The sequence below is a fragment of the Anopheles ziemanni genome, chromosome 3 (assembly GCF_943734765.1).
Source record: "Anopheles ziemanni chromosome 3, idAnoZiCoDA_A2_x.2, whole genome shotgun sequence".
NCBI classification, from domain to species: Eukaryota; Metazoa; Arthropoda; class Insecta; order Diptera; family Culicidae; genus Anopheles; species Anopheles ziemanni.
The window spans coordinates 85,764,693-85,836,781 of record NC_080706.1 but is presented as its reverse complement, the minus strand read 5'-3'; the positions used below and the strand labels follow the sequence as shown (position 1 = coordinate 85,836,781).

At 42.5% G+C, this 72,089-nt stretch overlaps 3 protein-coding genes across 3 annotated transcripts; 1 reads left to right on the top strand and 2 right to left on the bottom strand.

Moving 5' to 3' along the window:
* Positions 1-31,249: 31,249 nt before the first annotated feature.
* Positions 31,250-32,206, top strand: LOC131285698 (microfibril-associated glycoprotein 4-like). Its single transcript, XM_058314553.1, has one exon. It carries the CDS (start codon positions 31,250-31,252, stop codon positions 32,204-32,206), a length of 957 nt encoding a protein of 318 aa, XP_058170536.1.
* A 4,160-nt stretch (positions 32,207-36,366) lies between these two features.
* On the bottom strand, positions 36,367-37,390 carry LOC131285697 (angiopoietin-related protein 1-like). Its single transcript, XM_058314552.1, has 2 exons — positions 36,514-37,390; positions 36,367-36,398 (listed from the first exon to the last, which is right to left on the bottom strand). The coding sequence occupies exons 1-2, from the start codon at positions 37,388-37,390 to the stop codon at positions 36,367-36,369; spliced, it is 909 nt and encodes a 302-aa protein (XP_058170535.1).
* A 5,323-nt stretch (positions 37,391-42,713) lies between these two features.
* Positions 42,714-43,670, bottom strand: LOC131285696 (microfibril-associated glycoprotein 4-like). The gene has a single exon (XM_058314551.1). The coding sequence runs from the start codon at positions 43,668-43,670 to the stop codon at positions 42,714-42,716; it is 957 nt and encodes a 318-aa protein (XP_058170534.1).
* Between the last annotated feature and the right edge of the window lie 28,419 nt (positions 43,671-72,089).

Sequence of the window (72,089 nt, the reverse complement as noted above, 5' to 3'; positions counted from 1 at the left end):
GGCGCAGAAAGTTGGTGCTGGCGAAGGACTATCGTAAATGTGCTTTACCTTGTAGTATTCTGCTTATTCATTTGGTTCAGCGGAAGTAAACAAGATAATTACCAAACCGTTGTAAAAATTCCCTGCAGCTATTGATTGTTTAGTTCAACTTGTTTGGAAAGTTTGCGGATTATGTGCACCATGAATTGTAAATGAATGTTTCATACAATACAAACAAGATAATTAAGAAACTGTTGTACAACTTTTCCCTTCACCTACGGATTTATTAATTCAACTTATCTGGATAATTTGCGGAATTTTGCACAAGGAACTTAGCCTTGAATTTTAACCAAAATCTTGTTCCAAAAAATATGAAGAGTCTTAAAAAGTTTGTGAACAGGAAAACCCGTTATTTACACCTATCTGAAATAATCTCAGATATAAACTATTTTCAAATGAAGTAAAAACTACCTTGAGCAATAGAGCACTTAAAAACACCTTTGTAAAGAAGGTAAAACTCGAACGTCGGCATGCAATCTTTCAACACGAAGGCAGCATTCTACATACGGCACTGTAGAAGTGCCCAGTACTGCATTTAGATTGAATCTGGAGTTCATCTACCAGAAATATGTGGGTACACCAGTCCCTCACGCCACCGGCAGCCACCGAGGAAAACCCTTCCCTAGAATGAGACGTACTAGCATGGCATGCAATGTCCTTCCGAGGCATGAGAAAAGCAGCATGAGTTGTAAACTCACTGGAGACGGCGATGGTGGCGCGGTTGGGAAGTTTAAGTAACTTTCCTATCGTATACACCTGGCTGTGCTGGAGGACTCCAAGCGCCACGTGGTGCTTCCGTGGACCGAGCTTATGCACGTTGGAACTCCCGAGAGCACCCACCGTTCGAAGCTGACAAACTTCCGACAAAAACACACACACACGCGCCGTGCGGGCTTGGAGGTTTTTTGAGCAAACGTTGTTACAAAGTCAGCACATACGGAGCATACATGTTTGCCGGCGCAAAACGAGTTAGGAGGTGCATACACCGCGTTGGAACACATAGCGCCCACCTAATAAGTGCAGTAATTATAGCTCCCGTGGAGTGATTCAGCGGGCGTGTGAGGATTTTCCTTTGCTTTTCGTGCGGCTTCGTGGGAGTTTTCCAGTGCTCCCGTGTGCAGCTTTTTCAACTAGGGAAGGGAAAACCAAGCGGTACTGGTAGTTGTTTTTCTTTTCACCGAAGTACGACGGCGATGGGTTTCTTTTCCGACCGAATCAACCGAAAAATTTAACGGTTACCTTGTAAAATCTGCTTGGGTGGAAAATTGATACGGTACGTTTTTCCTCGACCAGCGAATGTATGGGGATGTGTACATAGGGGTGTATGTGGTTTTCATGCTTTTACAGTGCTTCGTCTTAGCTACCCGCTAAAGCTTTCCGTGTCGTCAGATTCGTTTACTCGGTGCAATTATTAACGGTTATCATTGCCGTAATTACGGGCGATATAAGCGCAAATAGCCAAGGAAAATGAAGCATGGTGTTACGTTTATGTAAGGGCGCGTAAGGATCGTTACGGTGGCCCAACGTGTGAAGGTAACACATCCAGTTTCACCAGTGGGATGCATGGTGGATTATAAACTGCAGCAACAGGAAACACTTCATTAACCGTAAGTACTTCGAACAAATATGTTCAAGTTAAATTTTTTATAGTCAAACATAAATTATAACAACTGTCATATATTGGTTACGTTCAACCATGTAGGATTACTTTCTTACCATAAGGAAGATAACAATTTACGTCTCAAGTTTGGCTTCAATTTAAACCAAAATCTCGTGAAAGAATCTAAATTGAATGAGATAAGACAGAAAATAATTTAAAAAACACAATACCACAGAAGGATCGTTGATTTATCAGAATATTTAGCTGGTAATTTAAATCTACGTTCTACAAGAAAACTTTAAAAATATTTACATTCCATCTTAGGTGCAGTGAATCGCTTTCAAGCTTGCAGAAGAAAATAAAGATCAACTTGTCATGCGAAGCAAAGTTCAAATAACACCTGTTGCCACCCATTTGCCCCGACAATGGACGCTGATTTATTAAATTATGCACAGAATGGAATATTTTCGGACTCCTTCGTTCTTAATTCCTGCTCCGGGAGGGCCATTAAACCTAACCCATCCCGGTCGATAGCCGTTAAGCCAGTGGCTTTCGAGTGGGCAACAAATGAGTGATTTAAATGGGGGCTACGAAATTTTTGAACACTTTAAATGCCGTCCCACACGCTCGCCGTAATGTCTAAATCATGTCCTCGTCACGATTTATTGACAGATTTTAGGACTGTTCCAGGTTGCCGGTCCACCGGAAAACTTGTCTCCTAAATGGCTCGCCAGTTTGCGCGTGTGTGTGTGCAGAGTTTGTGTCACGTTGTGGAGTAAAACTATGACGGCACACGGACCTCTGTCCCCGTAACTGTTTCTCACGGCTACACCACCTTGCGTCCACCAGGGCGACATATACAAATATTTACGGTCATGAACGAAAGAGTGGTACGGCCGCTCGTAAAACGCTCTAGTTTTACAACTAGGAAAATATGTAATAAAAGCATAAAACTTTTAATGACATTCGGTTGAACGACCACGTGGTGCTGCGTCGTGGACGGTGGGGAGGTGGCACTACTGCCAGGGGACTGCACACGCTGGAGAGTCAATACTCACCGCCAAACCGGTGGACACGTCCAGAAGTGGATGAGAATGTTCCGGGAATCTTATGACACGGCAGGCGGGCAGCAAAAGGGGTAGCTTTTTTTATTAGTTTTATTTTATTTTTAGTTTGCGCTGCGAAGCCATTTTGTGCCCATTTTCCAGCTCCTAGGCCCTTATGGAAACTGTGGCCAACTAGAAATGGTTCCGAAAAGTAATAGTTTTACATCACTCCCCAATCGTCTGCGCCCCTCCTCGATCCAGGTCCATCGCGTTCTGCGTAAGACCGCCAAGTAGTTATTTTTCGGTCTGGTCAGTACGATCTGGAAAATCGGTGTGGTAAGGCGAGAAAAAAACCCAAACCCCAACAACAACCGAAAAAAACCAGTAGCGGCTCAAACTCAAACGACAAACGAAGCAACATAAAACGCTTCCCAAATCCTGAATCCCGCGCGCTTTACGAGCTGTTTAATTTGATGTGAGCTGGATTTAATATTTGTTCGGCTTTTGGATGAGTGATTACGAAATGGTTTATGAGGGATGGGCAGGGAAGGGCCGTTGCCGAGGTACTTTGGAAAAGTAAAATCCAACCATCACCAGGGAATAATATGGCCATTCACTTCATATGCCGAGCGGAAGAAAAAATGGTTCATTCTTTGAAGTTGCGACGATTTCGTAAACTATGTGTCCTAAAGCAGTGGCATACCTACCTGTCGTGTTACAGTGGATGGATTCTATTTTAGTTCGAATCACGGTTCTACTCTATTTGAATTGTTGGCCACAAGAGGATGTTATGCCCTTTGGAGACACAAAACAGATAGTGTTTGAAACATATTATGTGATACAAATGTTGGATAATAATCTACTACAACAAATCTCTTTTTCTTCATTTTTGTGACAACGGACTTTTCCTATTTCATTGCTTTCTAGCGGATTACAGTCAACTTTAAGATGAAATGAATATGTTGTTCTTAGTGATTGTACAAAATGTTCACATGAAAATAGTGAACATGAAAGTGATGTTCACCAAGCAAGAAACTTAAACTAAACAGAATCTTATTGTGAGTGACCACAATAAAATAAAGATTAGGTGCACTGCAAGCTCGCAAGTCAACCATGGATTTAAAAGACAAATGACTCAAAATTTGAAAGATCTTCAAAATTACTTTTCTTTAATCTACGAATTTAGAAACAAGGACATGTTCGATAACATTAGAAAAAAGTTCAGCTTTATTGGACTGCAACACATAAAGGGTATCGTTTGAATATTTACACATGGTTGATATTTGATGCTACACATGGTTGAAATGCTAGCGGATTCTGCAAAACAAATGCTTCAATAGAAAGCAAAAGACTTCAACTTTCTTAAAGAAATAGTACACAATCAACAATCAAAAACCGTAAGGTTAAGACATGAAAAACGAATGAAGTTGAGAAAGTATCCATGCCATTTGAATCAACAATCCCTACACGAGGATATCCATCAAATCGGACAGATCGTAGATCCAAACGCGGTGACATCGATGCAACTGCTATATCCTCAGGAAAAGATCGTAGTTTAGATTCAGGAGATTAGACGCATCGACAAGGCTACGGCCACCAATCAGCCATTTCAGCATCGCCGCGCGTACGGTGCGTTGTTATTTCGTTTCAAAATCTCCTCAAATTTCAAACATGTTTCAACTATTAATCCCCATCGTCGCCGGCGCGCACAAGATCCATCCAAAAGGCTCACGGTGGTGAAGACAACAACACAAACCAGGCGAAATAAAAAACGTCCCCCTCAAAGAGAAAGAAATACCGGTGAACGTTGTCATCGTTCCGTGCGGGAGAAAGTCCGGTTCTTGGTCGGGCCGAGCAATCGACACTATTTCGCGGCCCCCGCACGGCATTAGTGTCAGTTTCAGATACTCGGCAGTGCGAGTTCCTTCAAGCTCAAGATGGCTTTGACAGCGCCGAGCTTAGGGCACACAACGCTTCGAGGATGCGTCCTTAAGGTGGGCTGATGGTGATTAATTATAGATATGAGGTCGAGAGCTACGAAATGAACCCACCGATTAGATCGACACCGCTGAGGTGTGTGTGTGTGAGTGTGTGCAAGCGGTGTCGTGTGGTGACAATGTGACATTTCCAAACGCGTTTGTCCGCCTTTTGGCGTATTAATTACCCGAAGATTGATTGATCCCTGACGCCGTGCTGCGCCGTGTGGCAAAACTTGAGATAAACTGTTCCGTGCTGTGCCGCTCGTTCCCGCCCGTTTCCCCGCACGTCTCATCCTTGCCATTGTTCCAGCGAAACCGGCCAAAAACAACCTTGCCTTATCCAAATCCGGAACATCTTCCGCCGTCGGTGGAGTGTGAAATCTGCCGTGTAAAAGATTTCCCAAATCCGTCCGTCGCATCGATGCGACGGAATGGAAAAAGTTGTTTACAATAATCCTCCCTTCTATCAAATCGTTACTTCTTTTTTTTTAACAAACAAGCAGCGGAGAAACGAAATTTCGACCCGGCGACAGATTCTTCTTCGATCGGCTTTTCCAACTTGAAAATTTGTTCGCCTCTGCATGTGCCGAGGAACATTCGCTCCTCCAAGGATTAGGCGGTTCCATATTTCAGTCGTAAGCTTCAGCCGGTTTTCAGCATGCATGCATCATCGCGGCTTACCATTAGCAGTCAATTTTCCGGCCGGCTCACCCGTGCTGTCAGCAGCTTCTTCAGCGCCAACTCCGAGGCGAACGCCACATGGAGAACATTTGGTGCCTCCCAGTGGAAGTGAAAAAGTTGAAGGAAGCCTCCCAGCGATCTCTCACCAACCGAGGAAGGCGACACATCGCGGCGGTAAGCATGTGAAAGATGTGGTCACTGAGCTATCATTTTTCAAGCTCAAACCGCAGCTTTGCAGCGGCGCGATGGAGATGGGTTTCTTATTGCGCTCCTCGTTTCGTTGCCACACGCGGTGACACGGTCGTCTGTTTTCGGATAATTTAAATTGATGCTAATGGCAACGGTTAACGGGTTAGGAGCAGGCGAAAACGAATGAAAAGCGCCCGGGCGCAAGGTGTGAAAAACCGTCCACCATCTTACCGCAGCGGGCATGACTACAGCCCGAGAAAGAAGAAAAAACAGTGGTACTAAAAGAAAGCCACACAAAACCCCACGGAGACTGAGACGTTTTGCCCACCTTCGAAGCAACGGCGACGCGAAGAAATTAATTTAACAAACCCCGTGATATATGGTGTGACCGAGTGATATACGCACCAGGTGACCTACATTTACACCGCGTCGCAACGACGTAAGCCTTTGCCCGACCGCTAGGATATGGGCCAAATGTGCGCATTAAAGTTTGGAGCAAAGATCACAATAGGCTTTTAAGCGAGGCTTCTTTACATTGCGTTGATAAAGTTAATTCAATTAGATGGTTACTCTTTACACAGTGCTTCTGCATTCTTTATACAAATGTGGCATCACAAGAAAAGCTGTTATTTATTATAAAGTATTTATTATGATGCTGAATTTTGCAAAACTAATTACAGTAGGTCTCCGCCATACTCTGTTCGCTTTGCTTTGGATAATGGTCCGCACTGTTGATTGTGGTCGTTTTATACGCCGGGCTTTGCTGCATAACTCTTTCCTTGTTCGAACATCTTTACTATTTCTATCTTTTCTGTAATCGTTATGGCACACTTCTTTCGATTACTTTAGTTATTTGATGCCATATTGATCGTTTCAAAATAATTGTTTCAAGATTATACAGCTTAATGAAACAAGAACCAACGTTTATTGATTCAGGCCGTAAGCAGCTCCGTTGTCTTCAAACGGCTATTTAAAACTGCGTTTTAAAAACTTCATTAAACCAAAATAAAGCAAAATTTACTTATCAGAACTCAAGCAACAACGGTAAACGCTATGAGGTAGCATTTGCAAAAAATCGCATATTGCGAATTTGAGTGTATCAATTATAGCGTACTGTGGGGACCTACTGTATTTGTAAGGAATATTTAATTTGACATTTGAGTCATTTTGACAAAACGAAATCATTTCAATTTTAATTCAACCTCCATTTACGTAATATGCTTCCATCAGGCTTTATTTATGTAAACCCAAGAAACGTCAATAAAACATAATGTTGCCCTGAGAGCATTGTTATCTTTGTTAAACGCCAGTTCCTACCCGTCCGTCAAGAATCTTCTCACTAATCACTTCTTCATCCATCTTCTCGGACGTCCGTGCACGTGACGCTGTCGATCTTGGCCAAGGCCTCGATGCCGAATCCACATCCGGATGGGGCCGTAATTTTTAATCGATTAGCGTCAGTTTTGGGACAGATTAGCACCAGGGACGGGACGGGACGGCTCTCCTAGCCTTCCTCGCCGTGTCCCACAAAGCACGCGGAGACAGTTCGAGTCGTCTTTTCCCGCCGTGAGCGGGTCATTATTAATAAATTTATTACTACTTTCAAAAAACGCAAACGTTTGCGTTGGAACGTTTGGTTGGAGCGAAAAGAACTTGGTGGCGCGATGCTGTGGAATCGATGGGACGCGCCGTTCGCCGTCGGAAGCGTCTTCAAATTTTGGGAGAAAATTGGCCCAGCCTCTTCGCTCCCGAGCGGTTCGTGACCGTGTGGCGCACCACCGGATGCCGGTAACAAGAAAATCATTAGCCGTGTGGAAACGAAAATTACACTCGCCAAAGGGGCTTTGGAGGTGCTGCGTATCGGGACGTGTGGCGCAGAACGTTGTTGCAGCGAACCAAGACGGAGAACTTAATTATGATTGTGTGTACAATTACAAAATTTAATAAACCCCTCCCTGTTCGTTGTCGCCGTCGACGTCGTCGTAGACAACCTCCGAAATCTGACCATCGTGAAAAGCTGGCTTCGAGGGGTTGCCTTCCTTTCACACACGTACATCGGACCATCTTCCTAGAATATGCTTATTACACCTTGGGCGGCTGGAACGCTTGTTAGTTTTGTCAAACGAATGCCATAAGCCGTAAACGAGCATAAACTCCAGACCGTGAGTATTAACGACACTCGTGGAGGTTCGCATTCCTTCCCCTCGGTTCTTTGCTACAGGAAATGTAAAACTCCTTACACGTTAATCGTACCCGCCCCTCGGGCTCGAGACTCTAGGGTTCCTTACATCCAACGACGAGACGGAGGACACAGTATCCGAAGAAGCTACATTCCGCTCACCATCAATGTCGCCGTACACCCACGTACCAATGATAGGCAATCCTTCCCGTGCTGTTCTGTCTCTCTTTCCGTCTCTGACACCATCAACCATCTCTAATTCCATGAACTCGCGATCTTACCGTTGCACTGTGGAATAACACTTGGTAGAAAGTGTGGGTGGTTTTATTCCTTAACACTAGGTATCCCAGCAAAATTACAAACCTTATCATATCACGTGCGTCAATTAGAGAGAACATTTTTTTTTACCTTTTGTATCGTAATGCTACTTAGCTATTTCCATTTGTCAATCAAGAAATACACAACTTTAAGATCAGGATGGGTGTTTACATCTTATCGAAAAATAATGAAACTTTTTTCTGAATGCGTATTTTTTCAACAACTAATAATCAATTCGGAAGAAATAACATTTTTCAAAAACTAGTTGCTGTCAAACCCGATTACATCTTTAATACTATTTACACTGACCAGCGCCGATGGAAAGTCGTAGAGCTAAACCATAAACATTATTTGAAACATGATATACAGTCATTCGCAATATTGAGCCTACACCTAAAAGAGCGTTTGTTTTTTTTTAACTCGCGCACAATTTGTTTGTTTATTTGTCTGTTTGTACTTGTCCGCCACATTGGGCTACACAAGTCGGTATAAAAAACGTGTGCACAATATACAATAGATTAAATTTTGATGGGTAATCTTACAAAATTATAACAAACTAAAACGAAGAGCCTCGCTTATGCTATGTGACGACATATTAAAATCAATTAGAGCGTAATGCTGGTTGAAGCTGCGGGTCATGGCAGACATTGGCTCATTGGCTGCATAGTCACTGCTGTACCTCTCAGTTTGAAGTGAATAGTTTGATCTGGAGCTTAATCTAGGTACATGAAAACGTAACTTGGACAGGAGTTGAGGTGCATCGATTTCTCCTTTTACCAACTTAACTATAAACGTCACTTTAGCTTTCTCTCTACGATCTTCTAATGTTTCGAGCCCGTTCTGAATAGTACGTTCTGAGAGTGTTAAGTAATTTCTAAGTCTAAGCATTCCATAGCTTAGTTCTTTTTCCCGTAACAAGTTTACATGGCAACACATATTGATGACCTGGGTTAACGATGTGATATTCTGTTGAATGCCATTTTGATAAATAAATATTACAAAATGCTTAATTTTCGTGCTATCCAGACCCCTTGATGGTGACTATCAAATAAAAATTGTTGAACACTTGTAAACGTTGTAATCCCGATGTAATGTTCTGCTTTGCAAAGACGAATCTCTACGCTCAATGTAGCTATGCTAAAAGCATAAAATATTAAACGAGTTAAAATAAAAAATGGTACTCTTAATTTGACAATTAAATTTATCAACAAAATTTATCATGTCAATTAATCTTCGAGTTATGATGGTAGAATCTAAACTATATTTGAACAGTATAATCAGGAAAGTTATTGCACCAAATAATTGGTTTGGTAAATTTATTGAATTGAAATCTAAACAAAAAATTTTGAAATAAAAATATTCTATTCTACATGATTCACGTGTTTTATTGCAAATTTACATATTGTTACGTTTTAAACGATTCTACGTTGAACCAATAGCGTAAAAGTAGATCCCGTTCCCACTGTGCCAGAGCCGGGTTAAAAATCTACGGAATTGCCCCTATTTCCGCTGTGACACTCGAACAACCACCACCGATTCACTTCGGTCCCGGACAGGGTCTATTTGGGCTGTAATCTTCTGACATCTTTGAAGGAGCTCCGGAGCGGATTGCTTTTCCCGACGGGGGAAAGGACAACGCCGCAATTTGGCGCAGTGTTCCGCTTCGTTTGGCTCTGGCTGTGTCGGGTTTATTCCGATTTAATCCCGTTCGCCCGTTCGTCGCTGGTGTCACGTGCAGAACACGCGCTAATGTTGCATTGCATCTAAACCCGGGGACGTTCGATCTGATTCACCACCAGCAGTAGCATCAGCAGGACCAGCATCGACATCGCATCTGCAGAGGAGTAGACAACCTTCCCCTTTTGACGTCCACTAATGGTCGCTTCAGTTCGCCGCTCTTCCAGTGCGACATCTTTCGATGGCTTTTTTCGGGTGGCAAATTAAAGAGTTTTTAGTCGCGCCAGCATCACAGCGTCTTCGCTGCGCTTTTGCGTCCGTGCAGACGCCGCCATTCGTTACTGTTGACAATTTAACGGTGGATTAGAGGCACACTGCGAAAAACACAACAGCAGCAGGGCAGTTTTCTCACCGAAAAAAGGAAAGGAAAACATTGCCCTGCACGATTCAAGACGCAACACACCGTGTTCGAGTGTCGTAACGGGGTATTGCTAGGCCTGCCCTCGTCTTTGTTGGCTTAAGTCGTCCCGGCGGGCTCATCATCGAATCGTGTCATCGTGGGTGAAGAAATGCACAGCTTTAAATCCCGTGTCGAAGCTTAAGACGGATGGAGCGTAATTGAAGTGGGGTGAAAATTTACTAGCTCAATTTTAAAGAACTAACACCGGCTTGCGTTCCCTTAAATTGAGTTTGTTTGCAGTCGCCCCCTACCATTTCACAGTTATTGCACGAAGTTTGCAATGGAGATGGAATTGCGCATTGCTTTTCTTTGAAATCGATCAAAGTGTGCGAAATTTGCATTTGAATGAGCCGCTGCATGTTTTACGTTCCCTCCAATTAGGTGCTAAGTGCCAACCAAGTTCCTCTAATAAGAGAACAGAAAAAAGTGTATAAACAAGAAAATGTGTTTGCACATTCTTTCTTTAATAACAGCGTGAAACTACTTCAAATGTTTTTTACACAAGATAAATTCGAACTTGCTTTTGATTGACAGTATATTTGGAATCTTTTTTTATAATTTCAAGAAATTTTAGATTACGGATCGCCATTTTGACTATCAAAATTATCAGTAATAATTTGTTGTTATGTGAATATTTTTTTTGTGAAATGCGGAAAAAGTATGAATAAATTAAGTTTTCTTTGAGTAGGTTCGGTTATTCTTCCACCCGTCATTTTGACGTCTGAAACTTCCGTAAGCGTAGTGGTAGTTAGTTATTTATACTACGCCCTTTAACATGACGTTTTGTACTGATAGTGAAACATAAGATATTTTAATGCTTTAAGATACAATCGGTATGCAATACGCATTGCAAGAATCAAAAGGAGATGCTTTGATGGGCGAAAAAGACTTATTAATAGATTTCTGTCCTTTTTTTTAAAAAATACTAATGTCCTTCTTTTTCTTCTTGGCGTAACGACCTTGTTGGTCATGCCAGCTCCGTTAAAGGCATACGAGACTTTGTTCCCTATATGTTCGTGGATAGTCACAGTCCTCTCCTACAGGGGAAGGGTCCGGTTTCGGTTAGGATTCGAACCCTCGCCGTCGAGTTGGTGTGAGCCCCAGTGCTCATGGGTCGATTTTCTAACCGGCGCTACCGCTCGGCTATCGCGGAACCCCCGCGGACGAATATCCTAATGTAAATAAATAGAAAAACATATTTTATATAAACAACAAGGGCTTTAAAACTTTAACTAGGCTTGGAATTGTGTATATAAGAGGCATTAAAAAATAATACACGTTCTACAATATTCAGGTTTCACTGTTAAGTATGTGCAGTCAAATTTATATTAAAAGGTAACAGCATTTAACGAAGATAATTGAGTTTAAATATTGAAGCAAAACTTATCAGACCTTTTTCGATCTTGAATGTTCATGATAAAACAAGTGCATAACGAGAGACATTTTTCTCATGACACTTGGAATTAGTTTGCCTGCCATTCAAGCCGATATCCGATCCGAGTGCTACAACTTTCTACGGTCGATCGACGATTTGTTACAAAAGAAAAAAAAATACCGAAATGCCACCAACAATCCTAAGCCTGTGGCATTAAAGACACCCACTTTGAGAATTTGATCTTCCGCCGGCTGGTTCCCTCGTTAGCGAAGCGGAACGGTAGCGAGGCGAAAAAGCGGACAGAAATAGAGCAACCCTGCAACCAAAAGGTTGTTAGCCATTGGAGGATGCTCTAGGATTAAAGAATTAATAGGCCGATTTTTCATCTCAATTTTCCACGGCACAGGACCCACACGCAAAGCCTCGGTCGGCCTTGGGAACAGAGGAAATATTTATTTACAAATTCACGCATGTGTGACTTTCGGGGCCTGAAAGTGGAGTACCGACAGTCCCGAATCCGAGATCTCTTCATTCTTCCTCTTTCTTTACGAACCGCGGGTCGATCGTTGTGTGTGGCTGGGATCGCAGCCTCTTGGGTGGTGCGTCTTCCGGGTCACTTCCGGCCCGATCCTTACAAACAAGAATGGACACACAAACACACACCAACACCAACAAACATGCTGATACACTAACAGACAGCGAAGGACAATCCGAAATGGCAACTGGCCGCTCGGCCTTGACACGATATCCTAGCGGCAAGGATATTCCACGCTCCGAGCGGAAAACCAATGTAGCCCGGTGTAAATCATGGCGTCTGTTTGTTGGTTTTATGTTCGGAATAAATTTGTTTGCGCACGTTGTGCCACCGAAGGACGGCAGGATACCGATGGGAACGGCGTCGGTGGCAGCGAGATTGTTTGTTGTCTTGAATCGCTCGTATTGTCACGTTCGAGTGTTGTTGCCGTTCGAGGCTACCGGGCAGTGGCAAAGAAAAGCAAACGAAACAGTAAAGTAAAAACATGTTTTAAAGCCTTGAATAGAAAATGAAAAAAAAAAACACGATGCAAACAACATCCATAACCGACCCACAGGTGCAACAACGTTTGGAGCAGGAAAACTTTTGTTTACGATGTTGCCCTGCATGCTCGGAATATTGTTTTGCCCCGAACCCAACATAGTACAGTACTTTTGCAATTGATCTGAAAAGGCACGTTTTATCGCAGTTTCCATTCCCCGGTATCTATGTTTCATTTCGCTAAGAGATTAGCTTTTGTTGGCAGGTTATCCCCCAGGACGAAGTGGACAGATTAAAGATTAATTTTTGAAAGAGAATGGAGCATGGTTGTAGCGAATGGAGAAACACATACCCGAACTTGTTTTTTTTTATACTTAAAAAGTGCCCAAAGTCAAGGATCAATATGTTTTTAATATTTATTCTTACTCTTTGAATCATAGAAGAAACTAAGTTTAAATGTTAATTGAATAACATTGGCCTTCTGTCCAAGCAAATGTAGAATACCTTGTAAACACGATGTCCAATATTTTTCTATATATATATTTTTTTTAATAGAGTTGTAGTGGAGACACTGTAGTTCATTCACTTTTACATATTTTTCAAAAAAATTGTTCACAAAAGCCATTGAAAGTGTTATTATATTCACTTTTCGTCTATAATAACAAATGAGTCCCGTAATGAAATTTAAAAAAAAATATTTTTAGAAAAAATGCAACCATATACTATTTCGATGAATTTTAAAAATCTGTGAACTTAACGTTATTTTGGTATCGAACCACTAGAAGGTTCCATATCCAGCCTAAGGCGTTCAACTTGTCCTGATCGACTGATAGAAGTCGTCATGGACCGCACTCGACGAGAGTAAAAAAATTGGCCAAGCAATATGTAAAGCTGTCGAAAACAGCTGGTTTTATCCAAAAACGGTAAAGTCAATGTTTCACATTCTATAATGGATGTTTTTGTTGCATTTTGAGCAAACAAACATAGTAAAAATATAAGTAAAGGATAAGATGTGTAAAAGTGGTTAAACGCCTTTTGACACAGCCTATTAAATCCATAACGGGAGACTCGGGCAGAATTTTTTATCCAAAAAGTCTGGCGTCCCATTACACCAGACCTCAAACCAATGATTGATTTTAAGTGATCATATATGATATCAAATTTAATCAAGCAAAATATGTACTAGTTGGCCCAGTTCAATGCTTTACATTTGCGAGAAAATAGCAATGCAAGTTGAGTGGGGTCCGCGACAGCCAGGCGGTAGCGTCGGTTAGAAAATTGGCTCATGAGCGCTCGGGCTCATCTCCTTGACGGCGTGGGTTCGAATCCTAACCGAGACCGGATCCTCTTCTGTACGAGGGGACTAACTATCCGCACACACAAAGGGATCTATAAAAGCATAGCTGTGGATTAAAAAAAGTCATGAAAAGCCGACTCAGTGTTATGAAATAATTGATGTTTTAATTTGTATGACACCATATAGTTGACTGATTCTGTTGTTATTTTCAAAAAAAATATTTATTTTAATCGATAGAATAGACAACAATAAACAAAACCTACTTGCTTCACAAATATTCTGCTGACCACCTTCAAGAGCCAACAGTCACACACAAGCTGCACTAATTTGCACGCTCAGATTGTCTCGTTGAAAATTATTTTTCCCCGAGGTGTAATGATGCTCCGTCGGTAGCAACATGAAGCCTTGATTAAATAAGACAAAGCCCTAATCATCTTAATTCACTTGCGTACTTCAGACAAGACGCCACAATCAAGTTGCCGCCCCGCAGCAGTTCACACTCACGCGCCACCAGGTTCTGGCAGTCAACCTTCGGCTGCGAAACTCCTGTAAAGCGCTTGTACCAATCACATTTCGTTAGCCGATTTTCGTGTATCCGGCCTTTTTTAAAAGCCAGGAAATTCATGTCAGTGTATGCCTAGCGGGAAGAAGAAAATACTCTCCCATTACCGAGGTTGCTATCGTCGCCCGATTCTAACCGGAATCGGTATGATTTCCATTATCTGATAATAATGTTGAAGCTCATTTTCTCTCGCTCCTTCCGTAATCTGATCTCTCAGGTCTCGACCGGGACCGGTCTCGTTTCGCGACCGTTTAATCGAAAGTGAGCCCGTACGGTATATTAAGTAATTTCATTTACAAGAAACAATCTTCCTTTTTATTTATTTTCATTTAGTAGCCGCTCCCTTTCGCTGCATCGCGCCACACCCATTGGCGGCTAATAAGCTTGCCTTTGGGCCTTCGGGCTTCCGGTCGAGGGAAGGGGGGATGAGGGGAGGGAGATTCTTTTTTCTGCACCTCTTGTCTCCTAGCCGCGTGGGTAAGATGGTGGTGAGACTTGCCAATTCGACGCCACCGACCGACGGACTCGAAAAGAGACTATAAAATAAAATGAAACCAAACGATGTCGATGGAGTGTCGCACGCTACCGATATTACGACCGACCCGGAGCCCGGCGGGTATTCAGAAGCTGTGTCATGCGAAGCCCAACATCGAAGGCCCAGGCAGTGACATTGAAGGTGCTCATTACGAGCGGCATCTTGGTGGGATGTCTCATTTCGTCCGGAGCTTTTCTTCGTGCGCGAAGATGATGATAAGAAACATACACTCACACACACACACACACTCGCACAAAAAGTGTCCCATTCCAATAGACCACCCGTAGACTTTCATTAGCATTTCGATGGCGATGGCAGCGAAGGATGGCGGATGCGACGATGAGAGTGTACAAATTTATTGTCACAATATTGCTCCTCCTAGCGGGAGGGCGGAATAGCGCAGCTTGAGCGGGGCCGAGGAGCCACGGAAGCGTCGGAGAGCAAAATAGTTACCACTAAGAGCTGGGAAGTGGATAAAATGTTACTCAATTTGCCGAACATGCAGTTTTCCATTCTAGTTGTAGGAAGCGTTTGCGACACTTTTGCAAACATAGAAGAAACATAAGTAGAAGTTTTTTTTTTCAACAAAAACGAACATAATACGGGCATGATATTTCTATTCGATCAAATTTGGCCAACCTCCAAAAAAATTGGTGATTGAAACAAAACTTTTGGATTGATAAGATTATTTCTAACACAATACTTTTGAAGCAATTGAAACAAAAAATATGCAATCCGCTCTACTTGAGCTAATTAGTTATGTCCTCTGGCAATACTACAACATAAAAACTATCTTACATAAAAATAAAAGTGAAATGATGTTGAAAACTTTGCATTAATAATTAAACAGCAAGGAAATAAATAATATGTTATTTATTATTTTATGGCATTAAGCAAACCATTTTTAGAGCCACCTGTGAAATTTAATTAACATAAAAATACAACATTATAATCGTTATGAATAGATTTTTATACGGTTTATATTTGAATCAAACATCACTTTCTAACTATTTATGGGCTTTGCAATAATATGACGTATTAATAAAAAAAAATAATAGGAACTATGACAAGCTGACGATTTAAAGAAAACCCACTGTAACCAGTGACTCAGTTGGTGAAAATGTTAGTCTGTTAGTTGGATTTTTATACGGATGATTTGGTTCTAAAAATCTAAATCAAGTTTGTTACACTACAAGATAAGATATAATCAGATACGATATCGAAAACTCGTTCAGTCGTTTTACTGCAAAGAAATCTCGATATCCTACAATACAAATAAACCTCTCCAGCAGGCCGAATTGTTTCAATAAACAATTCAGCCTGCTTCAATTATTTGCCAAATGTACTCTCGTCACCAAATTACTCATTTCAAGGCGGCACACGCTCGATGGCATCCGGCGGCAACGCGACCAAGAGCGATTAAGATGATAAACGCAAACATCAAATGCTAATTTAAAGGCCATCATCACCGCTATCTGCGCTCATCCTCGCCATTATTTTCCCTAAATAATCGTTTGTCTTTCCGAGGGCCCGTGCCAGAGGTCGCAGGATTTCTGTTATTCCTTTGCCGCTAGTTTCAGACGAAACGATGGGGACGGGAAAGGTGGAAGGGCATGGAACGGTTTACTTAACCGGGGTTGGGTGAGGCGCGGGCGGGTGGAGCGCATTATTTCTGGTGCCAAATTAAATCTAACAAGGAGATAAAAATATTTTGATAGTGCCTCGGCTAATGACACGCCGCAGATGGGAAGCCATGGTTGAGCAGTTACATAGTTTATCCTCCCCGGACGCCGGACGATCTTCCTTGCGAAGGCTTATTCCTTTCCGCCTTCCACTTGTTTCGCTTTCTTCCCTCCCCACCCGCAGTCCGGAATGACAACGTCGTTCCAAACGAGAAGGCTCTTAGGGCTAAATACTTGGAGTGGCGGATTTGGTGTGGACCGCGCGGACTAAGCACACAGCGGCAGGGCTCGAGAGATACACGTACAACGCCGTCTGCCCACCTTGGTTCTGTACGCGGGCCTGACATCCGTTGTCATCTTTGTCGGTTGATGATGGTGAGCAAACATGGCCCTCTTTCCCCGCTGGCCAGTTGGGCAAAAAAAAGGAAGGAAACTAGCGAAGAAGGAAAAGATCTTCATCGTCGGAGTAGCGTCGTGTGCGTGGTGCCAGAAATCAGAAGTTCCGCAAGTCATGATTTCTCGGTGTTTTATAATAAACCTATTCTTTTGATGAAGTGAACGTGCTGCTCCAAGCTAGCCCCGCACCCAACTCCGGACGCTGTGTTTTTCCCTAGCCCCGCCAGGACCTGCGAGTCAACGGATTGTGTCGCGCCAAAGTGGTTTCGCTCGGTGCACCGACACCCGGCACCGGCCGTTGGGTGGCTTCCCAGGAATCGCCCACTTCAGAACTTCCAGGACCAGTGCAGTTTTTTCTTCCCGTTTCGTGTTCTTCTTTGCCGTTTTTTTGAAGAAGCTGCCAGAGACCCTTTTATTGCTTCATCTTTCTTTTCGCAGCGTGAAGGGCTGTGTAAACATTCCATCCGAGGAGCCCAGAAATGAATAAATGTCAAAAACGTTATAACCCCTTCCGGAAGAGTCAGCGGTAGAGAGAGAGACAACGAGAGGAAACAAAGTTGAAACTATTCTGCCGGATTCCTCAGGGTGGAACAATAGTGTGACAAATAGTTATCTTAGCTTTCCGCTACTGTTGGTGATGCTGCCACTGCTGCTATCTTGTTAATCTTAATGATAAACATATAGACAGTAGACGACTTGACTCAGGCTTTCCGAGAGTTTGCTGTAAGGAAAGAGAACAGGCTTCCGTTCACATCCCTACGCCGGTTTCCGTTGGACCTTACGGATCCCACCGTGCGTGGAAAACTATTCCACTAAAAGTAAATTAACAACAAATAAATCCAGTGACTAAGCAGAATGGTTCTAGAAGCAGGCAAGTCTTTCATTCAAATGGCTCCATTAATTATGAAATATTTTCAGTAGAAGAACCCAACTGAAGATTGTGTTATTTAGTCTCTATTCTGAAGCAAAATATAACCATAGAATATTTGAATTTAAAATGTAAATGATAGTCTTGTTTAACATGATAGTCTTGTAAATCGCTTGTTTATATCTTTTGTTATATATTAAATTTTTGTAGTTGTTTTGTTTTGTGGAAAAGTTGTTCTTATATCATTTTGAATTACAAATTTGAATGGTAAAACTATTCATATCCATTTTGTAATGGTGTAACCCAAACAAAGCTCTTTAATTTTGTTTTTGTATGAATTATGCAATCCTTTGAAGCAAATTGCGAAGAACAAACAAGTAATTAAATATTAATTTTTTGGTTTGAGAATTTGTTTATTTTCGACAGCTGGATATATTGCACGTTTATCAAACAATTCATTGGATTGTAGCATTAAGCTTTAAGTGAAATAAATATAAAAGGTGCAGCAATTACAATTAATGTTGTACCAGCTTTTGATATATTAAATCAAACCAGCTTATAAGTACACATAAGCGTAAATATTTAATCTTTTTCAACGCTAGGTTTTCCATGTTTCAGCTCGCTTCCATTATTTACAAAATAAACATCATATTATAAAACAAAAAGGTGAGATAGAGTGTGTAAAAACGTGAGAAACCGAATTATAGCTTTTCGCTCAGCCTTTCCCGAACCATTATCGGGCCTTCAAACGAGCAAACCCACAAAGAGCACTTTAAACGCAAGTAAATCAAATCGAATTAAACCACTTTCCTGTTCTTTCGTTGCTGGTTCGTGGGATTCGCAAAAAACGATCACACACCAAGCTTCCCCCCCGAGCGGTCTCGGCGTCGCACGGTAGCCAGTTGAACCGGGGCCGAGGAATTATCATCTCGATACGCGAAAACGCATTTTCCTCGCACCGCTCCTACCTCAGCTGCAGCCACCGAATCCCTTCCCGCGCCAGGACAATTCTATTTCATCTGCATGTGGCAGCTGTATGTTGACCCCCGGTGGAGCGGGGGGCACGGCAGTTGGGCTGGCGGTGGCGTAAAAACTGGTCTGGTTTATTATGTGGCTTTTGCGGTCGCGACCGATGCTTGCCGGCGAAGGCGGCGCTCCATCGCCCCGGGAGCAATAGAAGAAGCGGTGGCAGCATTTTACTACTGGCGTGAGGGTTGTGTTTCTGTTGCTTCGGACGCCAGGCCACGGTCATAAGAGTGCCGTCGTGCGCCATGCTCCAGACCGGGTGGCAGCAATCTCGGAAGCCGGTGGCGCAAAAACCGTCCGCTTACGAAGTACGGTTCCATTAAAAGACCACATACGAAACGACAAAAGGTGGCCTCAGTTACGCCTTGGGCGGTTGGTAGGGACCCGATCATCATGATCAAAGCATGAGCCCGTCATAAATCAAACCATAAGGCCGCCGAAACTTTCGGGAGATAGCGCCGCGCATAAGTGGCCGGGCTGGTAGCGAGCGAACCAACAAAAACAAGGGCAAAAAAACATACAAACGAGTCCTATTGTAGGGGAAGGGCATGAGCATACATATATAACTCTTTTTACGCCCAGCAAACCCTCCCCTACCTTTACGCTTCCCTTTCGAAGGGTCTCGGAGGGTTTGTTCCTTTCTCTGTTTATTTTTTCTTCTTTTCATGTTCTTTAGAGACCGCTAACGGTGTGGTTGATATTAAACGTGGAAAACCATAAATAATGCACGCGCACCGAGCCCACGGATGATAAAAACAAATGTCCTCGGTTGTTTGTTTCCTAATAATAGGCCCTTCCTTACCCGGGCTTCGTTTGCATGCCTTTTCCCTACGGTTGCATTTCAGTCGGCCTCTTAAACAAACAGTACCGGGATGGCTTTCGTTGCAATAAAGAATTGCAAACTCCACTGTACAGTCTCGTAGACTGCTCAGAAACCATATGTACAGCAATTTGTGTTTTAATAATTACATACTAAAAATTACATGCCAAACGAGATAGTGATAAGCTAATCAAAAGCATGAAACATCAGAAATTATGAAGCCGATTTAATTTTAAATAATCAATTACCAAATGGCAAAATTTAGGGCGAAATGAAACGAAAATTAAACCAAACACTATACATTATGATCTCAGTATAGAGTTCATTTCTTCGAACAACAATCGTTTATATGGGAATGTAATAATAAATGTAATACTATTACATTGACTCAAGTTCTGTATAAATTAAATGAACAAATAAACAGACAACTTCATGCAAACTATAAATTGATTTTCAGCAGTATATTTATCAAAAAACAGGAATGTTTTCCATTTTGTTTCCTTGATTTTTTCAACACCGCGCTTCAAAGGAATCCTTTGAAGTATATTTGAAAATAAATTACTTTTATCAACAAAATCGAACACCATGCGCCATAATTAGTCCTCGGAGCGTATGGAAGAGTAAACACATACAAGATAAAAACCATTACAAAGCAAATTGTTTCACCAAACGACGCATTGCTGATCCCGAGGCACCGGTTGCGTAATGTGTTGCTTTCATCTGCGACTCGAGCTGCGAACCCTTGCCCGGCGCATACGGGGTTACAATTGTATGGGGCATCATCGAATTTAACATTTTTGATCTCATTAGGTTTCTTTTATGGCGAAATTAAATCGAATCAAAGCGAAGGGTGGGAGTGCACTGGAGAGAGGCGGCCAAACTGCGTCCGAATGATGATTGGCTGCAGAGAAATATGCGAACTATGAAACGGAACCAGTCGTGTGATGCAGGTTCAATGCGTCACCACTTTTCGTGACGGGGTAGGGTTAGAGAGGGACGCTGTAATATGGTCCCTAATCGAATCGAGTTCGACCCCCTGGAAAGAGGTGCATAGGGGTGCCGTTTTTTTTTTTAAGTCCTGACGCGATCGATTTCGGTGACTGTTCCGTTCTAGGCTGCGAAAAGGCAGATGTCTATCTCAGTGCGTGTGTGCGGTGAATGTTTTAGGTTATGTTCGATACCAGCCTTCCAACTAACTGCATCCTTTCATGGTTGCGCACAGTGAACAGTTCTAAAGGAATAAGGCGGCATTTTTTAAAATCTCCTTTTGAATGGTGAATTTCATGCTATGCTATTTTTTTTTTAATATTTCCAAGTCTATGTATTTTTTATTTGTGCAAGATCTGCGATATGACATTTAAGTAATATTTTACTCGATGGAATTTGAGTTTGATAGCGTCTTTATTCATCATGTTGTGGTAGTGGTAAACGGGATAACATTGAATATGTTTGAAAATGCTTTTATAAAACTGTGGGATTTTTCTAAATCGTTATTATGAGAGATTTATATAAAAAAAAATAAAGAGCCGAGTCGTAAACAAGTTTTCCAGAAATAATAAATACAGGTCGGCCCCAATTTTGGTCACCAAACGAGACTTACGACGATGTAAACCGAGGCGCCCATAAGTTGATTCAGTAAAGTATTCTGAAGCGAGAAACCTGCAGCTAGTTGTTAATTTGTCCTTGTTTGAATTTTCTATCATCCAAACAGTATTTAATCGGGTAATTTTAATGAGTAAAAAACAAAGCACGTTACTATAAACAAGTTTCGAACGATTTGTCAACCGACGAAACCCGAAGTTGACAAATACCAGCCAGCATATAATTTCATTTAATTTCACTTGAGTTTAGGGATATAGAAATGTAACGTAGCCTGATAAAACTGCTTAATATCGGTCTAAAATATTAACGCCTATAAAAAGGACGTATTTCTGTCTCAGAAATGACCAGGTCACACGACACTCAACAGGACAATAGCATTCAAACATATGAAAAAATGCAAGCAATAAATACAGAACATAAAGTAGAGTATTAACAATTTCCGCCATAACTATCCAACACAGAAAAGAAAACTTTTATCTTTTTCATTATAATTTTTTTTTTTTTTTTTTGATAGCAGTTATATCCATCAATCTTTCCATTGTGCATTCTTAAAATGCTTCGCAAAGAGTGTCGCTCATTTCGTCGGTATTTTTTTCTAGCTCAACCCTAAGTAACCGTGAAGGACATGCTACCCCTTGAGCGTGTAAATTTTTGAATTTGATTTTCCCGCCATCCCCCTCCCACTGATCCTTTTTACCCCCCCCCCCATCGACCGTACGCGCGGCATATGTGTAAAGTGTCTGTTTAACGCTCGTTGTCCCGCCGTGCATTCGAATGCTCTCGAGGGAATGTCGAAGGGTCCTCGCTTTGCGGTGTAAAATGAAAACGGGGTGCCAAAAGGAGTTTCCAACCCCTTCGCCTTCGGCGTGCACTCGTTTTCGAACGGTTCTTCCCGGTTTACTCGACAAATCGATACAGGAAATGAAACCGCACGCCGTCTGGAGGGTCGGGAAATTTCTGAGCGGGCGCGCGCGGGGAACTCGTAAAGGCGTAAAACGTTCCCCGTTTATTTTCCCAAAACCTTTCGGAGGAGGGTTCCACTGTTTTATGACGGTAACAACTGGGCTTTCGTTGTGTCAAAACAATGCCCGGTCGGTTGCAGTGGCTAGAGGAAAAAGACCGGCCACAAGTGTGCATCAAACACGAAGGGATTTTCCAAAACAGTTTGCCTAACAATGTTTTTTCTCTTTTTCTCTTCGAGTGCTACGAAACTCTTTCCTGCGGCCACAGTTTAGGCCAAAAGCAACGAGGGCCCGCAACATTCCAAACGAAACTCCTTCTAATGATGTGAGGCAACGTTCCGCACTGTGCGTTCCGAAAATCAAATCTGATACGGACGAAGTTTTCCACTTTCACCTGGCAACTTTTGAACTCTCCCAGCTACCGACGGCGGGCGCTTGTTTAGGAGGGACTTTGTTTATCACCAACCCAACCAGGCGCGGGAATTATAATAATTTGTGTACAAGAAATTCTTAAGCCCATCCTTCACAACAATGACACCGACTTCGATGGAGTTCTGATGAGGGGGCGCACGCTGCAAACGGGAAAGCCTTGTTTAGCTCTATCAAAATCGTCCCTTCTATCGTCCAAGCATTTTCAGGCACCCCCGAATCGCTGGAGGAAACCATAAGCCAGCCCCGGCAACGGCAGACGTCTGTCATGTTCAATGAATTTTACCGTCAAATTAAAGAACAATTTCAAATAGCATTAAATTTCAAAGGTTGACTTCACTTGAGACAAAGACCTTTCGCGCGTCCCCCACTTTTCCGGGAGGAGTAAGTTTCGTGTTTTTGTATCATAACAAGACGGGAGACACAATCGCCCTTATCAGCCATTATTTCGCCGCGGGCCGTACGGTTTGCGTTTTGACTCGAGCCCCGGACCCGGATCCAAACATTCCTCACCGGTGTGTTTTCCAGCCAGATTAAACATTTCCGTTTTCCGTTCGTTCAACCTTCCGCTGCCGTTTACCGGCTTGCCCTTCATTTCCTCGGAAGACCACCAGGGAGAATCCGGCAGCAAATCCGGCCTGTGGGGCGAGATTGTGCCGAGCGTTTCACTTCTAATGATCGTTGGCGGACAGAACTTCTAGTCGACGGACACGGACGTCTTCAGTGCTTCGGATTCAGAGCCACGGCCAATGGATGGTTTTCATCCGGTCGTCTATCATGCGTAAAATGAAACGTAAATGTTCTCCACAGACGGTCCACGGCTTGTAAGAACTTTTTTTTATCAACTGATGAGTACCGGCGTTAGAATTTTTGTTCGCAGAATGGTGGATTTATGTTGTTTGGGACGTTTTACCGTAGGATGAGCCTTTTCAAGGATAAGTGCCATTTTGATGGATGAATATTTTTTCGTTCAACAAAACATGCTAATTTCAAAAGTTCTTCAATGCTTTTCATGAAAGATGTTTAACTATATGAGACTTATTTAAATTGGTTATGCTTTTTATTCTTGCTCAACGGACATTTACATTTGTTCATTACATTTTCCAAGGTAAGCAATAACATCACAAGACATTTTAAAATTAAATTTTAAATTACCTTCCAAAAGAAACCAATCTATAATATATAATAGATCGCCGAAAGAAATATTATTAGCATAATCGATTGTTCATTGCTCGCTGGTATGAAATTCAAAACTTTTATGTTTCCTTTTCGCTATTTCCGACCATACGTTACAGCATATTTTGACAAATTGAAATCTCATAAATGTGCAAATTAATTTGACAACCACCCTCTACTGCTCTACCCTTTTGTTCACCTTCCCGACTAATCATTCCTTGCTTTGGGCCTCCACCGGAAACCAATTTGTGGTCAGGGTAGCATTCATCCCTTCCTCCATCCAAACCCACTTCCCATTGTCTTTCGCCGATCGAACGAAGAAGCATACGCCGTGTGTGGCGTTCCGGTACCGGCATCCGTGAGTATTTGCTGCTAATTTAAATGTAAATGTTTATCCAACGAAGTGGATTGCTACTACATCTGTCTCCTACGAGGAGCCCATCGAGCAACTCAAGTCATCCGGCCGTCCTTTGGGTTTCCTCCTCCATCCAACTTCCTCGGCTTGTAAGACGGCTCATGTCAGCGCATTGTCAGTGCTCAAGTGGTTTGGAAGTATCTATACAGACACACACAAACTGGAACTGGGAGGCCCTTGAAAGGAACCTCGGGCCACGAATACCACACAACCAGCTCGTCTGCAACGATCGACCAAAACTGCGAAAAGGGAAAAGTCGTCGAATTCATCATTACGTTATTTTAACAGCCGTGAAATTATTTCAAGACACCAAAAGCGCCGCAGGGAACGGACCATGAAGGGCCCGGCACGGGGCGTGTGGGGAAGAATTCTTCGCACACGTCGACATAAGACCGTCCAATCGGAATGTCGTATGTTTGGCCCGGCTTGCCCCTTTCGGACATGGATTCAGGAACGTCCAGGCATCCGGGAACGTTGAAATGTGCCAGACGCGAGTGTCACGGGCGGTCGGTATCGCGGGCGTCCTACACCATTACACCATTTACAAGCAACACCGCGCGACTACCCGTGTTCCGTTTTGCGCGGTTTTGCGTTTTGTTAGCAACATGATGTTCCGTTCTTGCGCCGAGGACGGTTCTTCCGCGGAGCATGTTCCAAGGCGGCGCATCGTTCGTGTCGCAGCGCGATTTCCAGAACTCCGAGACGGTGGCAATAAGTGAAATACCTAAACATGTTTAATTATCTCGCCCCGCGCTCGAGCCGGCCAATCGCACATTGTCGATCGGCGAAATTCGCGTAACACGGTACACAGAGGTAATGTTCTGGATAAGTTGCGAAGAAACGGTAGATTTTTCTGCACAAAACGGGAAAAGTCGCATAATCTGCAAGAAAAGTTATAGAATTACAAAGCAGAACTTTTATAATACACATGTCTAGATGTTTTTCTTAGAACGATCTCAACCATAGGACTTTCAGAAAAAAGAGCTAAATGATCAAAACCTTTTCTAAATATATTGATAACATTGTCAAATATGTTTAATTGATTAATTTATAACTAGTCATACAACGGCTTCAGATAACTTCAAAAAATTGAAAGCACGTTAACTTATAGAAAAACGTAACAAACAAATATTTATGTTGTTGTTTATGTGACAGTTTTCGTTGTTTTGTTCTTTGAAATAGGAAGCTTTTGTATAGTTGTGGATCTTTTTAAAGAAACAAGTGAAGAACCTTGTAAAGATTATATGAAAAATCAACCGAGCTAAAAATGAAATTAAAAACTTTTTTTAAAAAACTGTGTAATGGACCGTAATTTAGCGAATATAAAAATCCCTCGTGTATAAAAATCCCATAGATAAATAAAGCAATAAAAAAGAATCAAAAAAATGTTATTAAAAAGAGGCTATTCAATTTTAATAATTTTATTTGTAATGCTATTCAATTTTAATAATTTCAATGATAAAATTCTTAATTAAAAATTAGAACTCATCATACTACTCCAGTTACCAACATTACTATCTTAGGTCATTTAAGATCTAAAAAGGGTTCGTTATACACGTCAAAATACGGTACTTACGGTTAAATAGCTTTATTTCAAGTGATATTCACTCATATTTAAATTGCTATGAAACGAGACTAGATTACCTCTCTGAATTGTTGTTATTTTCTTGAATTTTTAAATTGTATATTGAATAAAATTCAAATAATAAGATCAAATTCGTAATTTATTTCAATGTCAAAAATAACATCCAATCTTATAATTTGCCCTTTCTCCACAGTTTATTCCCGTAATGAAGCAAAATGAGTAAAAAAATATCTATAAAACATAACATTGTCCCCTTGGGTGGATGGATTAGTTGTCCGACACTTCCCTATCAGCACAGGCGTGGCATATGGGAGGTGAATCACGTGTTGCCTTGAAGAAAACGGGCTGCCCGTAATCGGTTTGGTGACAATTTTTGCACTTCTTACTTTTATTTTCATACGCCATCCGATCCGGAACAGATTCCGAAAGCACGGGGCTCCTCATCTTGACACTGCGACGATTAAGCGACGAGCGGGTTCACGTGACCCAAGCGACCCATCCTGGTAGAGGGCACCACCAAGTGGTGTTTGTCGCAGTGGACTAAGATCTCTCGCAAAATGCCTCGTTGGGGTACAGCTTCAGACTGTCTTCGGGATGTCACCTTTTCGAAAGGCATCGGTTTAATCGATGCGGTTTAATCGCGGATCTTCCAGTCGACGGTTCTCTTATTGTTTTTCCTCGCCTTAATTGAGCGTAGTTGGTGTTCTCGAAAGGTTAGGCCGAACAGAACGCAGCACGAGTGAGCGTCATCATCGACGCCGGCGAGTTTAACCCAAGGGAAGGTGCACATTCTTTCTCTTCTACATCTCGGGACCTCTGATTCCGAACTCGTGAGGAAATTAACCGAACCGTCTCATCGCGCCCACCACACGTTAGCCACAATATAGCTGCGGAATTCAATTAGTTAAATAAGTCCCGACTAAATCGCCATTATGCAGCATTTTGTTGCCGTCAATGTTGACGCTGGCGGGACCATCCTATAAATTAACTTCCAACAGCGGGAACGTGAGTGATAAAAACTGCCATACCCAAACACACACATACACACACACACAGAAACACACCCACAGCCTCCCTGTGGTCCCCATTCCAGTGTCCGACATCAGGAAGGTGGAAAAAAGCGTCACCCAGAACGAGGGCAATTCTGGATGCGAAACGGGGCGATGACGTTAATTTATTGACTTTGACTTGCCATTCCATCACCGAGTGATGTCCGAGATGTGTATGTGCACTGAAAAACCCAGCCTTTCCTCCCCTCTCGCATCTCCCATCTGGGCCAGCCCTTTTATTCCAAAGGGGTTGGAGGTAGGCTTTTTTTGGAGGGGGGTTCGAGCGAACAAAATGGGGCCTTCTGGAAATGTGAGAAATTTGAAGAAAGGCAAAACACCGAACGGGCAAAAATCACGATAATGGCCCGATTGATATTCCACAGCCCCGGGAACAAATTTGCATCACATATGCAAGTGGTTTGGACGAGCGGGCGCTTGATTTGGGAAAACCGACAAAAACGGAGATAAACATGGGACAATCCTTCAAATGGAAGGCATTCGGAAAGAGGCTCGCACAAGCAATGGGAGTAGAAACTTATTTCCTACGCAAATGTAATTTATGAATGTCGTTACAACATGTGTTTTTGTACACCAAAGGGGAAGGCGGTTCGAGGATTGAATTTATGCGTCACCTTTGGCTGGATAAATTTGGCAAAGACCTGTTTTTCGTGCTCGATTGAGCTGAATAGAATTGAATGACACATGGTAGAACATCTGACGCAAAGCTCTAACAGAATATATCAACAGAGTAAGTCATTGAAAATGGGCTACCTGTAAAACAAAATCGATAAACGGAAATCGTCATCAAAAGTTTGAATAAAAAGCAAGTAGGGCATGATTAAAAAAGAAAGTTCCTAAAATCAAATCAGCATAACAAACATTTTAAAATCATAATGTCTACGTTCATAATAAATTTACAACAGTATCTTCAAACAGAAACATCGTTTTTTGCATTCAAAATTTCCGATTAATATATTCAAAACAATCAAATATTCATAAACATGGTACCCGTTGCCATTCGGGTTCATAAATCAGTTAGTTTCATTTCGACTGCACATGTCTGGGCCTCTAGTTTGCAAACACAGGACCCTTCTGGGGTCCCCCTTCTATCTTCTCATTTGGTTGTCGTCGAATCAAAGCCAAACAAAACAAAAAAAACGAGCAAGAGAACTGCAACAGCAGCCCGAGCCTTCGGTCGGTCGTGTGCATTATCCAAACACCAGGAATGTTTATCTCGAGCCCTCGGCTGACAGTAAACCACTCATCGCGAGGGATGTATCTGTTACGCACAATCTACTTAATAAATCACCCGGTGCAAGATTTGCGACGAAGTAGGCAGTCAAGATTCACCCGTCCGGAGGTGGTGACGGATGCAGCGATGACACCAGGCAGCCGTGGTCTTTTCGTTTTTCTTCCCTCAGACAGCGGTCCGTGTTGGGATCGTCAAAAATAACAAATCCATTCCGGTGTCGTGTGCGCCACCGATACGCATCGGGATGACGAACGGGATGGGCACGACCTGAACATGGCCTCATGTAGCGGTTGATGGAAAGATTGGGCGTCGATCGTGTACCATGCCTTGAAGACGTTTACCAAGCTCACAGGACATATGCGAACAGCATGGAATATTGGTGAAGATACATTCGCATATGCCGGAAGATTGTCAACAACTAATTTGAAGAAATTTTAAAACGAAGCACTTCGTACCGTGGAAGGAAAAGAGATTTAAATTGAGTTGTTTAAATAAAATATTTAAAAATATACAATGCTCGACGAGTGTATAAATGGATTTAACGCTTTAATTAAAATAAACTATTACAACTCTTACGGTTCATTTGCTTTCAGCAAACAATTAAACAGCCGGAAATGTAAATGAACCATAAACTACTTCTTCCAGTTTCTCTTGGTGAAGCAAATTTCCCATTCCCTACGACTATACTCACATTTCCTGTATTAGTTATTTTTATCCGATGCATAAGAGGTTAAATGGAGCAGCATGGGAAGCGTGTTCCTGAGAACATAACACTGCCTCTCTGGGAAGCAGCCGATGATCCGCCCAGCCGTGTACTACCGTGCTGCATATCGACTCGTCGGAAGCACCGATCCGATCTGTTTGTCTATCAATCAATCACAATATTTGTTGGAGAAACAATCCCGGCAGCGCATCCGAACCGTGGGTGAGACCGTCCGTCACGGGGCGATGGGAAAATTCGGCATCGCCACTCGAAACGCCGGTGGCCAGTGCATGTGTTTTTCTAAGAGACTCCCGGGAAGCGCTCACGCAAAGAAAACACTTCCATCCGGGACGGTTCCCGGGCGGTTCGCTGCGCCTGGCCGAAGGTCGAGGGTGGATGGAAATTAATAAATTGGTAATATTAATAATTGCGGCGCGCAATTTATGCACATACATTAACATCTCGACGCGCACTGGCTCCCGAAAGGCGAACGCTCTTCAACGCACGCCCCCGGAGGAGGGCTCTCGGGTTGGGTGTCGTGTCAAGCTGGCATGCGTTTGGCTGGCTGGTCGGTTTCCCATGCGTTCCGCCGGTGGCAGCACAGACCATAAGCTGCCTAATGTATGCACGTTCAAACGCCGCGTCGTTCCGGAAGGTTAGAGATCATTTACCCGACGATTAAGCGAGGCCCGGCGGCTGAAGATGCGCCGGCTGTGGGCCGTTCGCGTGCAACATTTGGTGGTACGGTAAATTGGCACGATATTTATTCAGGCCCGCCAGATTCAATTGACCTCTGAGGCGGGCGCACATGCGTTGCCCTCCGGGGGTGCACCCAGCAGTACGTGCCCAACTCGCAGTGAAAGGATTTCCCTAAGGCCAGGAGTAAGAGAAAATGTAGCCATAGCGGCGAGGGAAAAAAGAAAATCAAATTCAATGACAGCCAAATGTATCACATTATAATAGACCAGAATAAGGTTCTAAGAGGGTTTCACTGGCGTCTGTCTGTGTATGCAAATTAATGGTTGCGCTTGCGTCAGAAACATCTGCCCAACGGGGTTGCCTGATTGTCCTGGGCTTTTGCATTATGCTCTACGCCGTTATGAGGTAAGGACTAAAAATCCGTTGAAATCATTACAGCATTTTTTTTTGGAGGAATCAGGAGTACACGTTTTGAATTTTACCTCGAATAACTTTTTTCTTTTCGTCGCACTGTTTTTCCTCCAAAGAAATGTCTAATCCAAAAAAGGTTGGAATGAGAGACGTGACACTTTGTAATCTGACGAATTACCTTTTAAAAATATCGTTTAGTTGATGCAATGAAACAATTTTTTTAACTTGGATTCGCTTTCTCTCAAATCAAATCATTAAATGAAAACTAAAGAAATGTTTTCACTACTTTGGTTTTGGAATATTCAAAAATAATTGCTCAATATCTAAGGCTGTGAGTTTGCTTTTAGCAGTTGTTGCACAACGCACATTATACTGTGTGTTGGACGATGGAACATCAATTTGCAGATTGCTGATTGATTGACACATGAAATTAATACTGCCCAAGTGCCTAAAAGGGGTACTTCACGGAAAAAACACTCAATTGAAAAGAAAGTAGGTTATGGTGAGTAAGAAATAGAAATCACGGAAATCGTGTGTAAAAAAGATGGATAATGAGGCTGGCTAAGCACCGATTAAGACAAGTGAGATAGCCCTAGCCGATAGTAAACGTTGGGAACAAGCAAAACACTAGCACATTCTACTTGCAAACACCACCGCCTTTAAATTTGGCGCCTTTGAGTAGAGTAGTGTTATCAAACATTAAGTGCAGCTGCGCGGAAGTCGCTATCACTATCGTTCCTTCTGCGTCCGTATTGTGTTAATGTTAACGGGAGTAAATGTCAGGGAAGAGGAACCTTTTTGATATAAAAAATCTCAGCAACGGGCTTTTTTTAAGAAAAAAAAGTTATTTTGACCGATTTCAAAATTAAAAATAATTTGTACAACAATACAGCGAAAATATATCGAGGAGTTTAAATGCTTAATTCAATTGACTGATTGCAATCTTCCACATTCTAATTATCTTCCATTTCTTTTGAGATGTTCACCCCTGCATTCCTTCATATAAAAGCGGGAGAAAATCATAAAGACGACTATAGTTTCGGTGAAGTCTTGAGCATTCTACAACAGAATAGTTTCGCTGCCAACCATGTTTATAACCGTGCGCCCCTTCAGTCTATTTTGTGGAATAGTGCTATTGTGTAATTCTTCTGGAAGTTCAGCAACTACTTCGGTGACGAATTCCTCGGATAACTCGGTCGCTGGATATGGATTCGAAGTGATGATGGCCAAGCTGGACTTTCTTCAGTACAAGTTGTACGAGATCGAGCTCGGATTGAAGGAGCGTGATGAAGCGGTGAAGGAAAAACTGACGAAACTGGAGGACTCGATCGACGGCATTCAGTGGGAGATACATCGGCACGATCGAGATGCTGGACACAACTTAACGGTGCTGAAGGCACACTCCCAGCAGATCCTCGCTCAGCAAACAGCGTGTGCTAGCCACGAACAAATGCGGAAGGAGATCGCACAACTCAGTGCAAATACAACTCAGTTTAAGCAGAGTCCGCTGTGGTACGTACAGAAAAGCTCATCAATCTCGCGGACCACCGGACCATTCAAATCGTGCAAGGAGGCACCGGCAAACGTATCAGGTGTCTACTTGATCCAGCTGAGTGACAACGAATCTCCTTTCGATGCGTTTTGTGAGCAGAATAGCTTCGGCGGCGGATGGTTGGTGATTCAGTATCGCTACGACGGATCCCTCGACTTCTATCGAAACTGGACGGAGTACCAAAAAGGATTCGGAAGCGTAGATCGAGAGCACTGGCTTGGATTAGAACGGCTTCACCAGGTGACATCGCGACAACAGCACGAGTTACTGATAGAACTGAAGGATTTCAATGGAACTTGTAAATTTGCCCGTTATACAAACTTCACGGTTGGTACCGAATGCGAGCAATACGTTTTACATAATTTGGGAACTTATACTGGTACAGCGGGAGATTCGCTGAGCTATCATAGCGGTATGAAATTTTCAACATTTGATAGAGATAATGACGCGAGCAGTGACAATTGTGCGAACAAGAACACAGGGGCGTGGTGGTTCAATGCCTGTGATTATTCCAATCTAAATGGACTATACTTGAACGAAGTTGAAAGTAAAACAATGTATTGGTATTATTTCAAATCCGGTTCACATGCATTAGCTTACTCTAAAATGATGATCCGAGAAGTTTGAAGGTATCAACCTACTTTCTTTCATCTAAACCCTATGAATGGCGGTACGCATGACAACATGAAGCTTCATGAACCGTTATGCCTATTGTAAAACAATAGAAATTTGGTAATAGAATACATGTAACAATATTATTTACAAATCTCAGAACGTTGTGAAATCCGGTATGTAGGACGCGGGAGCTTTTCTGCACGGCGTTAAATAAAAAGTTCAGTCGCGCAAAAGTTTTTTGAAGTGAAACTGTTAAAGTGTCTGCGATTGAAATACACTATATGTCATTTCAAGCAATAAAATTAAACTGATTTTAAACGGCATTTCTAGGAAACATATGTCAAATTGATTAATTTGGAAAAAAATGAAAAGCATGTTAAAATTTTAAAATTAAAATATAATTTGAGGATTTGTTGTATAATAAGCTAAGTGAAAACTACAAAAATATCTGTTGGCTTGTGTATTCTCATATGCTTCGATAATTTTACTGTATCGATATCGTATTTTACTGTCGCCTTGCTGATACTAGCTCAGAACACGGATTGCACTTTTCTCTCCTCTCTAGCAATCCTAATACTAGAATACATTACATTACATTACATCATACCTGAATGTTTTGGGGTAATCTATTTTACCGCGCTTTTTCAAAACGCTATAAACCTAAAATTATTGAAGATTTTATGACCGTTTTGGTATTGATCATTCAGAAACAAAATTATTATTGGACTACTCTGTTTGCTGTTAAATACCTGATATATGAAAGTTAATGAAAATATATTGGGTTTTTTCTCGATACTTTTACTGCAGACACATTGAAACGTAATACCTGCTCGATGTATTTGAGAGATTTGAGAATCAGTTATAAGCTTTTAATAAGGTAGAGCAGACATACAATTTCAATTTATTAAAGTTGTCATTTAACACGTTGACTGCCAAGCGGTTTTTGGCACACTTTTTTAGTACAATATTTTTTAATATAATTTGTTTATAACATTTATCTAACCAACGAGTCTTGAACGCTAAATAAAAACTTAGCTTCCAAAATAATTCATATAAAATATAACTTTAATTTTTATATTGCATTTTTATTTATTTATGGTCAAAACACTTTTTAGAACTGAGTTTCGCTGTCATCCACTTTTGGGTGGCATGGCAGTCAACGTGTTAAGACGGACCAGAAAAGGAAATGAAAATTATGTATGAGTTATTCAAGTTTAAAAAAATTCAACATAGAACAAGTAGTAAAACTACCAAAATATTTTAAGCCAGGAATAGTCATCTTCAGATTTTCCAGCAAAACCTTCTACTTTTATGAAACAGAAAACCAATTGCTGTGATGAAATAGAACTATTAAAACAATTATGAAAATGAACAACCAGAATAAATGCGGTGACGTTTGTTTGAAAATAAAAAAGCTCGCAAATATGTTTCACCTAAACAAATGTTAATCATGCCTTATTTGTTTAGCGCGCCGCAACCGTGCATTCCACCGATGACTTACCGGCCAGACATTTCCTACTCCCATTAGGAAGCCGAAAAGAAATGCTTTTTTAGAAACCCCACGCATTAATCACACCACATCGCGTTGCTCCACAATGAAGCATTTATGAGACACCAAAAAGTTCGAATCCGTAGCGGTTGTCCACCAGCACCAGCACCGCGGTTGTGGAGCCTCCAATTAGCAAGCTCAAAAAAATCATGACACATTGCCCGTGGCGGCAGGGAGACAGCTCGGGAGGGTGTCCGCCGTTTGATGTCCGCCAGCGTTTCACGAACAATTTCCTGAACTTTATTGCATTCAATTAATTTCTGTCATTACGGGCTCCGCATTAGCCAAATGGACCGGGTGCCATGGGGACTTCCGAGAATGCGCGTTAATGCGATGCTCCGGTTGGATGGCGCGGGAACTTTTGATCGGCGACAAATGGCCCCTAAGCCGCGCTCGATCGTCCAGTCCGACCGGCTGGACCTGCCGGTTCGTCGGTGGAAAAGTTCAGCTCGCCCGCTTTGTTATTACCACCGGCGATGTCGAGATCCACGTACCGATGACGCCGGAGTCGTGAATCATCAACGTTCCGACGAACGATCGCACCGATCGGCCGCGATCACGATCACGGGCTTGCTGGATGCTCTAAAAAAGCGATTAATAAAAATTAATTTCGTTTTTCATTTCTCAACTTTGCCTTCGCCCGGTTCGGCGGGGTTTATCATTTTTAATACTCGAAAGCGCGTCGACGAACGCTCCTCCTCAGGCTTCACACTTGGTGGAGGGCAATAAAATTGAATATTCCCGCGTCCGATCCGCGTTCGTTATTATTTATATTGTTTTACTGATCACGTCGATTCCCCGCCGCATCCGAGCCCGGGAGCCGGCACGGTGTGTCCGATCCGGGTCCGGGCTCGGTTTATGTTATTCCTGCCCGTCCCAGCACTCATCGTCTCCTGTCGATCCTTATCTAAAGATGAGCAAACGGCGGAGAAGAAAATGTAGCAGGGCATGCTGAAACATGCCGCTGCAGCATCGAACGCTATCCATCGGCGAAAGAACTTAATCCGCTCGGCGAAAATATATGCCATTAAATATGCAATCCCCACACACAAGCTAATGGCATTAGCAGGTAGAGTATGGAAATGAACATTATCGCAAGCGACCCGATCGGTCCGAAAGCTGATTCATTGGTTGACCAAATTGTCTTTAAATTTCTCGATAATACTGCACAAAACGCGCTCTAGGTGAATTTATGGAGCAAGGATGATTTTATTACCTATCAAGCGGTCAATTATAATCGGGCCTCGTAGCCTTGCGTATTAATCCTTCGACGACGGACAAGACCGTAAGCTCGATAAGCGGCCCATCGATGGCCGTATCTTTTCCGGCGAAATCGTGGGCAGCACGCGCAAATTATGTTCGTGCGAGTTGGGCGGAGCGGAGCGCGATTCGTGCACGACTTTTCCGGCCCGCTTGATGGATTCGTAACGACAGTTTTATATGCGATATAAAGGACACGGGAGAGCAAGGAAGAACACAAGCATGGGTTGCGCGAGGAAAAACGGCATTGTCGCACAGCGCTGCAGCGTCGTGTCGGTCCGGCATTTCGCATTGCACTGACCGGGGCAACCGGGGAAACCGAAATGGAATGATTAATTTTCTGCGGCCAGCACAATCAAAACAGCCTTCAGCGATTCGGAGGAGGTTCGGGATCGATCGACGTTGTCGACTGCATGGTGGTATCTGCTTTTATTTAGTGCATTTCACGACTACCTTTTGCCCGGCACCGGGAACGGTTTTGTTTTCCGAAACAATTTACGGCGAAATGCCTTGCGGAAGAGTAATTCCAATCAATTTTATTTTCGACTTCGCGTTCGATGGCCGCCCGGTGGTTGATGCCCGGAAGGAAAGGATCGGGGGGCGTGACCGGGATTAGTGGTTTGATTGGAAAACAGAGAATCGGTGCAGCATAACTCAAATGCTGGTCCGGTATGGCGGAGGGGGAGGAAATTTAATCTGTGTGTTGTAAGTAACGGTTACAGTTGTTTTTATTTTTGGGGAAAAATTGTAAAAATGGATTGATTTTTCCCCCTGTATGTATTGTGGAGTTTTACTTATTATCATTTTGACCTGGCGTTTGACAAACATTTTGACCTGTATTTGGGATTGTTTATCAAGGAGATTTTTGTTTCCATGTAATAAAACCTGTAACTCGACAAGCAACCTGAACTTTCAGTTGACAAAGGGTATGAAAATTAATTTTACAATTCTTAAAAATCTAATGAATACTACTTGCAAAGTAAAGCTGTGTTTCAATAAATTTCTTCAATGGATGTCAAATTAACGGAGCAATACTTGAACTGAGTTCACAAGTTGTAAGGGAAATAATTCAATATTTGATCTTCGCTTAAAATCGAATTTGTTATAAAATCTAAAAAAAATGCAAATTACACAAACATCAGAAAACATCATTGAAGATATAATCAAAATAAAACAGTACTCATTATATACAGTTTGGCTGCAACATCGATCTAACTTCTTCTACGAAGTTTACTCGTATAACTCCGTGCAGATACGTCAGTCATCGGCCAGATTAAACATTGTGCTAACCTTTGGAGATAATATTGCAACCTGTTGTCTGTTTTCTGCCTCAAATCAATTGTCTCTTGTTTTACAAATGGCTTTACGGTTCATGAATGTCATGCAAACTGCTTTCTAGGGTTTGGAAGAAAGAAAGTAGGTTGGTATCTTCAAACTTCACGGATCATCATTTTTGAGTATGCCAATCCCTGAGTTTTATCGTTGAAATGATACCAATACATTGTTTTACTTTCAGCTTTGTTCAAGTATGGGCCATTTAAGTTGGAATAATGACATGAGTTGTACCACCACGCCCCTGTGTGCACGTTCGCACAATTGTTACTGTTCGCGTCATTATCTCTATCAAATGTAGAAAATTTCATACCTTTATGATAGTCTAGCGAATCTCCCGCTGTACCAGTATAAGTTCCCAAATTATTTAAAGCGTATTGCTCGTATTCGGTGCCAACCGTAAAGTTTGTATAATGGGCAAATTTATATGTTCCATTGAAATCCTTCAGTTCTATCAGTAGCTCGTGCTGTCGTCGCGATGTCACCTGGTGAATCCGTTCTAACCCAAGCCAGTGCTCTCGATCAACGCTTCCGAATCCTTTTTGGTACTCCGTCCAGTTTCGATAGAAGTCGAGGGATCCGTCGTAGCGATACTGAATCACCAACCATCCGCCGCCGAAGCTATTCTGCTCACAAAACGCACCGAAAGGAGATTCGTTGTCACTCAGCTGGATCGAATAGACACCTGATACGTTTGCCGGTGCCTCCTTGCACGATTTGAATGGTCCGGTGGTCCGCGAGATTGATGAGCTTTTCTGTACGTACCACAGCGGACTCTGCTTAAACTGAGTTGTATTTGCACTGAGTTGTGCGATCTCCTTCCGCATTTGTTCGTGGCTAGCACACGCTGTTTGCTGAGCGAGGATCTTCTGAGAGTGTGCCTTCAGCACCGTTAAGTTGTGTCCAGCATCCCGATCGTGCCGATGCATCTCCCACTGAATGCCGTCGATCGAGTCCTTCAGTTTCGTCAGTTTTTCCTTCACCGCTTCATCACGCTCGTTCAATCCGAGCTCGATCTCGTACAACTTGTACTGAAGAAAGTCCAGCTTGGCCATCATAACTTCGAATCCATATCCAGCGACCGAGTTATCCGAGGAATTCGTCACCGAAATAGTTGCTGAACTTATAGGAGAATGACAGAATAACACTATTCCACAAAATAGACTGAAAAGGCGCACGTTGATAAACATGGTTGGTTGTGAAACTATCTTGTTGTAGAATGCTCAAGACTTCACTGAAACTATAGCTGGCCTCATGATTTGGAGTTGCTTTTATATGAAGGAATGCAGGGATGGAAAACCCTGTGTTTTGAACTCATCGCAAAAACAATGTAAAATAAAATGGAAACATATTTTTGTATAAACATATAAAATAATTAAGAAGTCGCTTGAAACAGCTTTAAAGTAGACAATTAGTGCTTAATATTCGCGCATCATACAATCTTGTAGGAAGGTAATTTATGTAAAATGTTTTGAACTGTGAGTAGGTTCTTCACCCCTGAATTATTGCATAGGAACAGAACTAGTCGTACGCAGAAGGAACGATATTGATAGCGGCATCCGCACAGCTGCTCTTAACTTTGATAACACGGTCACCATTGCGCTAATGTCGAGAAACTTTGGTGGTGTTGACGAACTGCATAAACTAAGCATCAAATGTGTCGGCCAAGGGCAAGTTCAAGACTTTTATCATCTCATGGCAAGGGATTCCCAACTTGGCTATTTGCAAGTGTTCAACTAAAGCAAAAATTTACTTCTTCCTTGATATGAAATACAGTACCGCAATGCAATCGCTTCTGTGCAAGCAGCACAAATTCATTTTGTTTCGTTCCGTTGTCTTCTCATCTTTTTCATTGTTAACGTGGTTTTAGGCAATTCATACTCAAATATATTATATCGTCTTAGGTTCATTTGCCCATTCTAAATTAATAAATTTGCGTGCAATGAGAAACTCCACCATATGCGTATTATTCTATTGCAGTTTGTTCCTATCATCTTTTGTTCTATCGAAAGCCGACATTCATCGAAACTGCGTGAGTTAAAAGCAATTCCAAACCCGCACAAAAAAGGTTCTATATGCTTACCAAATCAAACTGCGACCATATTTGCAGTCAGTTTATCGGCGATCGAAATTAAATGCCTTTTCCTGGTGGCAATCAGCCCACGGAATTGCCTTCCTTGATTAACTTTCATCCCTCCTGACGGCCACTTTCCCAGCGATTCAACGCCGAAGGTTTTTGGAGTTTCTCCTGATTATTTATCAACTTTCGTGCCCCGAAGCGCTGGTTGTCCCGTAAATCTGCTAATAAAGGCACTATAATTCGTTGAGTCCTTGAGAAACGCTCCGACCAAAACTGGTACTGGGCGCTAAACCCGCAAGATGTAACATTTTCTAGGCCCCTTTTGTGGTTGGTGCACCCGGAAACCCCGGTACCCGATGTCCAACGTCCGATGAGGCGTTAAAGGGAATGGAAAATTGAGCAGATTTGAATGAAATAGGTCAAAGGAGGGAGAGCGCAAAAAAAGGGGAGGTGAACACGCCGACCGAGAGTCTTATGACTCTCAGGACCTCGACCGATCGGGTCATAAATTATATGCTCCTATCTGAGGCGCCCTATCTGCGGCACCCGAACGGCCGTTTGGACTGGATCGCACAAAAGCAACTGCCCGGTGGCCGGAAAAATCCGGCAAACAACTGTTGACGGTCATTTAAAAGATTATCACTAATCTCAAGTACCCTCACCGGGCCCGCACCGATCCAGCCAAACGGCATGTTTCAAACCCACACCGCACTCCCCTCTAATGGGTCGATGCAGGCGACCTTTGGCACGACCGCTTTTGCCGGGAACCGGGAAAATCTGTTTGGGAAAAACATTTCGCCAAAGGGACAAACAAAAATTAGTCCGACCAGATTTATGCCAACGTCGGGATATTTGTCGCTTCCGTGTTGCTTAACGAAGTGGCCCGCAATTGATGGGCGCAAACAGAAAAACTCCCCCAGCTGGTGAGAAGTCCTTTTTTCCTGTTTAATTCACATCTGTATGGGTTTCCACCGGTGCACTACGACGGAAGAATCCACACTTAGCCGCGGATTAGGTGGATTGAAACATTTGTTGCTAAGACGAAACAAGTCCGTTTGGTTTCTGTTGTTCTTGAGTGTTTTTTTCCTTTCGCCCGAAAAACAGTCAAATATAGTGTGAAGAATCTTCAAACAAAATTTGCTGGCTTCGTAAAATACGTACGTGAAGTTGGAAACATATTGTATATAGCCTTTTAGTTTGGTCCGATTTTATGTATCTGTATGTATTTTAGAGATAAATTATTGTGGTCAATTTTACGAAGAAAGATTGGAACGCATAATTTAAAATACACAAAAAACCGATTATTTCGGTGTATGTATTCCCCGAACCGGGAAAAACAGTGAATATATTTCGACTATAATATTTTTTGGAATATATTTCGAACAGATTGGTAAAATTAGTTATAGATCGATTAATTTAATAAAATTTGTTATTCTATTTTAGATAATGTAGTGTAGGTTAATAAGGTTTTGCTAGTAACAATAAAATACCCTTTAATATAGAAAGTATCTTTATTCTTGTACAAAATACCTAATACATCAACTAAGTTCAATATAATAAGTTCTTTTTTACTGCTTAGCAACACCGCTAACCTTCCGACGAGTCAATTAGTATAAATGGTTAGATCAATAAAAAGTAACTGCACACACATACCACGAGCGCCCGGCGAAACAAACTCATGAAAAAAATATGCGCCGCCCGAAAGAAAGAATCCGGAAAAATGGCTTGAACCTACAGCTGACCAAGTGTAAAAGTTGTCGATGGAAAAACTTTAGTCTCGTAAAAAGGATATGAAGGATACAGGCAGAGTTGTAGGTAGGTGTTAAATTCCCCTACACTGACTTCCTTCGGCGTCGTTTTCGGAAGCCATTGTAACGGGGATGCCGAACGGTAAGGTCCTTATGGCTGGCTGGTGACCATCGCCGTGAAAGTCGAGACCACTCTCGAGAGAACGTTCCAAAAGCGATCCTTTTTAATGCGTCTGGCAGATTTTAAGTGCCCATGCAGGTGAGGGCGGCAGATGTCGGCTTGGCGGACTTGTGCGAACGTCCCAGATCAGCCCGCCGCCCCGAGACCGTGGCGGGAAATGGGTGAAAAACTAATTCTACACCGTCCGCGCCACGTTAGCTCCATTACATTGGAAAAAGCTCCACACGTAAGAGGAATGAATGGAAAATCCTTACGAACGGTGATCATTGCAACAGTTTTGCCTCGGGAAAATCCTGAAACCTGTAAATGGTAAATCTGGGACGATCTGAGAGGAGGTTTCCGGAAAGGAATATTGCAACAAAAAATATTTTATTGATTTCCTCACTTTACGCAGAAATGGCTAATGTAGCATGACTAATTCAATTATGCAAATTCTACCGAGGATGAGCTTCACTTCACGATGCATCCGTATCATATCTTCTCTCATTCCCCGATGATACGTTACTTTGTGCGAAAGCCACTCGAAGCCATGACCGCTTTTCCAACAAATACCGACACTACCTCAGTTTAACAGTTGGTATCTTTTCTTCGACGTCGTTCGTTTATTCCCCTTGGCGAGTACGAACATTTATAAGTCATGACTATTAGATTGCAAAAGTTTTATTGCTTTTATCCATTGGAAGAAGGTGCAGCGATGAATTGTGTTTAATACCTTACGCTTTGTAAAATTGTTCTACCAACCACCTTTAGGCACTTTTCCCGTTCATTGGACTGAATGATTTTAAGCAGCGTAGCAGATGAATTTAATTTACGTGAGCAATATTAGATGTTTGCTACTGTGTCTATTTTCTATCTATAGACTATCTAATGACTGCTTCCATGATGAAATTCCTACGATTTTTTTCTATAAAACATAGTTCCTATATTGAAGCGGCATTTGTAGCTAAGTTGAAAATATTCGGCAGCCAATCGATTGCTTTTCAGTGACGGATGAGTTTTTTTCCTCTCTCTCTTCTTCTCCTTCTAATGATCAATTATAATTTTCACGCAATTGTTAGTAGTAACCAGAAGAAACCAAATGGCGCAAAGTGAGTTTCGTTTAAACTTTCCATTTACATCGTTGCGAACAAAAGAAGCAATTAAAACCGGCACAACACCTACGCTCCGCGTGGGCCCAATTGCTTCCGTAATGAATTGTAGTACTTTGGCACAGGAGCAGGCCCTAGCCGTTCTTTCCATTAAGAAAGCGCTTTTCCTTCGGCTTCACCTGCGGCTGCGACAAAGAAGCAATTTCCTACCAACGCACCTGTTGGGTGGGCAATCCCGGTAAGTGGAACGCCGAGCCCGTCACGTGGCAAACGAAAAGCTTCCTTTTCCTCCCAAACGCCTAAACGGGTGTCGTGCCAAGTTGCCATAAATCTACCGTCACGTTATGAAAATATGTCTGCATTCATAAACATACAATCACAATAACAGTCGAATTATTGTTTACTTTTCACCTTATTTGTAAGTTTTCCCTCCCTTTCCGGAGAGTGGAGATTCCGATTCCTCTGCTGTCGCAAAAAATAGCGCCGACCAAGAAGCCTCAATCAAATTTTCCGACAATTTTCCACCCAATCGCCCGGCACGTTCTTTTTTCGCCTTCTGCTTGCCTGCTGTTTGAGTGCCTTTTTCATGCACTACCAGTCCGTCCCTGCCAACGCTAGGAACCTTGGCAAGCTCTAAGAGGCTTTTCCCTTGTTAATTGAAAAATGAACACGAACCTTTCATTACGCCACCGATGGCGACGTAGTTGTCGTCGACGATGTCGTTGCTTGTTGACGCGTTTTTCCGCAGGGCATGCCGGGTAAGCCACACCAAAGCCACTTGGCGATTAAAAATGCCGACTGAAGCATAATTTGAAAGCACCTGACAGGTTTGGATGGTTTTATGACAATAAGTAAAATCAAAACTTTTGGTTACTTATTCTTCTAAATTGCAAATTGGTGCGTTTCGAAGTCAAATGTTAACAGCAAAATGACGGAGAAGCAATAGGCCTACACAATTGAAAGTAACATATAGTTTACAAAGAATAAACTACAATGCTTATCGAAATTAAAAAGAAAAAAAATCAACACAAATCATGTATTTTTTTATTAAACATTTATTTGCAATAAAAAATTTAATAAGCGAGTATAATACTAAATGCTAGGAACTAACACTTAGACGAATAATTGTTTCAACGTTGAAGCGGAACATTGAAGAAATTTTTCCTCAAAACAAATACAGAATCATTTTTAAAATACTAAAAAGGAATCTAAACTGCTTCTTGTTCAACGCAGCATTTTCCGAAAACCATCGATATTTTCCTACTATCATCAACAGTATCTTTAAACTTCACGAACCATCATCCTCGAGAACGCCAAGCCTTGACAAGCATTTTTGAATGTATCCCAATGCATTGATGTACTTTTCGCTTCGTTCAAGTATTGGCCATTCAAATTGGATTTATGGCATTCTTTATGCCACCAAGGTCCTTTCAAGAGGCTAACACAATTTCCACTGAATTGATCATAATCTCTATCGATTGTAGAAAATTTCATACCTTCATGATACGTTAGTGAGTCTCCCGCGGTACCATTATGTACTCCTAGGTTTTTCAAAGCGTATTGTCCGTATTCATTCCCAATTAAAAAGTTTGTATAATGGGCAAATTTGTAAGTTCCCTTGAAATCCTTCAGTTCTATCAGTAACTCGTGCTGTCGTCGCGATGTCACCTGATGAATTCGTTCTAATCCAAGCCAGTGCTCTCGATCTAAGATTCCGAATCCTTTTTGGTACTCCGTCCAGTTTCGATAGAAGTCGAGGGATCCGTCGTAGCGATACTGAATCACCAACCATCCGCCGCCGAAGCTATTCTGCTCACAAAACGCATCGAAAGGAGATTCGTTGTCACTCAGCTGGATCAAGTAGACACCTGATACGTTTGCCGGTGCCTCCTTGCACGATTTGAATGGTCCGGTGGTCCGCGAGATTGATGAGCTTTTCTGTACGTACCACAGCGGACTCTGCTTAAACTGAGTTGTATTTGCACTGAGTTGTGCGATATCCTTCCGCATTTGTTCGTGGCTAGCACACGCTGTTTGCTGAGCGAGGATCTGCTGGGAGTGTGCCTTCAGCACCGTTAAGTTGTGTCCAGCATCTCGATCGTGCCGATGGATCTCCCACTGAATGCCGTCGATCGAGTCCTCCAGTTTCGTCAGTTTTTCCTTCACCTCTTCATCACGCTCCTTCAACCCGAGCTCGATCTCGTACAACTTGTACTGAAGAAAGTCCAGCTTGGCCATCATAACTTCGAATCCATATCCAGCGACCGAGGCATCCGAGGAATTCGTAACCGAAATAGTTGCTGAACTTATAGGAGAATAACAGAATAACACTAGTCCACAAAATAGACTGAAAAGGCGCACGTTGATGAACATGGTTGGTTGTGAAACTATCTTGTTGTAGAATGCTCAAGAATTCAATGAAACTATAGCTGGCCTCATGATTTGGAGTTGCTTTTATATGAAGGAATGCAGGGATGGAGAACTCTGCCGACAAGAAAGTTTCAAACACTGTAGAAAATAGGATTGACTCGATTTAGCTTATTATTCGTACTCATGCTCATACTCATTATTTAGTTGTGCAAAATTAATCATAAAATTTTTGTTCATGTAATCAGTTTTGATTTTTCAAAGAGAGCGATTGATGAAATTTGTGCTTGAAAGCAGATTCTACACCCCTGACGAATGCTTATGAGAACATACAATAGCAACGATATTGATAACGCGACAAGCAGAGCTCCTACACAATGCCAAATTTAGAGTTGGTTGTGTTCGCGCGAGTCCATTTTACATCGAATGCGCTATCAGACCGAGACACATCTCACAGCGTCTTTTATCTGTCAGGGTTTTCCAACGACACCCGTTTGTTAAGCAAATGGTCAATGCAAGCAAAACATTGCTCAACAGAGCCGCTGCTCCGCTTCAGTTCATGAAGCACGAACTCATTTGAGTTTTGTTAACTTTATAAACTCTTTTCTAGATGATCATATTTTTTCAGATGCTGATTTGTTTGTAAGAAACGATTCAAATACGTTGATAAACTGTGTGCACGGCTTATAAAACGGTACCGCGTACATATTCGGACATGTTGAGCCAAAACTGGTGAATATGTGTTTACAAATAAATAAACTGTAAACACAAATAGAGCTGTTAAACGGTTATCTGGTTGTTATGACTGAAATATCTAATAATTAAACAGCTATATCACAATAAGAAACTTAAAAGTGAATAAAGTATTTAGCTCAATCTAAATTTGGTTGATATGCAAAACCGTTGTTCACTATTGAAAAAAACTTTAATGTTTTTCCTACCATCCATTTGATGAAATTTTGCGACATGCCTAGTGTCATCATAGATCTTTGTTAACCTTAAGAATTCTGCAGCACATGATCAACAAGCTGGCAGCGGTTTTCCTACCACAGTTTTCGTAATTGCCTTGCTTGAGTAGAGGAAAGGGACAAGGGAGAGGATGTTCTGAGTAGAAGAAAGGGACTCCTTAAACTGAAGTTCTCCTAACACAAAGCGGTAGAAAATGGAAGCGAAGCGTTTCTTCATTTAAAACATAACTTTTTTCTCTTTAGAAATTGCTTTCTACTTCCGACAAAGCGAAAGGCAACTTTGCCGAATGTCCTCACAAAAGTGGCCTCAAACCCGGTCTGAAGCGCCGGGGTTAAAGCACGGTTGGGAGTTAAAAAAGAAAAACTCTATCCACTTGATCCATTGGCCTGGCGGCCGCCCGAGGGCACGTTGGTTCCGCTTTGTTCCGTTTTCATGGACTATAAAATTGGCCCCGCTGCCCGGAAAACCGCCCGGGAAAACGGCAGACCGGTACACGGCCTTCCTCGCATATTTATATATTTGCATATGGGCTTTCGATGCGGGAATAAATTATCGATCGATTACATCATGCGATGAAACACGAGTTCGCTGTCGTCCATGGGCGAGCAGGGGTATAAATCAAAAAGTTAGTCAACAAGTGGAGCCCGGAGCGGTTGGTGCCCTGCCCCGGCGGTCTAGTTGTGCCAATTTTTTGATACGGAACCTCCGGAGTGGCTTGCGGCAGGAGGGAAAGACGGGGAAACTCGTAACTTTCGAGCAGCCATTACTTCACTTCCGATCGCCCGAAGCCGTACCGCCGTATGGTGGCGCTTTTGGGCAAAATTGAACTCGTCTCTGTCGAGAGTTCCAGAGTTCAGCTCGTAGGTGCTTTTTGTAGGTCAGATTCTTCCGACCCGATAGCTCCCGCCCGAAACAAGCCGCCACCGGGAGTTGTGTCTGCTTCAACCTGGCACACATGAAGAGCGATGATTCATAAAGATAGTGACTTTTTCCAAGATTAAGTTGCGGGAAATGAAATTAACTGCAGTCGAGGGGCATGCGGTTCACTTCCGATGGGAGGAAATTGTCGATAAAATCTTACGCTTCTACGGAGCGCTCCCTGTCGGAACGGGCGTTGGTTAGCCGGTTGGCTCCACCGTCGACGGAACGATCAATTTTAACCCCTTGTGAAGATAATCAATACCAAAGTGAAACACAAACTCAAAAGGATGTTTGCACAGGTGCGGTATGGTGAAATGCTATTATAATGATTTATTCCTACCATTATTCAGAAGAGAACAAAGCACCAAAGTTGAGTCTTAGCTGCCACATATCGGGGTTTCGACGGTTTTTTAATCGATTTTGTTATGCCGTAAAACCGCTTTTCGGAAATTAAACAATTTAAAGCAAGATTATGGTTTTGCTTGATGAAACCGTATTGGTCAGGGTGCAGGGTTTGGCTATACATATTTGCATAACTTTATGCCGTCTAATCATCACGATTTTGATAAAACTAATCACAAAGGAAACATTATTTGCCTTATGGATTATGTAAAATAAGATATTGTAGCCGGAACTGAAATAATATTAAAACGCTACTATATACACATCATCTTAGACGTATCTCATCATATTTTATCTTCTTCTTCTTCTTCTTCTTCTTACATGGTGTAACGATCGTCTTTGGTCATGCCTGCCTTATGAGGAGCATACTAGACTTATTCCCTTTGCGTAAGTGGATAGTCAGTCAGTCTCGTATAGGGGAGGGTCTAATCGGCGATAGTGCTGGGCTGTCGCGGACCCCCATCATGTTTAATATTATTTTAAATCCACAATGATCAATTACTCAGTTCTAAAGTACACTTTGCGGCGAGGTACTCTGACCAAGAATCGCTTCTCTGTCACAGTTTTGTGGAATTCTTTGATTATTTCGATCCACAGTGATCGCAAATATTGTTAAGGAAAGATGATGAAATATGCATCCCTTGGTAAAAAAAAAACAGATAGCTAAATTGTATATAAATCCAGATCATATTTGCTCTACCTAATTTTCGTCTGTGACATTTTAATGTAAAGTTAATCAAACAAATTCGTTTTCGTTTAACTAACAGTTTTTTGTTATTTTGTTCTTCCAAACCAGATCACTGTTGATCAATTAATTTTGCCATCAATAAAATTACAAATTATGGACTGAGCTTCAAAATACTCGATACATGTCACGAAGACAAGTTACGATTCAAATGGATCGTACATTCTAATCTAATGACTATAGTAATAATTATCTCGATTCCAAACGGCACCCTGTCAAATGACACTCTCTTCAGATCACATGCGTATGGAGCAAGATGTGCATCTGCATTGGAGTTCCAGAATGACGCCACATTTCACAAACGCTTCGGGTCCGATGTGACAAACCCAAAAACCGTGCGCCAAACTTTTACGCCCCCTTCGCACCCGAAACCGATATAAATGTGCAGTTTAATGTCGGCAAAACCGGTGCGTCGGTGTCGGGTGTCCAGCGCCGGAGAACATTTTATTGTAATAAATTTCATTTAATTTATCGCATCCGAAAAACTCAGCACCGGCATAAATTACCTCGGTTCAAGTTTGCCACTTGCACGGCCGGCCGGTGGTCAGTTCGTCCGGCGTTGCTCGGGTGGAAAATCGATGCACCGGGCGATGAGGTGGGACGGATAGGCCGGTGCAAACTGAGTCGTCGTCGAGTCTGAGCCCTCGAGAGTCCTGCCCAAGAAGACGACCACTCGGCCACAGCCGGTGGCCTGCAGATGATGATGACGATGATGGTTGTGATACTTTTCGCCAAGTGCATTAGGCATCGTACCGAGATTCAAGCCGGAAAAACGGGGCCAAATAATCATAAAACATGTTGCGGTGGAGAGCTTACAATTACACAACGGCCATAAACACATCACTACAGTGCCATGAAGTGCAGGGGGGAAGGAGAGAGGGTAGAACGAGGATTCGGTCCGAGGTCTTCGACGGGAGCAAGTGCATAACGTGCCACTGCTGCACTCTGGAATACTTCTACTCGGCATATCCTCGGGCTCGTAAAACCGCACAGTAAATTAATACCAGCAACCGTAAAGTTCGGTTTGCATACAAGCCAAACCCATGGCAGCCAATTACGGCGGGTATGGCCCATCCTTTGCAAACAGTGGAAAGATTCGTGCGGACGTTGGCCTAAAAGAGAGTTTAATTATTTGTAAATTATGTTAATTCCTTTTACACATAATGTAACCGAAAAACAAACCCAACCGATCCTTGTAAGGATAAAACAGATAAATTAAACAATTTAGTGAACTTCCCCAATACCGAGAACCAACGTTTGCCGTACAATTATAACCTCTAATGCGGAAACAAACCTCGTTGTGCGGTGAGAGATACCGGCCACAAAGTAGCAAGTGTTTAGCTAAAAATGTGTATCCGAATCGCATCGTACGCCTCCGGAACGGATGAGATCCGTCCGTAAAATGCCTTCGCGTTCGGAAAATGACCGAGACCTGCTGGAACCGTTCTCCTCTCGCCCGCGTCCAGTGCTTCCGCAAAAGTGTTTACGTAAACAATAATGTTTCTATTTGTCTTCCTTCTCGCAAAATTTAGTCGCTGAGCTCAGCGAGAAACCGTTTTCGAAAATCGACCTGAACCGGAACGTCCTCTGGGGGCTGACTTTGGTGACAGTTGCCTCTCGTTTCTCGATCACCGTGTGTGTGTGTGTATGTGGCGTTGTTCGTGTGTGTGTGTGTGTGGCGAGTGACCTTTCCGTGAGAATCGTCCCTTTTCACCCGGGGCCAACCCACCGTTGGCCGCCCGTCCGCCTATCATCGAAAGTGGCCGGAAATTAATGGCCGACGGGAGTCATCGATCAATATGCGGTGTTTCTTGAAATGTGTGATAGATTTATGATACCTGCGTTGTGCAGACCGAGTCCGAGACGGACTCGACTCATATTGAATGCCAATGGAGGGAAGAGGAGGGGCCTTTTGGCACCGGCTGGTACCAATTTCGCCTCATCCTGCAGTTGGTACTATGTTGTGGACCCTTTCCACCCACTCGATGACTGAACGTCAGGGCAGTTGTAGTTGATTTGTTAGTGGTCAATATTAAATGAAGAGAGCCTGAACTCTTATTCAGGATCTGTTAAACTCATCCAAAGTAAGTGAAAAATATTGTTTTAAATCGTCAAATGTTAAATTTTCAGAAAATTATAAACTACAATTTACAAAATGTAAACGACAGTAAAAAAGTTGGTTCATTGTTCTATAAAACATGTTTTTCGCATTATCTTATAGCCTGAATAAACATCTAAATAAATTAACTCGATTCTTAACATAATTTTGATTAGTTTGGCATTTAACTCAAAAACGACAACTTATGTCTGTCTGTTCCTGATGGCATCCACACGAAATTCCATGCCGAAGAAAGTGTTATGTGACCGAAAGACGGTAATATTATACATCGGTGATCAACCGTTCGGAATACCGGAGGGTGCCCCCCGCACTACCGGTGCGCCATGGGCACCCCCATACAGGTGAATAAAGTAGCTAAAATTGTATTCAAGTCGATAATACATGAAGATTTACCAATGTTTATCTGACAAATACCCACAGAATAAAAGTACTATCGTTCTATTCGCTTTGATAAAATGGAAGCTTCTGAATTTTATTCTTTTTGACTTAATTTACTTATCTTTGAAAGCAGTTCTCTGCAGATACAATTAACTTAGGAACTGTTAAAAATGAAAGAGCAAAATAAAAACCATTCAAACTAGCAGGAAAAAGATAATCCAAGCTGTAGAAGGATATAGAAATGTGACAACAAAATTGAACGCATAAAAACATTGTACAATATGTAACAAGTAATCAATGTAACGTAAATATGAACCAATATAATGTGAAAAAGTAAGTTTAAAAATAAAGAAAATTGAAAAATAGGTTGAAATTTTTTTCATGCCATAGAGTTACATACTTAGCAACAAAACAATTTCAAAATCCTACCAACTACTGGTAAATACATACAATGCATCAAACGCAAGATCCATAGTTGAACACAGAATTAAGTCATCAACGGAACGTCGGTTGGCGGCATCTTACGCTCACCTTGACCACTCCAGTGCCAATGGATGAAATATGAATCGAAACGGAACGAAAACAATCAAACAGCCCAAACCCCCCGCGAGGAAGCCGTCTGCGCTCACTGCGCTGGGCTTTCAAAACCCTTTTCAAACGATTCGCCTTAAAGGATACCGAGTTGAAGCAAGAGAGAGAAAGAGAGAGAGAGAGAGAGAGAGAAGGAGAGAGAGAGAAAGAGAGAGAGAGAAGAAAATAACTCTACAGAACACCCCCAGAGCGATTTGGAAATTTGGAAACGAAATTATTGGAATGGCATCAATGGCCAATCGCGATGTTAATCCGCGCCCAGTGCGGACCTTAGTGCCCTTTTATGTATGCAACGAAAAGCCAAGGACGTGGAAGCATACGAAAAAACCAAACCCCTTACGAACGACGGGAAGAAAACGCAGCACCCATCCGTCAAGAATCGGAATGAAAAGCGAACACCCCTGTGAGGCCTGGGTTCACAGCGTGAACAAATAATTAAAGCGCCGGGGCTACTTTCTTATTTATGACCGCGGACCGCGACACCGAAAAAATAACTAAACCCATTCGAACTTGGCTTGGCTTACATTTCTGCGCGCTCATCTGAAGGTAATTTTTCGGCCGGTCTTATGTGTCGTTCGGGCTGTTGTTTTTTCTCTCTTCGTTACGCATAGAAAAGGCCATAAAAAATGCTCATCAATTTGGGGAGCATCGTTTTTCATTTTCAATTCCGCCGGACAATCCGCGAAAGGCGGAGGAACAACCTTTCGCACCCGTTTGGGCGTTTTTTCCTCCCTTCTCCAGAGTCCGAAAGCGAAAACGAACGAAAAGTGCTTGGGCAGCAATAGGAAAATGCGATGGAAATATTGAAAACGAACCTTAAACGATGTGTTCACTTTCCGCGCGGCGTGTTACACGTAAGTGTTGCAATCCGGAGCGCGCGAAGGAGAAGATAAAGTTAAACAATCATCCTCCCGCCGCTTAAGGAGGCGCAGAACGAAGGGAATACAAAAATTATTTCTTCGGTTTAGAATTAATTTGCCCCGTTTCGGAACCGAGCGCCACGGATTGTGGCCTCCGCCCGCCCTCCAGCCTGCCATCAGCTCCGGAACTGACCGAATGGCGTTCCGTTTGCCGAACCGTTTCATTTCCTGTCTCTTGGAGTGACATTTTAATTAAAGCCAACCTTCGGCACCGTTTCCTTTGGCGCCCCTCTTCTCACCTTATCACGTTCCCCTCCCCGGGTAGGGGTGCTCCACGTGTCCCAGCTTGAATGAATTCACACCACTGTCATGACTTTGCAGGAACAAACGCAACAAGAGCGGGACTGGAAGAAAACTGTGGAAGCGACAAAAAAATAACAAGTGACCGCGAGAGGGAAAAAATTATGATGAATGGTGAAAATATTCAACGGCTAATTTTTCGGGCAGAACTACGAGACAAACGATTGCGAGCACTCTCCGACGGTTTGCCTGGCGAGTGACACCCAGCTGGCATCTCGGACGAAAATGGAAAAATCCTACGCGAGCAACGTGTTGTTGTTGACGTGGTTGATGGCCGGGATCCAGGGCCCAAGCTTCCAGGAATGGCCGAAAATGGGGAATAAATTAGACAACCATCTTCGCCTGTCCGTGCACCAATGAAAGGCTCATTATTCCTTTTTTTGTTGCCTTTTTAAGAGCTCTTCTGGGGTGCGTATGATAAAGTTGGTTTCGTACTTTCAATCATTTAAATTAGGGTTTTTTAAAAGAATTATAATGTAATAACAGTCTTTCGTGGCACTAAGCATTTCCCAAATCTCATATTTACATCAATTCAATTATTATCCAGCATTTTTCATCACATGATTTACATCTTAACTCCCATACGTGATGACTTGCGTCTACCATATCGATCGAGAAACTTTTCTTTTGTGAAATGTGTTTTTACAAAAATACCATCGGTAACATTTTCCATGTAGCTTTCTACTCTCATGTGGTACCCACTTACGAGAATGCTGTTTGCGAACTGTGTGTTATTTCAAAGCAACTCGGTACATTCCTAGTGACATTTGATGAGCTTCCCCCTACGGGCACCTGCATCAACATACCGACGGAGGGCAACGTATAAGTAAGTATTTCGCGTTCCAGCGAACTCTGTAGCCCTGCCTCTGGATTGACTGGAAGGTACCGCTGGATTGACGAGTTTTGTGTACACGTATTGCTATTTTCCATGAACAACTTTATGAAGACGTGCGTCAAATTTGTTAGCTGATACGTGGAATGTAAAAGGTGTAGAAAAAAAGACAGTCTGCGTTTAGCATTGAATCCGTTGATGGTGGTTTGCTGAAACTGTAACACTTTGTATTGAATCTAAACTATGCCGCACATGTTCCCCGTGTAGAATTCATACTCAACTATCATTTATTATTTGCAAAGAAGGTAAATATCATTTTGAACAAAGAGGCTAACACACAAACTTCGCACCTAACTGCATAGATAACGTTCAAATAGCATGAACAAAACGAATAATAAACAAGTTCAATACACAGAATTGCACAGTCCACCAAAAACAAACATTTTAAATAAGCATTACAATCAAGGCCCTTCAGGAGACAACAAAGCATGTTATTCAAGTTTGTTAGGGATAGTTTTGTCCAATTTCAATGATTCAAGCTTTATTATAGCTCAATAACTCAAATAACACTTAATACTATACCTATATACTATGTTATATACAGCACATTTGTGCATTCGAATAGTTTTGAAACTCATCCAATCCATGAAAACGTCCTACAAAAAAATACGTCGTAAAAATACTTTTTTAACTGTTCCATTTTATGTTCACAATTGTTTCCCACATTATACAAAACATACAATTAAATAAAATAAACCCGAGAAGCATGTTAGTGCAAATCTTTGGTTTGAGGCTTCAAACGAGGAGGTTCTTCGATTGACCAAATCTATCTATATATTGCTGCCTTCACTCTCCTCTCAGCCAAAACCAAACGCGTTCATCACGAACTAAAGCAAAGTCACGTTTCGATATGAATATCAAACGGTAGCATCGGAAATCTGTCCAATTTCCCTTCCATTTAAAACAATTTACCGCTATAAACTCTTTATCTGCCGGTAACGGCCCCAAAGGTGCCTATAATTGTGATAACGCAATTAAGACCTCGCATAAACATTCTCGAATCCAGTCCTTTTCCTGCTCGTTGGTTTAATCTTGTTTACGGTTACATCGTGTGTCCGATGTCGTCATCCTGCGTTCGCAACAATATCGTGCGATCCGAGCATCTCGGGTGGGATCCGTAAGCCCGCCTCTCGAGCCCGAGAAGTGTGGCGTCCCTTCAAGTGCAAATATCTTTCTCCAGTGCCATCATAATCAACGCCAGTGCTTCTGTGTCTCAAGGAAAACTTTGACGCCCTTTTCTCGCACCCTGTCGCTCCCATCCTTCGACATTCTTTCGTCGTTCACGCTGACATGTAAACCCGATCCGGAAGTGGGGTTTGGGGTGGAAAGTTTCACCCGCAAAGTATCACTGTGTCCCAGGAAGAAATTTAAGTTATAGTTATAGACGTCTCTCGATCGTTACGAACAGAGAAACCCATTAACACAATTTCATTAAACTGAAAGTGATATTAAATTTCCATCAACCCACTCATCGACGAGGTGGCCAGACGGACGGGTTCGGTTTTCATCTGGGCCAAAGTGTTGGCTGTGCCCGGTTGCGAAGCGGTTGAACGAAACTAGGCCACCAGCGAACAAACTGTTCGAAACCGAAGTCCATCCACTGCGGTGGTGGACTTTTCCAGCGAATTTCCTTCAAGTGGCGCATCAGGGAGTCCTGGAAGAAGCAAGTCATCTCAACCGCTCGGTAAAACCCGACCACCACAAATCCGATACTTGTGTGTCCCGGTGGTTTTGCCTCCGCTTCCCTTATGGGGAAGTACTTTTGTCCGATCACAGGACGCGAAAGATGACATCATTTGCTTAACGGGGGAGCTTCATAAAGTCCTGCGAATGCGAAGTACTGTCACCATTGCTCGGCCCCGTTCCCTATCTCAATTATTGCTGATAAGCCCCGGGCGCAGCAAGGAAGTTTTACTCTCGCCAGGACCATCCGGGTCTGTCCGATCCGGACGGATCCATTACATTCCGGAACGCAGCAATGGCTGCTGGATAGAAAACCCCGCCAGGACGATAAGCTTATTAAACCTTATCGTTTTCCAGCGTTTCCAAACGTGCGCCTGCGAGCAACGCACGGGACGGAATTCGTTGCGACACAGGGAAAAGCGGAGTGGGAACTTGAAAAGGATTAAATTAATTCATTTAATTGAAAGATCGTTTGTAAGAAACGGGTCACCATTGCTCGTCTCATTTTAAATAACTTCCCGACGGGCAGAAGGCGTTACGTACTGCGTTCGATTCCGTTACATCCTTGCCTTGGACGCTTCCGAAGATAGATCCGACAGATTCCGAAGTAAGATCCCAACGATATGTGGGTGGATGGGTTCTATTCCTTTCGGGGCAAATTGTGCTAATAAAAGTAAAGTGAGAAGAGCTTTTCCTTGTCAATTAGAAGCGTCCGAAGCATAGCATTTCCAGGAACTCTGGCCAAAACCGTCTAGGAGTCGATCAAAGTGTAAAGCGTTACAGACTATCCGTTTTTATTAGCAAATGATAAATCATTCATAACAGCCGATTTGATAGGTATCTACAGGTCAGTATTTTGACGTTTGACTGATTTCAATAAATAAAGAAATATATTGCCATTTTCTAGTTGATTTGAAAGTTTTAACAGCAATCAAGTAAACTACCATTTCAAACCATTAACTCACACTTCAGGAAGATTCCTTGCAAGCATCCATAGTGTTTTAGAACAACCACTTTAATCACAAAAGAAACACGGTAAGATTCGGTACAACTACCTTGTCGTCAAGTGGATTAAAGTTCAAAATTATTCGCTTCGTTCCTGGCACAACATGCCAGACAAGGCATCTACAGAGGATCGAACGCCAAAGACCACCATAAATCTTCCCCCACTTAAGCTTAAGCTCATAAAATGCACCCTAATATTGCCGCATCGACCACGGAGTGTTGATTTTACCGTCCCGTTTTCCGATATGCATCGTAAGCAGCCGCTCGCTCCAATCCATCATTCCCGTGCAGTCACAACCAACGGGGTTGCGATTTAATAACAACAAAGCTGCGAGCTTTTATGAACAACATATCGTAAAGAGCCGCATTTTGCAGCTTTACTTCCGTGACATTTTGACTCGAGGAAGACCATTTCGCACTGTGGTAGAGGGGGAACGTAATACAGTTGGCTGCACCAACTTGGCTTTCGGAAGCGTCCCGGGCCTCTGCAGTATCGATGAATAATAAATGGGCAAAGCAAGTTTACCGCTGCATGGAAATGGGTTTGTTTTTTACTGTTCGATGCCAAATCCGCATACTAAAATGGAGTTTGTAGGCTAGGAGTTGACCAATGTTCGCAACTTCGTTTCAGGATTCGGTAAAATATAGCTCCAAACTTATTTTATTTCCAATTACTCAACAAACCAGGGCAAGAATATTATTTTTCATTTTTTAGAAAATGGATAACGCTTGTAAAAAAAAGAGGAAACGGTATATAAGAGTACTACCGGTTCGATTAAAGGTCACTGTTAATTTAAAACATGGCATCAAAGACACAGGAGGAGACATTTGCAAACGTTATTGGAGGCACAACGATTTAGGATGACCAACAATAATCGTACCGAGATGGCATATTTTGAGCAATAACTACACCAGTTAACACAGTTCCAGAGTTCATTAAACCTCTCCAAACGCTGGCCACCGTACCTGCCGGCGAACATCGAAAACCGATTTTCTCATAAACAACCGTAAAACCAAAAGTTATTCTTATTGAATAAATAAACGATTAGACGAATAATCTGATCGAACATTCGCGCTGCAGAAACGGAGATTGGACCGAGCAGAAAGAAGAAATACGGAAGGGAGATGGAGAAAAAAAACCGCAATGTGTATACTGCTATAAAACTCATCGCTTTATGGGATGCTGGCAAATGGGGTGGCCACGTTCGGAACCAGACCCGAACCGACGATGAAGTGGCTCGCGGGATTTCGTACCTACGCTACCCCTGAGGCAGTTCTCCTCCTGGGACCGGCGGACACGGGCCCGAAGGTAGCTAAAGTCGAACATAAAAATAAATTAAATGTATTATCAACTCGCCGATTGCTCTACCCGTAGTCTGCTGGTGTGGTGGCGTCCACCCCGCGGCAATTCCATCATCCGCCTGGACCCGCATCAGGGACATTTTGCTATGTTTTTCATGTTTTCGTGAGTTTTTCCTAGAGAACATTTGCTAGCCGGTAAAGAGCGAAAGCTTTAAAATCGAATCTGCCATCATGGCGTGAACGTTACGATGCATAACGAACAGGATTATGGAAGGAGTTGAGTCAGACTCGAATCAGCTGCTTTCCGTAGGGGTTTTAAATATACTAATTCAATAGAAATTGTGAAAATGAAATCGAAAATTTCCAGAAACAAGCTGAACAACAAAAAAAAATCACTTAATCGCAACGTAAAGAGAACGCCTTGAACTTCAGCGGCGTTTGAATGTTTGGATACTTAGGAGTGGTCCAATTCTTGCGTATACCAAAAGAAAATCGTTCCCTCTATTTCCGAATTTTCCTAACGATTCTCCAAAGCACACCTTGTCGTCAGTTACTTCGCCCTCCCACTCAACGAAGGAAAAAAAATGCAACCACCATCTCGCTATCCCCACAGCGTGGCTGGGGAGGTAAGTTTGATTAAATTAAGCCTCAAATTAAATCACGCGACGACACGGACACGTTCCGTGCGCATTCCCGACGCCGGGGTGCGCCCGTACGCTCCTGCAGGTGTTTTCACGCTTTTATTTCGCTTAATGGACAAACTTTTCCAACGGCGAAATTAAAAACGGAAAAGCACACAAACGCCGGCTAAAACGGACCGAAAAAAGTACGGGCAAAATAGAAAAAGAAGAAAAAAGTGTATTTATATTACTCGCAGAAAGTTCAATTGAAACTTCTGCCCCTGTCGGACAATGAGTGGGAGGAGGTGGGTATTTTTCTTTCTTTTTAGATTTCATTTCTTTCATGAATAAGTAAATCATATTCGTGCTCCCCTGAGCGGTGGTCACAAGCTAGGACAGTTTTAGAACGCAGCGAGTTTACAGGCCGTTCATTTGTTCATTCCATAACCGTAGGGCTTCGTAGAACCAAGGAAATTCTAATTTTCGTAATTGAATGTATTTTTAAGTGGTTTAGCATCCCTTTTTGATTTTCTGTTTCTACTTCTAAGGTTGACTATTCACAGTCAAATAAACATAATTTGATAACAAAAGAAACCTAACTGAGAAGGGAAAATACTACTATATCAATCAAATGTATTCGAATAAATTTCCGTGCATATTGTTATATTCAAAATTGTTTAGAAACATATTTTGATTCCATTCAAATTTGAATTTATAAAACATTCAATGCCGAAAGTGGTCGATTTAAATCATGAAGTGTAACTGTCGAACCTGATCGCCACATGTTCCTGTAGTTATATCACTTTTAGAAGTTTCTTACTGCATAAAATATATCCAAGAGCTAAGCCCCCAAAACCTTAACTATCTGCTGAGATCTCCCGGACACATAATTAAATGTTTAAGAGTGCAGATCGTTGTCCTATGACGGTAAACAAAAGAACGAAGTTAAAAAATCAAAACAAATCTCAAAACGTCGCCATAAGATCATCAATTTCCCAAGAAAAATAACCGAATCGGGCGTAGTGCAATGTGCATGAATTCCAAATAAAACCAACCAAAACAAAATGAAAAAAGAAACGTTAAATCATCCCTTATGTTTCTTTGAGAGACACATGGGACATTTCTGAAATTACCGTTAACAGTTTCCTCTCGACAATTTTCCCTCCCGGATGCCCGGGAAGGAAACAAAACATGGGGGAAAAATCTCGCAATGTTACGAAAACAAAATAAAACATTTCTCAACAGTCACAAGAAACGGAGAAAATCACACACACCGAGGCACGGAAAAATTCCAAACAGCTGGCTTTCTAATTATCATCATCATTATCGTCTGCGTTCAGCGAGAGCGGCATCCAAAGTGTCATAACGATCGATCGAATGACAGCTTCGGTCCAGCTCGGTTACAACGGCGCTATATGGGTTGTACTGGAAGAGAAAAAAAAGCCACAACGCCACTCAAGTCACCCAACCTCATTATAGACAGTTGGTGGTAATGCACACTCCGGGGACCTCCTAAACGCCATCCGCCAGGGGAAGCGGAGTTTCCGTTCGAAAGTCATTTGAATTTTTGATGATTCAAGAACCGCTGGTGAATGCTGGCGGTGCTGGCGTTGTGTAATGGAACACCACCATCCGGTCCGGGGGCGAGACAGCAGGCGCGAGAACACGCGGAAAAGTATCGCCTGAGAGCGCATTTCCCAAGCCAAACAAACCGTTGTTTTGATTTGAGCCGGTGGGAATACCCGGAGTGGAAAGTGTCGATGACTGCAATAACAATCATTTTCATCTCGCTGTTGGACAGTAGCGAGGCGTGATTTGTCTTAAATTTCAGATTTCAGCCTAAAAGTATCGATACATCATGTGAATCGTCTCCTCCAATTCTAAAAACGACTCATTCCTTATTAAAAGCATTAAACATTTATTCGCGCTTATTTGTCATCAGTTTTAATTTTTTCAAATTTTATTTATCGAAGTTTAAGAAATGTTTCATAGTATTGATTGATCTTCGACGAGTTTCATTATTATGAATCTTTCATTCAAGATGTACTCGACTTGATTCGTGAACCTTTGTTGATTAATCCTTCAAAGATTGACGGATCTATAAATATCTGTATCATTTGTTAGATACTTATGAATCACCAAAGAAACCAGAATCTTATCGCTCAATAAGAAATGAAAGATTCGAAAAAGCATCGTAAATATAGAAAGTCTCTGATTCAAAGCAACAGATTATTTTACGGTTCAGTTTAAAAATATTTCAGATACAAGAATCCAGAATTTAAAAATCGCAAATTCCTGTAAAAATGATTTACTAAATAGTAAATGAAACTTTTTATTTTAAATTTTCATCGCTTCTCTGTGATGAATGTTAATAAATTTAAGCTGATTTGTAAAACAAGATTCAAGCCAACTAACTTTAATGGAAATTGCAGGTCATTCAGAAAGCTACAATTGCTTCCCAAGATCTTCCCCATTCGCCATCGCGTGCAACCGCGCGTCGTTACGATCGTTTGTTTGTTTGTTTAACGTTTTTGCGCCGGTGTTCAGCGAAATTAAATCACATTCCACATCCCGAAACGCCGCACGCAAGTCCCGGACGTGCGCGTTAACCCATCTTAGGGTCCGTTTTCGGACGACAGCTGTCCGCGTCCAAGGATCCGCTGCCGATGCGAATGGACAAGAAAATTAGGGCCCTCGAGGGCAGCGCACCGTGTAGCCAAACTGCATCGCATCGCGAACCCATGGCCCGAGGGGCGTTCGGTAATTGATTAAGCTGATGCTCCTCGCCGGAGACCGAGAAAGATCGGCCTGGGCTGCCAGAGAGCAGCAGGAAAACAAACCGCGTCCCGTCAAAAGGATACGCCCGTTCCAGAGAAGGGATGGCGGGAAGGTCCTGCCGGGCGGCAGAAAATACCTGCGGTACCGGAGCAAAACAAACAAGCGGCAGGAAAAGGAAGCAGCAATTGAATGACAAGACACGGACCGAAAATCGGACCGGAATGGGAATGGATCGCGTTTTTCCCTTTTTTTTTTGTTTTTGGACCGAAATTAATGGTTCAGCGAACCAACTGACACTTTTTCTTCCGAGCATCCTTCGACTCGTCTGCCTTTTCATTTGTTTTAATGTCTTTCCAAGCCCCCGGGGGCCGGGTCGATCGGTAGGACGAGAGTGTATGTGTGTGTGCTTCAGGAAAGACAACAAACAAAAATAAGAATGATAAAACAAGGGCTTCAAGATGGCGAACGTCGAAGGAAAGGGCACGGCTGGTGGCGGGAGAGTTTGTTTTACCGAACGGCCTGATGGCCTGCGCCGACATCCTGAAAGAAGCCGAAAATTATAATAATTCCAAAATCATGATTTACATTTAGATTAGTTGCTTGTTTTCTGAGGCGTCGGCACGTCCTCATCCGCCGTTCGATCCTCCCCCTCCGGCTGGCAGAAAGGAATCGTTTCATTCTACCCGGAAGACCCTTCGGTCGGAATGTCGATCGTGGCTTTCCGAAGATCGTTAACTGCACCCGTCCGGCCGACGGAGGTCGCCGGTCTGCGGTTTTGATGCTTTTCATTAGGAAGATTCTCTAGTTTCGCTTTTCCTCGAAAACGTAGACGCCTTGAGATCGGTCAGGAAGCCGTCAAGAAACAAACAGTCAAAACGGACATCGCGCTGCGGTGTGCGGCTGCGGTTCTGCCGCTCGTAAATCACTATTAATCATCTGAGCTAATTACGGAAAAGTTACACACAGAAAAAAAAACCGATAGTAAAATTCACTCCAGTTTCAGGTGAAACGCTTGTTAGCGGGGCGGTTTTTCTCATCCGTTCTAATCTACTTTCCTACCCAGCTTGGTCCACATTTTCCGAGCGCTTCCAGTTTGCAGGCTGCATGTTGAAAACTTGCCGTGACCTGTTGCGCCAACTTTGTACGCCGATATCGTGGAGCTATAAAATTAACTAGCAGCCTCGTTTGATTGCCGATTTAGAGCTTGGTTTAATGGGCTTTCTCACACATTTTCCTTCCAGCCTTGCTCGGTCACATGATTTGTCACTAAACTCGAAATGCGTTCTCACCCTAAGACCGAGTTGAAAAAGCCTTCATTACTAGAACGAATTAAACACATTCTGATCCTACGTCAGATTGGTGTTTTTAATTTTGTGGTCCATTTTTATGTATTGAAGAAATCAGAATCATTCTCATTAACAGATCAAAAAACATTTATAAAACATGGTGATAAGACTAAATTACTTTCGAATCATACAAAGTCGTTTTGAATTTGGATTTACAATATTGACACATTTTGGCGGGTACATAATTTAACTTGAACGTTCATGAAAACCCGGGTTCATGAACGAACGGGTCCGCGACAGCCGAGCGGTAGCGCCGGTTAGAAAATCGGCCCATGAGCGCCGGGGCTCACCACCTCGACGGCGTGGGTTCGAATCCCAACCGAGACCGGACCCTCCCCTGTACGAGAGGACTGACTATCCACGTACACATAGGGTAAAAAGTCTCGTAAGCCCTTTACAGGGCAGGCATGACCAACAAGGTCGTTACGCCAAGAAGAAGAAGAAGAAGTTCATGAAAAGTTAACAAGTTAACATGTTGTAATTTAAACATTTTTGCCAGAAAAGTTGAAATAAATGGCTTTATAAACTACTCACAAGCATTCTCTAGAACAAATTTGATTGCAGCAAAAAGAAGCCACAACAAATTTTACGATCGAACTCAGTGCCAAAAAGGAAACCGCTCTCACAAGAATCCCCATCCCACCAATAAACAGCTCCCATAACCGCCCTTCAAATCAGCACAGCTGATGATAACAATCAACACAATAATAATTATAATTTAATGCATAGTTTTTTCCGTCTGATGCAGACCAGCTTCTAAAGCAGTTTTTGCCAAAACTAAAAGTAAAATCTTTTTTTTTAAATCTCAGCCTCCCATTCCATAGGAATCACTGCCAAAGAAGATACGAGAAGCCACTGTCTAGCTCTTAAAAAAGGATCTCAAATTGGTCTTCTCTCCACCTCTCGCTATTCTCTTCTGTGGTTCCTTGCCTTGCCAACTGCATCCACCCCTCCACTTTTTTTCCTTTATCGCATGCCTTTTAATGTTAAATCAATGACAGTAAAATGCACCGGCCAACTGCCATGGGCTGCAATTTGTTGCTATCCGGTGCGGTCAGTGCCGAAAGCCAGAACGATTGCTGAAAATCGTTTGTGGTAAAGTCGTTTGGAGCTGGGCCAGGAAAAACTTTGTTGCCGATGCAGCTGAAGCGGCGGGAAATGTCACGGAAGCCAGGGGAAATGGCATCGTCCCAGAGTTTCTTGGCAACAATCGGTTACTGTCGGAGAAGATTTTTTGTTTTCGCTGTACGCCAACTTTAACAGAATGGCGGCATAATAAACAAGCTCAAATATGTTCCAAAACGTCCCATTTATCTCCATTTTGGTAGAGATTTTAGTTTCAAGCTGATGCATCCATTTCCGGACTCTTTTTCCTTTCATTGCATCAAATAATTTGTTTTAACATGTTTGGTAATTGTTGAATTCTTAGTATACTCAACGATAAAGTTTGAATACCGATAACCCATTTTATTGTATTTTCAAAATTTAAATTTAAATATTTTTCAAACAATTCCACTCCATATTACCTAAACGTACCTTTTCAAAGATGTCAATATTAATAAATTTACTCACGGGATTATGATCCGATTGTCTACCAACGTCCGGATGATTCATAACCATGTGTGATAAACAAAATCATTGCCAGCCACCAAATCGATAAACTAACGATTATAATTAATCTGTTTGATGCCTAGATTTTGATAGCATTATTCTGACACTTACCTCTTGCTATTTAGCGCAACTTGCAACTGCCACAACCGCAAAACAATCCAACAGCTTGCCGCCAATCACCCGTGGGCATAGAATTATGGTATCATAATCCAATTACATTAACCTGCTGCAGTTCCGAACTGCAACCTACCGAAACATTCCTGCAATTCCTGCAGTAAAAATAAAAACCCACATATCCGATCGCTATAGCGTTTGTTTGGCTGCGGTACAACGGTGAATTAAGTATAAATTAATTACCGTACAAAATTGAAAATGTAAATGCAATTTACATCACTGTGAAAGTATCGGTCGCGGGTGATGCTGTATTGCTTCGCTTGTTTGTTCGTTCTTCCGTTTTTTTGTTCTTCCTTTTGTCATACCCTTTGTGATCAAAGCTCCAATTTCCCTTTGCCATCCCGACATCACAATGACCTCCGATTGGTTAACAACCGTGTGACATGCACCTTCCGGTGAATGCGTAAACTGCATCACAGCTCAATATGGTCACTACAGAAATTAACGCTCGCAAAATTGGTTATTGATCATAGCGTTTTAATTATGGGACGGACAGTGCACACCATCCGCTCGAACATGGAAAATATCAGGCAACCCGTGTTCTCGTACACACTTGCTTAAAAAACACCAAAAGACATGGAAAGAGGTTAATTTGAATTATAAGCCATGTTCGATGCGTTTAACTTATATTAACATTTCTTTACTCTCCCTCCGTTCGTCAAATGCATTTTCTTCAAACGCCACAATTTATTTTGATGACTCAATGAAAATTATGTTGATTAAAGTTTATAAATTTTCTTCATAATGTCTTTTCATGAGTAAAATCGATTTCATTAATATCATTTATTTTACTCCCATGACATGAACGATAATACACATTATTCCTTGACTGTGCACAGACTTTTGCCCTCATGCTCTTATCGTTGCTGCGAGTGTGATTTACACTCGTGTGAAACTTGCATTTTTCTTTCGGAACATTATAAAATTCACCCCACTGCAGTCACGCAGTTATCGATTTCACACATGCCATTACAACGATCTCATCGATTAAGCCACCAGCCTGCTCCCTCGGCTCCTGCTGCACAACTTTCCCTACCGTCCGCCGGACCACCGTCGGAAATGCGGCGAAAATAGCTTTTCTTTTTGTCTCCCCAGTTGTGTACACTCATTTTCGGTTTAAACTAATTAAACCACAGCATGCCAAAGCGGGGGTTTGAGATGAAAATCCGATTACTGGACAAAATTTCCGTTTTCCCACGATTGGGTACTTACCGGACGTGCGGAAAATTGGGCACACGGCACGATGTCGGGTGTGATGAGTGCGTTCCGGTGATCATCGATTTGTTTCACCAATTTTACGGATTCGCGAGAATATTTCCCTCACCCGACCGCGCGTGCGATAAAGATAACTCCCAAAAAGTATGTGTATGTTTACACTGCAAATGAGCAATTCAAAATTGTTTAAACCATTTGCTAAATGAGATTGAAAAGAAGACACGTGTAAGGGCGTTTAACCTAATCGTATGCGTAAACACTGAAAGAAGCCAGTCGTAAGTTACATCTTTTGAAATCAACGATAGGCCGAAACATATTAACAGATGTTTTCACGATTTTGAATTCATATTATCTACCGTCCTCTAAGATTGGAAGAGACCAAAACGTCAAAATTATGCATTTTAAAATAAAGGATATGATATTTAACCAAACAATTCGAGGAAGTATCCAGATGGAATGGTAAAACAATTCTACAAACACAACACTATAAATGATTCTATAAGCAACATTTAACAACAAATCTTTTGTCAGATGCAACGCTAGATAAATTTACACTCGAAACTCGAATCCTACTGGAATCTAATTTTTCCGAGATATTCTTACAGCGACACTAATCTGAACCAGTTTTAAATTGAGGAAGGATCACAAGTGTGGCAAAATTACACCCTAGCAACGCTCGAGAGCGATGGGCAAGTTTCAAAATGTGTTCTTTTAATTCCATCCTCGTAAGCACCGGTGTCTCACGTAACGTCGGATTCCATTTCCCAGCCACGAGGTGTGCAAGCGAAGCGAAGGACAGGTAGCACTGGTTCGGCCTTAAAACTGTGTCATACGTCCTGAATCCGACAAGTACGACACGTGACTGGGTGTTAAAAAGGACAAAAGCCCCGAACCTCACGAAACAAGAGTCCTTTTAACGACGAATACTCCGTGGCTGCGAGGGTGGGAAGGGTAGTTGGAGGCGTGCGTTGGTCCGGCTGGTGGTCCGATGTTTTCACATGAATAATTAATGGTTCATTCACGCATCCGAGTGTGAAATTCCGACCCACCAAACCTCTCCATCAAACACCGCCCTTGGGTGGGCGGGATGGAAAAACGCCATCCCAGCCGGACTGCAAATGACAGAACTCGGTGCGATAGATTCGTCATCGCGCCCAAAAGTCCATCCTTCGGGCGTCTGCCAGACAGACGGACGTCGAAAAGGAAATGACCAACGACAACGACGACGACGACAACGCCGACAGCCACGAAGCTTGATCACTTTCACAATGGAAGCGCAGGGAAGGGGGGGGAAAATGTGAGCTCGAAATGGGAAAATTGAAACTCGCTGCCCAAATGGCCACTCGGATGACACCGTTCGCGTCGTGCCGGCGGCCGAGTGTGGTGTCGACGTGCGCGCTGTAAAACATTACTTCGTCAGGAGGAACAATGCCAGTCATAAGCAGATTTCGACATGAAATGATAAATTGCGATGTCAAGCGGAACGATGGACGGGCTCGGCACACCATCCTTGAATGATGGCTGCCAACGAACCGGCGAAAGGGGACCGGAAGAGTGCGTTGGAAAACTTTTGTGTTCACAAAACCTGCCCCGGCCCGTTTGTGGGCGAGGCTGCACGCCACGAGCCTCAGTAGTTGTAGGTCGTGAATGTAGGATAATTTTAAGGTGACATTCGCAGACGTTGCATCACTACTACTCTTTAATCAACGACCCACAGAAGACACAATTAAACCGAAGCTAGTGCGGTTTTTGTTCATGTATGTGTTACGATGAAAACGTATCATATTGCAAAGGACACTACAATTAGCTATATACTTTTAACTAAACTGTACAAAATATGTTAAATTTATTGTCACCAAGCTCTTGAATACTAAAATTAAAAATATTAAAAAACACAACCAGTGAAAATATAAAAAATCGTAATCAAACCTAACATAGACGAAAGTTACAAATACGATAATGAAGAATCTCCTAGAAACCGAAACAAAAATTGTGAACTAATGCTTAACAGGAAGATAGTAAAAATCGTAACAATACAATACAGTTAAAAAAGATAGAAAAACAATGAAATGTGAAGTGAAACTGTCAAAATCGCAAAGTTTAACAAAACTCTAAAAACAAAATCTCGAAAAATGGAAATTGCTAACATTTAAATGACTGTCATAATAAAATAAACTTGCATAAGATACAATTTGTCCTAACGGAAGGTTTTAAAGTCACTTAAAATCAGGGCAGCAAGTATGCAGTGGTTGCTTTCGATGATGGCTTCTTCGATTGTTCTTTTGCATTGAGTTGTAAAATGTAAATGAACTTGGTTCTTCTTCTTCTTCTTCTTCTTCTTGGCGTAACGACCTCTTGGTCATGCCTGCCCGTTAAGGGCTTACGAGACTTGTTTCCCTGTTGTACGTGGATAGTCAGTCCTCTCGTACAGGGGAGGGTCCGGTCTCGGTTGGGATTCGAACCCACGCCGTCGAGGTGGTGAGCCCCGGCGCTCATGGGCCGATTTTCTAACCGGCGCTACCGCTCGGCTGTCGCGGACTCCTTGGTTGGTTCATAATGTTTTACTCATCTTAATTGCTTTTATTTATTTCTTTTTACTCGTCATTTGGCATCTTGAAGCATTTAATGCAAAATGGTATATGGTTTCAAACATCGGACAGATCCCTGCAGTACCTTCGGCCCAAATTGCTTCGCCAACTAAGTCAGCTCCCACTTGCAAACTACATCTGATGAACCGAACATTCCATTGGTTTGCTTGCTTACTGAGTACGGAACATTAACCGTTTTCTGAAACGAACAAGAGACCAGCAGGAAAGAAAAATGCAGGAAAATAAATCCCTCAAACGCACCGACCATGCCGGACCGCCCGGGACCTCTGCGGACGACCTGATTTTCAACTATCAATCTGCCAGTCGGCGGAACGATTTATGATTATGTGCCTATAATTTTATTATTTATACTGTTGGTGCATTTTTGTGCCTTCTGCCTTCCTTTCCTGCACAACAAATCACCTGAAGCGGACAGGCCCGAGGCCCACGCGGAAGCTGCTCGATCAGACTCTGCAACGTCGGATCCTGCGGAACGGCGGCAAGTGATGAAATGTGGGCGCCATTTCAGCGCAATGAGATATTTGTTTTTCTTTTCCTTCCCATCAACTTCTTGCCGCTCTTCTTCTGCTACTGGCATGAGTACCGGTGGCCAGCGCTACCACGCTGAAAATTATGCATGCAAATATTTGCGAATCGACGGCCCTAACCGACGGGCGAGATTAGTTTCCGCTACATCAGAGCGGGGTTTGTTTTCTTGTTCGCCGAATTGGGGCTCGAAGCACGTGTACAAAGTCATCCATCCGAAACCTTACAACACCTCGTGGACGTCAGTGGGTGAGTTTATAAAAAGATCACGCAGGACTTTGTTGGACTTCGGAAGGAAATGATGGTCAAAATTGTTGAAAAACAGTTCTTTGAATTGAAAAATGGATCCAACAATCTTACATACATCATAGTGTAAAATAACAATTCTTTGTTTCTTAAGTTAGATGGTCGCGCAAGCCTATTTTATCGTGCTACTTCTATTATTATTATTTACCCAAAAATAACAAGCACAAAGCCCATTGTTCCCAACCTATAAACATGTTCAGAAAATGTGAATAAAAAGCGGAAATTCCATCTTGAGGCCTTTTATTTACAGGATCCGTTACCGCCTGCAAGCATTCCGATAAACGGTGACGTCAAAATGCCCCCGTTTTAACAACTTTGTACGTCAAACGGGCCAAACGCTCGAGGAGCTGCTGATTGCAGAATACATTGTGACTCATGTCTTGCACGGCACGGGACCAATACATACTTCCACCCGCATTCGAAGAGCGGAATGGCAAAGTACGAGAACTGATGATTTACGATACGCCGTCGCTGTTGGCCAGGTGATCCGCTGATGGAAGCAGAGCTTGCCTCGAACGAGATTCCGCCAACACACGCGAGCATCTTTATCGAGGATTACGGTTGATTTTCTTAGCAAAAGTAATTTGAAACACTGACCTCTTATGTTTTTTTATCATGTTCAATAGTATTAATCATTTTTAGTGCGAGGTGATTCGAGTGCAGTTAATGTGTTTACATTCTTAACGAGGAACGTCAGTTAATTAAAATCAGAGTAAAAATAAATAATAAATTGGAAGTGATCTTGTTTCATTTTTTTGTTCAACTAAATAGCCTCCACTAAAACACACCATGAAATGACTTTTACGAACGTTCGATTTTCATTTCCTTTTTGCTTGCCTCCTATACACTCACAGGTTGTAAGTGTAGATTCCATGCTTTTCCAATTCAATATATCACCATTTGTGGCATGCAAGCTTTCAAATCTCCATCCAAATTACATGGGATGCCCTATTTTTTGAAAAGTTCCTCTCTAATTCGATGCGGTTCTTCTGTCAGATTCAATTAGCTGATTGTTTTTCGTCATTTTCCACTTTACCTCCCGTGCCTGGTTGGCAGTCGAAACCCATTTTCAATTGATTTATTTTACGATCGCAGGCCCCGTGACAGTTTTCACTTACTTTTGGGCTGCATCTTTTCCCGAGAAAGAACAGAGACGAAATGACGACAGACTTCAGAAGCGCCGGTTTTCGTGACCAGGGCATCTCACCGGTTTGAATCGATTGCACATGATAGTGAAACAGAGGGAAAAGCGGAAATTTTCCTCCCGCAGCACGGCACGGAGACATTTGCACGCTTTTATCAGTCGCTTCAGCAATTCCGTGGAGTGCCAGCGCCATTGTGCTTCCAGGGCCGACCATTCGCATTGGCACCGGCTTTTCACGAGCCCCATCCCATTCCGTTGGTGGGGTGGTTGGGTCACCCCACCAATTTTCCATACGAAAATCGGAAAATCGTGCCCATTTACACACCTACACACATGCACTTACGCGTTCCGTTTGGCTCATCGTCGAATGATAAATTATCCTTTCCGACACGATGCTTCGCCCTCGGGGTTTTTCCTGGTTTGTTTTTTTCCATCCTCCTATTCCATCAAACCAACACACCAACCTCGGCCCCACCCGGAGATGGTGTCTTACCGCAAACCAGGACGGGGCCCTTCTCTTCCACGCGCCCCCCATAACCACACATACACACACGTCATTGAATTTTCCCGGCAGCATCCATTTCACTTTGCGACGCCGTCGAATGTCCCTTTTGCTCACGATCCTTCCATCGACGAGTGGAGAAAGCGGCCGGAGGAAAAAAGTGGAAGTGAAAAGCAGAACGCAGAATGGCGTTTTGTGGCCCGTGACACACAATAGTGGAAGCACTTGGCCAACAACCATTGAATCCTTTGAAAGGAAACGATGGGGCAGCCAGGAGAGGCAACGGGCGGATGCTTGGGAAACACACCGAAAGGAAAATTCAAACAACTTTATCGGCGACGTATAGAAAATGAATCAGCACAACACTTCGAACTCTCCTCCGCAGGTCGGTTGCGACAGGGTTTTCCATCCGTCTTCGCCCCTCGGTTGTCCCGGTTTCTTAGCTAAGTGAGGTTTTTCTCGTAAGTCTAGTAGGTTTTTTTTTCATTCTTTCAGAAAAATCAGTTTCTCCTTCCCGCCTGAGTGAGTGTCTAGCTCGGGAAAGATAATCCAACGGCATCCGGTTTTGCTTGCCTTTCGGTCGCCGTTTATCGCGCTGGATGCTGATCAGCTTGCCAGTCAGTCCGAGGAAAGTCCAACCACGAGATAAGACGGTGAACTTCCTGGCCTCGATTGTAGTTTTTCTTTTCGTTGGGCACGCGTTTTCTACCCCAGCTCTCTAGCAGCAGCAGGAAACTTGCACGACGAAGCAAAACGTGCTGCCCAAAAGAGTGGCCGAAGAAGTTTTCTTCACAGTATTTCAAAGAGCATGGAGAGGACAAAAAAAAAGATGCAGAAAGGCTGAAGAAACATAATCATTCAGGATAAATATTAATCATCGAGATATTACCACTTCGAGCGGCAGAAGAGTGGAGTGAAAGGGGCCAGTCGGTGAACTATATCTGATCTATTTCGAGTTTTCTTCTTCGAAGGGAAACGAGTTTCCTTCTTGAATAATCCTTCCAAGGATATTCTATCCACGACTCATGGAATGTCATTAGCAATATCAAGTTCTGATACCACAATTATGTTTCTTGATTTTGTTTCCCTTTTCTGCTCCACTTAATTACTACAAGCAGTTAATAAAATTATTCCCGAGAAAGTTGATTATACTTAACAAGTCGTGTTTTTACAGTCAAGCTATTTGTAAACTTGGATGGAGGAGAAAACAACTTTTTGCTTAACGATAACACGGCATAGACATTTTGCCAGGGACTGAAACATTTGAAGCGACTTTAAAGCGGATATCATTTCCGGTTCCGGTGCCCCGGACGGTTGATAAAGGATAAACCGGTGGTCTACATTTTATCTTGAGCATGATTAATTGATTCGCGTCATGCAGACCGAACGCAATCTTGTTGTTCGCAGTTTTTTCGCTTACGTTTCTGCGAATGGTAATATTTGAGAATCAAGCAACGTCTTTCGAAGATGTTCTTCCATGGTTTGGACTTCCAGAGAGTGAAAAAAATTTGTACTGAACAGTAAAACTTTTTGGATTTCAATAAACACGACTATTTTTATCAACAAGCTCAACCAATTTATTATTCTAAGATAAATTAATTAGAAAAGTCTACCTTACCTAATTCATGCGAAATAAAAAAGAACTTCTAGGAAATTGATTCACTCATTGCATTTACTCACTTTTCTATCGGTAGTGAACAAAGGAGTGAATTAATTTACCTCCAGCAAATAACATAGGCTAAAAATGGTACCGATCGAAGCAAAAAGAATCCTTCCCTCTTTCAAACCATAGTAGGCACAGCCGTCGTTGAAAGGATTCGTCGGTTTTGGTCCAGGAAAAACCTGCCGCAGAAAAGTTACTCCAACTATCGTAATCGACGTATCTTCGGTCGCGTGGTACGGCGCATCGGAGAAGACAAACGGGAAGTGGAACCCGGGAGTGGATGGAATTTTCAATTACAAACCGGATATGGAACAAACAGATATTCCGGACAAATGGTAAACGTCGCCACAGCGGACAGATGGAGAAAGTTTTTTGATTTGGCAAACCCTCCGGCCCTTGCGTGGTTTTTCCTCTCCTAGTCTTTCCATCGGGGACGCATCCCCGGCATCCGTCCACCCAACGGCGAACGTCAGATGTGACCAACTTATCGTTTCGGGTTGAAGCACCCTCTGAATGCAGCCAGCCAACCGAAACCGATGCTCGACTGCGTGTTTGTTCCCGGTGGTCAGGTCCTCTAGGGATCCTTTTGTGATCGAAACGGGAGGAAAGCTTCTGGGTTTCTCGCTTCATATCGCGCCCATCCGCTCGCTTGCCCGCTCCCCGCTTTACAGGGAGTTCCCGGGGCAGATGATTGCGAGTGGTTTAGCAAACTAAAGTGCATTCTTGCGCTCGGGAAAACCCGACCGATAACTGGTGCCCGGTGTGCATTTGGCTTGCTTGGCGCCGGAAAACGATAACCGAACTAGTTAGTGTGTGACATGGAAGGATACTGATAGGGCGTGGAAAGTCCTTTGGAAAGTGGAAAAGCGCAGCCTTGCTCTGATGAACAGTCCAACGAACGCAAGGAGCCTGAAGTGCGTTGATCTGAAACGTAAGTAACTTTGGTAATTGTAAAAGGGATTCTTTCTCTACTTCAAGTTTCTCTCCATATCTTGTAGCAAGTTTTTAATTTAAGTATCTTTTTCGTTTTTTAAGATAATATCAAAGGGTAAACTTTTTCCTGAGCGGTTTTTGTTTAACTCAAGGATAAGGAGAAAAGCTCTAACTTTCTGAACATTTTTATTCCAACTACGCACGTTTATTAGAAAGTTCACTGAATAAGTTATACAAATTTGCTCGTATCTACGGTAAGTTTTTTATTTCGTTTCACAAAATGTAAATATCTGTATTAAGAACTTTTCCATCATCATACTACAACTATGGTAATCTACCATTTACCTTACAACTTATGAAAAGAGGGCTTGAGCTAGATTTCTCTCAAGAAAAGTTTTGATCTGATTTTTTTACATATGTATATCAACCATTCGAAAAAACCATACACTGATTGACAACTCGTGACCGTTGCTCGGCTAAATAAATATTTCACCGTAACACATGGCACAATCTCTAGCAATTTGCTCGCATACAAGAATATCATTTCAGTCTATTTGTAAGCAAACGTTTGCCAGATTACGGGAATAAAAGGGAGAGGATAAGGGATGGAACAGTGGATAGAAAAATTCGCATGTAC

What these genes read in the sequence shown, in the direction of transcription:
- LOC131285698 (XM_058314553.1), top strand. Translation starts at nt 31,250, where the DNA reads ATGGCCAAGCTGGACTTTCTTCAGTACAAGTTGTACGAGATCGAGCTC.
- LOC131285697 (XM_058314552.1), bottom strand. Translation starts at nt 37,390, where the DNA reads ATGGCCAAGCTGGACTTTCTTCAGTACAAGTTGTACGAGATCGAGCTC. An exon ending in ATACTTGAACAAAGCTGAAA is followed by an intron (nt 36,399 to 36,513) that starts GTAAAACAATGT and finishes TCCAAACCCTAG; the next exon opens with AAAGCAGTTTGCATGACATT.
- LOC131285696 (XM_058314551.1), bottom strand. Translation starts at nt 43,670, where the DNA reads ATGGCCAAGCTGGACTTTCTTCAGTACAAGTTGTACGAGATCGAGCTC.